The sequence below is a fragment of the Melozone crissalis genome, unplaced genomic scaffold, assembly GCF_028551555.1.
Source record: "Melozone crissalis strain CALT ecotype California unplaced genomic scaffold, PUWL_Pcris_2 ptg000042l_1, whole genome shotgun sequence".
Lineage (NCBI taxonomy): Eukaryota > Metazoa > Chordata > Aves > Passeriformes > Passerellidae > Melozone > Melozone crissalis.
Genome location: NW_026535820.1, coordinates 41,116,339 through 41,187,902, shown reverse-complemented (window position 1 = coordinate 41,187,902; position 71,564 = coordinate 41,116,339). Strand labels below are relative to the sequence as shown.

General features: G+C 41.3%; 3 protein-coding genes across 3 annotated transcripts in view; 1 reads left to right on the top strand and 2 right to left on the bottom strand.

Annotated features, from left to right (window-relative positions):
• Positions 1 to 15,158: 15,158 nt before the first annotated feature.
• Positions 15,159 to 25,184, bottom strand: SRD5A1 (steroid 5 alpha-reductase 1). Its single transcript, XM_054285059.1, has 5 exons — positions 24,859 to 25,184; positions 22,661 to 22,827; positions 20,187 to 20,288; positions 17,890 to 18,040; positions 15,159 to 15,747 (listed from the first exon to the last, which is right to left on the bottom strand). The coding sequence occupies exons 1-5, from the start codon at positions 25,182 to 25,184 to the stop codon at positions 15,681 to 15,683; spliced, it is 813 nt and encodes a 270-aa protein (XP_054141034.1). The 3' UTR covers positions 15,159 to 15,680.
• A 293-nt stretch (positions 25,185 to 25,477) lies between these two features.
• Positions 25,478 to 44,453, top strand: NSUN2 (NOP2/Sun RNA methyltransferase 2). Its single transcript, XM_054285447.1, has 19 exons — positions 25,478 to 25,489; positions 25,595 to 25,806; positions 25,964 to 26,068; positions 26,178 to 26,283; positions 26,899 to 26,970; positions 28,661 to 28,745; positions 29,529 to 29,721; positions 30,105 to 30,179; positions 31,281 to 31,411; positions 34,410 to 34,483; positions 37,425 to 37,555; positions 38,119 to 38,215; positions 39,330 to 39,505; positions 40,011 to 40,103; positions 40,488 to 40,623; positions 41,838 to 41,918; positions 42,141 to 42,279; positions 43,192 to 43,231; positions 43,896 to 44,453. The coding sequence occupies exons 1-19, from the start codon at positions 25,478 to 25,480 to the stop codon at positions 44,299 to 44,301; spliced, it is 2,364 nt and encodes a 787-aa protein (XP_054141422.1). The 3' UTR covers positions 44,302 to 44,453.
• A 26,239-nt stretch (positions 44,454 to 70,692) lies between these two features.
• UBE2QL1 (ubiquitin conjugating enzyme E2 Q family like 1) overlaps positions 70,693 to 71,564 on the bottom strand; it is a 17,879-nt gene continuing 17,007 nt past the window's right edge. The window contains exon 2 of the mRNA XM_054284598.1: positions 70,693 to 71,564. This exon is cut by the window's right edge and continues 459 nt beyond it. The gene's annotated coding sequence lies outside the window, so the exon portion shown is untranslated.

Genomic DNA, 71,564 nt, shown 5'->3' with positions numbered 1-71,564 from the left:
TGTGTACAATATGGAGAAATAATACCCGGTGGTTGGTTGTGGCACGACGACAAGAAAGATTATCATCTTCTAACATCAGCTTTTTCTCTCCTCTGTTTCTAGCCTCTCCAGTGAGAATCTAAATAAAGCATGTTTCTAATCTTGTCTCCTTAAAGTGAGAATTTCCCTCTAAAAGTAGCAAGTGAGAACTTCCTTTGCAGGGATTAAGTTTTTTAAAGTCTTGTTGATTTTAATTCAGCTGTTCTTTACTGAGTGAAACTCCACACTGAAGATTAAATTCTCAGAATGTTTGGAAATGAAGTACAGCTTGGATCAAAAATATCCTTTCTTTTCAGTAAAGCTTCGTTCCACTGTTGAATTTGTGAGGATGCAGGTAATGAAAAGTCTCCCCCTATACTTGGCACTGGTGAGGCTGCACCTTGAATCCTGTGTCCCCTCAATGTTCTGAGCCCCTCAAATCAGGAAGGACATTGAGGTGCTGGAGCAAGTCCAGAAGAGGGCAGCAAAACTGATGAAGCGTCTGGAGCACGAATTCCATAAGGAATGGCCGAGGGGGCTGAGGTTGTTCACCCTGCAGAAGATGCTCAGGGGTGACCTTTTCACTCCCTACAATGCCTGAAAGGAGGCTGTATGCAGGTGGGGGTTGGTCTCTTCTCCCAGCCAGCCACTGACAGCACAAGAGGACACAGCCTCAAGCTGTGCCAGGGGAGGTTTAGGTTGGGCATTGGGAGGAATTACTTCACAGGAGGGGTGATTAGACATTGGAATGGGCTGCCCAGGGAGGTACTGGAGTCACCATCCCTAGAGGTGTATAAGGAAAGACTGGGCATGAAATTTGGATTTTTGGCCCATATGACCTTGGTTCTGGCCACCCACAATCACACTACAAGCCTCTGATGCATCACCTCCTTCAAGCTCACCAGCTCTAATCTCTTTTGTAGCATTTGTGGCCCATAGCCATTCACTTAAGAGCTGGACTCAATGATCCTTGAGGGTCCCTTCCAACTCAGAATATTCTGTGGTTCTGTGGTGGGATGGATGGAGAAGACACAGAGACTAGGGCTCAGCAGTATGTATGATCACACTCATACCTGATGAAGGCGCGGAGAGGAAAGAACTGAACAAATCAAGGCCTCAAGCTAGATGGGGGTGTGAGAGAAAGGCTGTCTCGCTGAAGGAGGTGCATCTCTAACAAGTGACCTTCAGAGTGTGCTAGTCACCAGGAGATAATGTTGGGGAGGAGGTGACAGGGAGACAGTTTCCTTAGCTGCATTATCATCACTTTTTTTTTTTTCTCAGTCAATACATTCCTGAATGGGAGAGTGGAGATACAATTTTCATGTCTCGTATGTAGCTGATCACAATAGGGAGACAAGTAGAAATCCAGAACATAAGTTTCTGGTTCTAACAAGATATGATTTGGGGCATTCTTTTAATCTGTTGTCAGGAAATGCAGGCTTTTACCTTCTTCAAAATGGCTTGTGTCTCCCATTAAAGAAGGCCAGACATGAGTAACCCTGAACAGCTTAAATCATGTTATATTTTCTCCCTTAAATCTTCTACTTGGCTCAGTCCTTCCTCTCTTCAAGGCTCCATGTCGTCTTCTGATGAACAGCAAGCATCAGCCAAATTTAAGTTGTTGAGGTATATTCAGAGCCAATTAAAGTACAGAGCCTGAAACAGCTGTCAACCGCCAGCCATCTCCTCTTCCCACCCTGTCTTCCTTGCTCTTACAAGGGCTGCCAGCCCTGTGTCAGAGAAGCTGAACACATGATAAATCAGCAGCTGAACAGCTGCAGCTTCCAGCCAGGCATGTTCATGCACATGAAAATCCTTCCCTGGCTGCCCACATAGAATAGCTGTGTGGTAAATGGAGAGCGCGTGGGAGGCGGTTCACAAGGCACTCTGTTCCCTTTGCATGCAGGGTGGGATCAGAGTGGGAGAGGGCGCACGGACAGCCGGGTGTGATCCTTGCCTCACGCTGCTGGATGCGTGTCAACGCTTCTGGCGGGAACTCTGCCTCGGAGACCTTTCATCACTCTGTGCATGGCAGGGATGTGCAATACCACAGCAGGAGCAAGGTAAAGGTGCCGCCTTGACATTCCCACAGTTTATTTCCATTGCTATATTTGGGACTCTGATAGGGATTACTTTCAAAAGTCTGCTTTATTATGAATGTTTATCTTAGCTTGTTACACAGTAATTAAATACTTAACACAGCATATTTTTACAGTATTTGGTGACATATTAAATTACTCTGTATCAATGATGTTCTGTGAAATTATTAAAGTTGTTCTTGTGTTATGTTTTGTTTCTTTTAATCATTTAGAGAAGGTTTGGGAGCGTATAAGTTTTTGGAAGGTTTGTTTTTTAACTCAGGGATTCGGAATTCTGCCTTTGAGAATTGTCACTTTTCATAAGAGAGGATGTTCGGCTGCCAGCAGTAACACTTAATTGAAGACAAGTCTCACAGACTTTATTTCTTCAAAGCTTTATATAGATGTGAAATTAAATTGTGATAACAAGCACAAAGAGAGTTTTAAGAATAATTTCAGCTGTAGAAAATACTCTATGAGAGAGATCATAAACAAATGAAGTTTATGCTAAATGTCTATAAAGCTTTTGAAAGCATTTTTCTAAGTGGGATCTGTGGAGTTGTATGAAATCAGATGCTCTGTCTTCCTGTCCTGGTTAACACAGAGCCCTGCAAAGAGCTGCTTTTGTCTGAAGGGTTGCTTGCCTTTGAATGACAGGTTGAGAGAATATATTAAGGCCACTCTCATGGAAGTTCATAGTAATAAACTGGTTAGAATTCCTCCCTTACTTGTGTTTCCAATCTAGGTGGTCCCAGGATCGTTTTTATTTGTCACTCTCCAGGCGGCTGCAGAGGACAGCTGAGGGCATGCAGAACGTGTTGTGTGACTCCTGACAGAGGGGAGGGATCCCAGCTCACAGTGTGGTTGCATGTGCACTAATATGGAAGGAAAAAGGAGATCTGGCTAGACTGTCTTCTAGGAGAAGAATCTATCAGTAATGCATTGTTCCTCCTAGGAACAATATTAGAATAAAAACTCTTCTATCATATCTGCTGGGTGTAAGCTTTCTGCTGGGGAGAGCACAAGGGGACAAGCTGTGAGAAAGCTGATGTAAAAGTCGCTTAGTGAGGATGTGCTCTGGAACCCTGATCGGCCAGGTTAACATGGCAATCAGACAGGGCACCAGCTGCTTCTGTACTAAACCTGGAAGGATCATTTAAGCATAGCAGAATGACCGTGGTTAGAATTAAGGTTACATCAGGTGTCAGCAAAAACTATCATTGTGAAAGATGTAGCCCACTTTTATTAGATCTCATGCTAGATCAAAGCCATATTTGATCTTGTGCAGATTTTGAGAAGATAATTTATCTTGTGTGGTCAGCTGCCTAAGTATTTATCATTGGTTCATCCTGCCCACTGGTCCTCAGCTATAGGCAGCACAGGCACATACCTACACGAATTCACTCTTTAAAACTGCTCCATTGCAGTGCACCTCCCTCTCCTTAAGTATATCTATGTCCTGCCTCTCCACCTTCAAAGCTATTATTTTTAACTGTTCTTGGGCCACAACTAAATCACTTGGACATCTCAGGAAAGAGATTTCCATAAGAGAAACAACTTTTTGCCAATATAAAAGTGCTGACCTGAGCTGTATTTGCATTGGGCCGTGGATAAGTTAGCAGAGAAATACAGAAGATCAAAGGAGAGCAAGATTTTTGGCAGGGTTTTTAGCTAAAGCTGATGTACAGCAGCTGTAGGATAGATTAGATAGGGACTGATAAGAAAGAATAATGTGGTTTAGTTGGTCCTTTACAATGAGGATAGAAACAAAGATAGGAAAAGCATGCATCAGTAAGAGAACATGGCTGGCAATTTTATTTGATGTAGAGAAATATCTGGGCTAGGAATAAGAGGAGCAAAAGAGGTGGAGTGGTCAAAATGCAGATGTTGGCCAGGGGGATAGGAAAACGGTCAGAATGAAGGCTCATCAGTCAGCACACACATGTCCATTTGCTCTTTGAAAGACCTAAAATCAAGGCCAGGAACCAGAAGAGTATTCAGTTGCCTCTGCCCCAGATTTCCTACCAGCTCTCCAAATTTCTTGCACCAAATCCTCCTATGGGTCCTATCCTGTGGTTTGATACTGGAATCGTATAGCACTGTACAACTTTCTCTGCCTTCCTTGAGAAATAAAAACCAGCCTGACCATCAGCTCTTTCCAGCGCATGGACAGACTGTGGACAGACATCAGCTGGGACTTCTCCAGCACTTCTTCAGCTTGTCAGTACCACTTCACCTTGGGACCTTACACACGTGCAGTCCATCAGATATGCCTTTGGCATCCTGAAGGCTGTAGATGAACAGAACATATCTGGGCGTTCCAAACTTGTGATGGCAGTGCCAATATCTCCTGTCTGTGGGTATCAGCAGTGAATCACACAGAATATTTTAGATTGGAAAAGACCTGGTCCGACCAGGTCCAATTAAGTCCGACCTTTAACCCAGTACTGTCTGTTCCACCACTAAACTGTGCCACATCTACACATCTTTCAAATACTTCCAGGATCCCTTCAGGGAGTCAACCCTTGGTGACTCCACCAGTTCCCAGGCAGTGTGTGCCAATGCTTGGCAACCCTTTCAGTGAAGAGTTTTTCCTAATAGCCAATCTAAACCTCCCCTGGTGCAGATCAAGGCCTCGATGTTCTGTAACTTATTACCTGGCAGGAGAGACTGACTCCCAGCTGGCTACACCCTCCTTTCAGGCAGTTCTAGAGAGTGATAAGGTCATCCCTGAGCCTCCCTTTCTCCAGGCTAAACAATTCCACCTCTCTCAGATTCTCCTCATCAAAATTGTGCTCCAGACCCTTCCCCAGTCCATTGCCCTTCTCTGGACTTGCTCCAGCACCTCAATGTCCTTCTTGTAGTGAGGGCCCCAGGACTGAGCACAGGATTTGAATACTCACCAGTGCCAAGCAGAGAGGGAGGATCACTGCCCTGCTCCTGCTGGCCAGTATTGCTGATACAGGCCAGGATGCCATTGGCCTTCTTGGCCACCTGGGCACACTTTGGCTCATGTTCAGCTGACTGTTAATCAGCACCCCCAGAACCTTTTCCAGTGTTCAGCTTTCCAGCCACTCTTCCCCCAACCTCTGGTGTTGCACAGGGTTGTTTTGATCCAAGGGCAGAACCCAGCATAGTGAACATGATTGTTACCTGCAATAGCAGATTCCACTCCACAGCCATGCAAACTGGGTTAAGGAGTCTGTTCACAATGTTAGTCTCTAATCTCAGCAACCATGGGCTTCACAGTAAGCCTATGCCTCTGGGCTCCCAGGCTCATAATCTCTATGGACATGCAGGTAACATTGAAGAAACAACATTCATTTCTTGTGGTGAGAGCAGAAAAGTATGAGGAAGGGTGAAATGCCAGCATTTAAGCAGATTTGGATTTCTGATAGCCTGAGGTTACTATGCATAGTTTAAGAGAGCAGAATATCTGTTGCTCCCTCCAGGCAGGTCATGGGCCAGAGCAAGGAGAGGCTGCCATTCCTGCTGCTGTGTACCAAGCTGAAGCTCCCATGTAGTTTTGTGATGTGGCAGCTTTGCTTTTACCCATGCCTCAAATTCACCACTGGCTCAGGGCATCCAGAAGCCTGGAAACAGCTGCAGGTTCCTGCAGTGAGGCTTCACAGGCTGGTGATCCTCTCCAGTGAGTCCAGGCAGTTCATTGATGATTTTAGTGCTTCTCAGCTGAGTGAGAGGTCTGACAGCCCTGCAGCCAGGAGCCTGCCTTGGGGTAGTCTGACGTCCATCCAGTACCACAGCTCAAATTGAAGATCTTTGCCATTGTTGCTGACAGATGACACTTGCAAAGGGACAGGCTTTACTTGCAGAGTCTCCTGCAGAGCTCATGGTGTGGTATTGACTGATACCATCAAGCAGATAGGTATTCATTCCTTCAGAAACATAAAAGTTCAGCTTTTTTCTTTCATTATGGTAGCAAGGATGCATGGACCTCTTTCTCCTGGGAAACAAGTTAATTTGGACACATGACAGATGTACTGTGGCTCCACACTCTGCCTGGTGGGACACAGAAGGGCTCTTTTCATCACCAGGCTGTAGCTGTTTTCTCATTCAGCATTGTCTGGTGATAGCTGTGAAGTTCATCCCAGCTCACGAGGTGGGGACAGACATATCCATGAGACTTATTTTTGTTGGATAGAAAGAATCAGTGTAGACTGATCAGTCCCTTTGCCCTCTCTTGAACCTTCTCTTCCATAACTTAGCTTTGAGAACCATACACAGTATCAGTCTGTACCCCACAATGCCCAGTGAGATGCTTCAGGAGTTCCATCACAAAAATCTGGCTGACTCTTGGCTGTGAAGTGCAGACCCCTTCAGAGTCTTCCCTTGAACTGGATCTGTTATGGATAGACAGGAGAACATACAAGGATCTGTCCTGAAGATGTGGAAGCTGCCTTTTTCACCTTTTGCCCTGTATTTCTTCCTGCTGTTTTCTGCTTTCAGAATCCTTGTGACAAGTGAAATCCTTTGCAATACCCGCCCTGAGTGTGGTATGTTTCTTGTTGAGGACATGTTATGGCTAACCACGCACTATTTGGCTTTGCAAAAGGATTCTCTTGCCTGGTGCTGGCCTGGAAACCTTCTGTTCCTACTAGCAATGGCTCTGGCATAGGGCTGGGAGACAGGGTGGAAGTGGTTTGACCTTGATTATACCATATAGGATAGACAGCCCTGCCTCAGCTTTCTACACAGCTACAAAGAACAATTTCTGGACATTTTTACTGCATGGCATAATTCTTAGCTGGGCCTGATTCAAACTCTCTCATTCAGTTTGAACTCTCTCATTTGGGCCACATGGAAACCAGCAAGAATCATGGACAAAATGTTTTGACTTCACAGGAATTACATCTACAGTTACCCACAAGGAAGGAAAAATGGTCTGTGATGTCTCAGGGCAGATCTCATCTATCATCCTGGAAAGTTTCAAATTGGATCTGCTCAAACAAAATATTTACAGTATACATTAGGAAAGATAAAACCTTTTCTAGATCAAGTAGAGCTCTGGCTGAATGCCCAGCCTTGCTGCCAAACAGCTGGCCTTGCTGTTGGACAAAGAGTAGGAAGAGGCAGTATGTTTCTCTGGAAGAATCTGTACAGAGGCTAACAAAGATAAGGGAGCTTGTCCCTGGAAATGAAAATTACCTGTATGTAGTCTTCACGAGTATCCATTCCAAATCCTTACTGTAGAGCCTTTCAGAAAACTGATTTACTTAAATTGAAAGCCCATTCAAAGACTGTTGTTTAAAATGCCTTTTGAGATGTGTGTTCCTAGGCTGAAAAATACAGTGTTATGGAAAGCAGTCTCTATAAACAATAGAGCCGTGCTTTGTATTTTGCATTTTCCCCTACATCTTATGCTACAGTCACCTACTTTAGAACATATTTAAGTTGAAAACAGCTAATAAATGTAGAACTCAACTTTTCTGGTCAGTACCAGCATTTCCCTTTCTGCTCCTTCTGTAAACAGTGCTTTGCAAAAATTCACCAGCACAAACACAAACAATTCTATGATAAAGAGTTTCAATATTATTAAAAGAAAAACCAAAAACCCCAGACCAAAGCCCTACCAAAAAAGCCCAAAACATAAAAAAAAACCCCACCTCAAAATAAAACTTTGCTCTGAGTAGGGAATCTTTTCTCCACAGGAAACTCTCCAGGAACCCCTCTGATTATCAGTTCATGAGATAGTCCCTAAATTCACTGTGTGTCAAACAATGTTACATGAATAAATAATTTAATGGACTTTTTTTTCCCCTGGTGTTGTTTATTGTTTGTTTGTTTTAACTGAAGGCGTTTAGTGAAAATCTGAGGCAAGAACAGACTAAACATACCAGAAGCCAGGATGGAGCTGATATATTTAGAATTTTGCTCTCAGAATTTTGCATTTCCAAGTGGTGTCAGCTGTGGAGGTTGAGGACCCAGGGCTTCTTGCTGGATGCTGTCCATGTCTGAGCACAGTCAAGGGTGGATTCAAGCTGTGTCCCCATGCATGCATGGGCTGGTGGCTCCAAGTGCCGGTGACTGAGATCCAGGGGCAGCTACTGGGCAGACTGGGTGCCTGAGCCCAGCTGCTGGACTTTGTACGTATTGACGTATTTCCCAGAAACGGACAAAAAACTTCCAAGCCCAAACAAAAGTTGTAAGCCTCTGAAAGGTTGAATTAAAAAATGCTCTGGGTGGGTTTCCATCTTTCCTGGCGTCCTTGGCTACTGCTGTGACAACAAAGGAGGGTGTATGCACTAGGTGCTGGCAAGGTTTAGCTATCAGTAACTCTGTAGAGGATGGTGCCTCTTACTGAGGGCTGCCGTGCTGGGGGCTGGAAGGGAAAGAGGATCATGAGCAGGAAGTTTATCATTCCTTGTTGTTCTACATGTCGTGCAAAACAGACACAGATGGCTGGTGCAGACCTCTGCTGGTAATTTATTCATGCTTGTTTGGGGGTGCATTCTTGTCTGCTTCCAGGGTCCCTGAGCTGGAGGAGAGGACTGTCTTTGAATTTGCTGCTGTGAGTAACAATTTCTGCTCTAGGCAGTGCTTAGAGGGGACTGGAAACTATGATGCAATAGGTACCCAGTAAGCCCACATCTGTGCAGTGCCACAATAAGACAATTGAGAAGAGTGTTAGACTGGATTTTATATGTTAGAAAATGTTAGATAATCATTTCATGTTTCTAATTAGCCTAGTGTTAATGAAGACACAAAGTGGCAGAAGATGACAGTATTACTTGATGAAAAATAAAGCACGGCTTGTCATTGGCAGTGTTACTAGCAATTTATCTTTTTGATCTGATGCAGAAACAAGAACATTCAAGAAGATCTCTGAGGTTTAGCCACAGTAGCAGATGGGGTTGCATCTGCAGAGGAGATTGTTTTGTCTGCTTTGAATTGAAATTAAAAGCTGTTGCAATGACAATTCATCTAGTATGAAGAATTAGGAAACAAAATACAATTACTTTTTTACTTTTAATAGTAACCATTTAAAGAGTAGTAATTACAGCATATTATTCATTGAAGTCTGGAATGTCTACATTGCATGGCAATTTCAGTTTAGGAAAACCACTTAAAGCTATTGACAAAAGACTTTTCCTACAAGTGCCATGTTAGCATTTTATTTTGAACTTTTATAAATTCAAATGTTTTATTTGGCTTGCATGACAAGGTTTTGGTAATAGAGGGGCTACAGGGGTGGCTCTTGTGAGAAGCTGCCAGAAGCTTCTCCCGTGTCCAGCAGAACCAATGCCAGCCAGCTCCAATACAGACCTGTCGCTGGCCAAGGCAGAACTCAGCAGTGATGGTGGTGGCATTGCTGGGATAACAGCTAAAAAGGAGCAAAACAACCTGCAAGTGGAGAGAGGAGTGAGAGGAGCAGCTATGCAGACACCAAGGCACGCAAGGAAGGAGGGGTGGGGGGTGCTCCAGGTGCCAGAGCTGAGATTCCCTTGCAGCCATGGGGAGGCAGCTGTGCCCCTGCAGCCCATGGAAGTCCGTAATGGAGCAGAGATCCACCTGCAGCCCAATGAGGACTCCACACTAGAGCAGTGTTCTCTTTTTGCTTATGAAAATAACACTTTTCTTCTTGGTCATTGAGCTTTCTATTCATGACATTATACTGCTGTATGCTGTCTGCACAGCTACTCATATTTTCTAATCTACTCTTCCTAGTATTACTTTATTCTATCAGTAATTTGCATAAACTGCACTGTTTCAGACCAAATATTATGTTTAATCTGATACTTTTTATTTTTGAGATCTAGTAAAACCTGCAAAGATTATTTGAAGTGTAAAAAGGACTATTTTTCTCTCTAGTTACTGATTTCAGTATCTCCTGATGACTGTCCTTTAACACTTGAGCACTTTCACAGTACTATTTGGGATTTCCAATTCAATTCTCCTGTTCCATCTTGATGGTGATACCATCACCATTTTTCAAAGAGACAGGCAGAGAATGAAAGAGGAAACATACTTGCCTTTGAAAAACATTAAAATCCTACAAATCTATACTATTGCACTGGGCTGCTTTGTCACAGGGCTTCCTTGCACATTAGCAGGACCCTGGCTCTGCACAGTGTGTGCCTCTTGGTCTTCTGCAGCAAAAACAACATGTGGAGTGGGGACATAAGTGGAAGCCTCTTGGACTGTTCACCAACAGACCAATATGGATTAAAAATGTTAGATTACAGCCCCATGAAGCAGCCAGCAGGACACAAATATAGCAGGTACCCGAAGGAGGTTTTTCTTGCTTACACTGGACTGGTCTTTAGTCTGAACAGTGCAGCTCAATGTCTGAGCCCCCATTTCCAGATGACACAGCTGTTTCTTTTCTGGCAGAAGTTTATAACTAAATTTGCTGTGGTTTTCCCTTTCAATAGCCCAAGAGAAATGGAGTGCTTCCTCCCAGAGCAGCTGGAACATGTGGCTTCGGTAGTGCTAGTTCTTTGTATCCAGCCATCCGTGTCCTCTCAGAAACTGGACAGATATTTCCAAAACAAGAGGGAGCAGGGACAAATAACACCACTGAGACACTCCTAGCACATTGGTAAGGCATCATCTCCAGGGAAGCATTACACCAAAGGATACCAATTGTTAGGTTTTCTTCATCTCTGTGAACAAATAACCTATTGCTTCCATTACCCTCTTGTACACAACAATGCATCATGTATTAGCTTTGATTTTTAAGCAGACATGGTAAAGCAAGCAAGAGATGTACAAAACATGTTGTTTTAAGAAGTTCAAGAGCAAGCTTCAGTTGTGCAATTCTTTCAGATGCAAACCTTGGTTAAGGCTTTGCCCTTCAATTGTCCTGCAACAGAAATTTAATTGCTTGCTTACACATATTTTTGTGTGGGCACATGAGCACATAGATGGTGATAAATACATTGCATCACTGCAAAAAGTGGTGCAATTTTAACTTGAGATCTGCTTTCCTCACGAAATGGATGTGTGTTTGAAAGGCTGCCCTGACAGCTGCAACTGTTATTGGTAAAACTGAGGAGCATAAAACAGACTGGAACAGTCTCATACTAAAGTTATTAATATATTTCAATCACAAAAAAATATGTAAAAACTGTGTTAGGCACTCAGGATTTCCTGTCTGCTGGAAGAATTCAAGTTTGTACACTATCTTCACTCCTCCAAAAGATAACATCATGGTGAATCTCAATTAAAAGAGTTGAAACAGCAGGTGCTACAGTTTTTTCAAGTGAAAAAAGCAGCAGGAGAGGAACCCAAGTGAGCAACCTATGCTTATGTTAATCTTTGCTCTAACTGCAAGTGTAGAACATTTCAGCTACATACTTTGTTTTACGTAACTAGAGAATGTATCACTAGAGAAATTTACCTTGTGACTCTTAATAACTGCTCTGAATGAATCTCATCAAGTTCACACATGCATCTAGGTCATTCTAATCAATCTTGTTTTTACACTCCCCAAGATCTCAGCTAGGATAATAAAATTGTTGGTACAAAAGCCTTGGTCAATCTCCACAAGTTAGAGCGGGGATTATTAACAGAAAAAAAAAGTATTCAAGCAAGACACCGCAAATCATGTTTTATTAGTAAGGGATTTGGGGGAAAGACGTATCAATCTGACTAGAAGCATCTCTACTAAAAATAGCTACATATGTACCCAATAGCAAGTATGCATTCTGGAATGCACAGAACAGAGTTCATTTTCACATTACATATTCTTGAGAAAAATGTTTCAGTGTTAGATATTTTCCAACAGAAAAATGCGTCAGAGCTGCTGAAAAGGAAAGGGATTACAAATTATGGCAAATGAGTGGGATATTGTTTAAACAAAGGACAATTCTAGCATTTGACCAAGTTGATCATATGCTTTCACCAATGTACCTGGGTCTTCAAATGTGGGAATCATAGAGGCCTTTAGGTTGGAAAAGACCTCAGAGTTAATTGAGTCCAACCTTTAACCCAGCACTCCCAAGTACATCACTAAACCATCTCCCTCAGTGCCACAACTACATGCATACCTACAAGGATTGTGACTCCACCATTCCCCAGGCAGCTTGTTCCAGGGCTTGACAACCCTTTCAGTGAAGAAATTTTTCATAACAGCCAATCTAAACCTCCCCTGGCACAACATGAGGTCATTTCCTCTCATGCTATCACTGGTTACCTGGGAGAAGACATGAACTCCCACCTGGCTACAACTTCCTTTCAGGCAGTTGTAGAGAGTAGTAAAATTCCCCCTGAGCCCCCTTTTCTCTAGGCTAAACAGTCCCAGCTCTTTCAGCTGCTCCTCATAAGACCTGCCCTCTAAGAACTGCCTCAAATAAAATCTGTACTTTACTTGGGGAAGGCTTTAGAAGTATAATGAGAATGTAAAATATAATCACACAAAGAACAAAACCGTCTGGCTTGGGTTTGGGATTTTTCTTATTAATCCAATTAACTAACATTTCTAAACATGCTGACATTCACAGCCCACAGACCTCAGCTTTTCCTTTTCTGTAACGAGAGAGAACAGGGATAAGCTATCAGACTATCACACTTCAGATCCTATCCCACTGTAGGCAAACCATAAATTAACATAACGTGGGCAAACCAACTGAACTTTTAGGCAAGATAAATATTTATTAGCGTAGTAGCAGAGCAAAATCAAGACATCTGTTCAAATTTTCTGGAAACTATGATAGAAGACTACTGACTAGAGAGCTACAGCTCTTGAATATAGAGATGTAATAAACATTGACCTTTCTTTCACTGTTTAGTATTAAAAGAACATTTGCCTTTTCAAAAAAGGAAAAAAAAATAGTGTTAGATTAGAGTCTAAAGTGCTGCAGAAAGGTGATATTTTACTGGTAGGTTGACCAGTGATTTTTAAACAAATATCCCTGAAGAAATAAGATATTTTGGTGGGTTGACCCTGGCCAAATTCCAGGTGTCCACCAAAGCCACTCTGTCACTCCTCTCCGCAAATGGACAGGGAGAAGAAACCAAAGCCTAAGCTTCATGGGGTGACATAACTACCAGAGACATCACTCATCAAATATTGCCACAGACAAAAGAGACTCAAATTGGTCATATCAACCTAATTTACTATTAACAAAAACAGATCAGGATAATGAAAAGTAAAATGCATAATAAAAATACCTTCCCTCCACTTTTCTTTTCTTCCCAAGCTCTACCTCCTCTTCCAGAAAGGCTCAGAGAGACAGGGAATGGGGGCTGTGATCAGTTCATCACCTGTGGTTTCTCCTGCTCTTCAAGGAGAAAAGGCCTTTGCCTGCTCCAACATGGGGTCCCTCCCATGGGAGATTGTTCTCTACAAACTTCTCCCATCTGAGTCCATCCTGTGGGCAACAGCTCTCCATGAACTGCTCCAATGTGGATTGCTCTTCCCAAGGTGCAGCAGTTCAGGCACAGCTGCTCCAGTATGAGTTCTCCACAGGGTCACAAGTCCCACCATGAAACCTGCCCTAGCATAGGCTCCTCTCTCCAAACCTCCCTGTCACAACCCTGCTCCAGCACAGGCTTCCCATGGCTTCTCAGCCTCATCTCAGGCAGGCACCTGCTCCGGCATGAGGATCCTGCACAGGCTGCAGGTGGGTCTCTGCATCCCCATGGTGCTCCATGGCCTGCAGGGGCACAGCTCCAGCAGGGGAATCTCAGCTCCAACACCTCAAGTGCCTCCTCCCACTCCTCCACTTGGTATCTGCATAGATGCTGCTCTGCCCAAGAACACTTTTTTTTTTCTTTCTTAAATATGTTATTAAAAAGACATTACTGTCCTTCATGATGGGCTCAGCAGGCTGGCCCTGGGATAAGCTGGCATTGACTCTGCCAGACATGGGGGAAGCTTCTAGCAGCTTCTTACAGAAGTCATTCCTGGAGCACCCATCACCAAAATCTGGCCACGCAAACCCAAAAAATATATTAATTCACCATAAACTACATAAGGTAGATAGCAGTTTTTGAATACTATATTTTTTTCCACTAAAAGAGATTTTGATAGGTGGATGATTTAGACAAGAAGGTTTAAAAAAATGCTGCAGAAATGACAAGATTTAGAGATATCCTAAGATTCTAGAATTATCTTCAGAATACGCTTTAAGTGAACTATTAAACTTTCATTGTCAAATACTCCATTTTAGCATTGAGGAGTAAATCAAACTCTTCACCGTCCTCTCTCTCCAGCGAGCATTTTTGCTGCTCATCAAAACAAATCTTACTGCAATACCCTACTGGAGAACTTAGCATCTGGCAAAATTATGTTACTAATTTATTTTGAAGAACATAACCCAACACAGAAGTGCAAACAGAGCAGATGACACTTGGCAAAAGTTCGAATTCCATTTATTTTCAAATTATATTAGCAGCAGAGTTTTGGGGTTTTGTGGAAAGATTTTTTAGTTAGTGTTCATTTGCTTGTTTTGTAAATTTTTTTAATTATTAGAATTTGGTTGTTCACTCTGGGGCTTTGTTGGATTGCCTTTTTTTCTTATTTTTTAGTTTTCCCTTGAGTTGTTTTGGGTTTGTTTTTACCAAAAAACAAACAAACAAAAAAGACTCTTTATTATTACAGTCATGCAAAAGACACAGAAATTGAAAATCTGTATGCTTGGGATCCCATCGTGTTCTTGAAACCATCTGGAGTCCTTTGTGAGTAAAAGGTTGGGGTATGAGAACAGACACAGGGCTCCTGAATTTTAGAATATAAAATAATCTAGAATGTTAGCAACAGAAGAAGGAAGACACTTGATTTTTTTAAAACAGCATAGAAAGAAATTTTTTTTTAAATATCAAGGTTTTTTCATAAATTAAGTTAGAAAACATTACACAATTGTTAACAATGCTAGATTGGCCTAAGTACCCTAAGTAGACTTCCAAAACCAGTTTAGAGTGAGAAGACACATATTGCATATTGAGATAGCTATCAATTTTAAGAGGTAGATGACAATAATAATCTATTAGCAGTACAACTTTTATGTAAATATTATTAGATATTGTCTGTGCAGTGGCCCTATATTTGTAAGGGTGCAAAGAGAAGGAAAAACACTGCCTCTCTTTTAGTTGCATCTAAAAGCAACTGTATTCATCTAATTCTTTGGTCTACATCACCAGCTCTTCTGGAAATGCAGGTGGGGGGGAATTTAAAGGATTAGTAAGGTAAGGAAAAAAAATAAAACCAACCCTATTTGTGTATGTAGGCAGAACACACCATCCAGACTGCAGTGAGGGTGGCTGAGCTCACAGCACAATCCTCAGGACAGCTTGGCTACATTGAGTGGAAAAGGCAGAAGCCCTCACAGGCAGAAAAAGAAGCATCAGAAGTCGTGCACAGTACTTCCCACGATGCCAATTCAGACTCATTGCCTAATGTATTTATGAAGGTGCTTCACTGCTGGAAAACCATTTCTGTTCCTATTCACCCTGTCCATCAGATTTCTGGGTTACCATTAAGAGGAAAAAGCAGTAAGTAATAGCAGCACTGATGGAAAGGCTTTGCCACAGTGATGATCCGAGTGTGTTGCTAACCTGCCAGCATCTGTAAAATGCTGGCTGTTTCTAAAAGCATCCATCTCAAAGTGTTAAAAGCACAGCTCAGTACAAAAATGGGATGACAATTTTTCTGTCCTTTGGATAGTCTTCAAATTTCTCAAGGTACCATCTGAAAAACAAAGAAAAATCTGATGAGTATTGAGTCTTCAAAACACTGCTGAGGAAATGAAAGAATTGTACAATGTGTTTAATTTAATCCATACATGTTTTTGCCTACAAAAAAAAGCCTTTATAACCTACTCTGGATAGAAAAATGGCATTTACTGCACTCATCCTAATGATATCTAATCACCAAATATAACAAAACTAAGTTACACCTGCCAGCAATGGGAAATCAAACCAACAGATGTGGTGAGATAGGGAAGGAATAACCCATTCTTTCAAAAAGTAGGGTGTTACACATAGTGAGTATTTACATATTTTAAACTTAGAGGGAGAAAAAATAAAATCAAAAACCTGTCATTGCATAATGGCTTCATGTGGAAGCAAGGGATATTTCACACACTGGAAGGAGAGTCCCATTCTGCATAGAAGCATCTTTGGCTTCAGTTAGAATCTGGGTAACCAAACTGAACATGATGAACATTGCACTTGCCTTATTGCTAACACCCCTCAAAGACCATCACTATTTTCAAATCCAGACAATTTAAAAAAATGCAGAGCACTATCAGATATTATTTGTGTTTTCACCTTTCATAACAAGCATGTTTACTCCTATCTTTGAATATTTACTCTGCTTCTCTGAGAGAAACTAACTAAATTCACCTGGGCTCCTCGAAAGTGCAGATATTCATAATAGCAATAGCTAACCAACTCTAAGATCAAAGCTGGAATAAACAGAGCAAAACATGCAATGCATGATAGGTGCAACCTGCATCTAGGGAATACAATTATTACCCTATTTACCCACTTCAGTAATTTATTCTAAGTTTTTAAAATAAACAAACTACACTAACATGTTTCTTCATTTACATGGATTTGCTATTTTTAGTTGCTTGGGTAATTTTTCCTGTACCCCTGTTCCATTTTCATGCATTTTTCCTTTAGTGTAAAAAACTTCCTTGAACAACATTTAGCTTTTCTTGATGTTCTGAAGGAGTGCCATCAAGGCTTAAGATTGATGGAAACCAACCATGGAATTTGAGCTTGAAGAAGGTAATATACAAGGAGAGGCAGGAGAACCTGTCCTTGCTTCATCTGCCAAGGAGGAGACACTCAGAAGTCAATTGGATGAGCCCCGGGCAACTGGGTAGAGCCTTGTGGTTTGCCACACATCAGTTGACTGGACAACCTTCCAATGCTCCTCCCAACTCAAGATACTCTGCAACTCTGCTCACTAATAGCAGGTGATAAAACAGGAAGAGATGGTCAAAGGCAACAGGTTTGGAAGGCTCAGGCTGGATAGTGGAAGAAACTTGTTCACTGGGAGGGTATGACAGACCCAAACATCCTACAAACAAGGAACAGGAAAACCTCTTTCTGGAGGTATTTAGCACTCCATTAGACATAGACATGGCTGCCCTCACAGATGGTCAGTATGTTTTATCAACCCATTTCCTCCTTAAATTAATGTTTATTTCCTCTTATGCCACTAAGTTTCAACATGAGTACCAAAGCAGGAAGCTGAAAATATCCAAAATAAAATTAACATGCTCAAATTCATTTAAGCATGCTATTCCTTAATGAGAATCCTTTCAGGAAACAAGTCTCCCCAAACTATGGTCCTTCTTGTTAGCAGGAAAGCCACACTATACAGTACATGAACAGTCAGAATGTTTAGAGCAGATAGTTCATTAAATGTCATCTATCAGAACTGTTTTCATAATGTGCATACAATTGATTATAGACAATACGATACAGACATGACTATGAAGTGTGCCTGTTAAAGACAGTTTGGGTGATTTTAAAAAAATTATATATTAGAGAAACAAGTTTGAGAAGGGATAGTATTTGATTAATTAAGACAATATTGCTAAACTTGCCTATAATTTTTACAGATCCAGGATGAACTATCTTCATTTAAACACTATTTTGACCACCTTGTTGTACTGTGTTTATGTTCTGTACTATTCTGCTGAAATTCTGCAGTACTTAGTTTTCTCAGAGTATTCTTTATCATATTCTACCCTACAGCAACATTCTCTTTCACAAGACTTGCTCTGCAACATCCCTGTAGGATGAGGCATAATTTGTGAAATGGAAATGCAGTGTGGCATAGAGACAACAGAACTGACAAGGCAGGAACACTTACTTGTGGTGTTGTCTTGCCCTTGAACTCAGGATGAAGAGAGTGCACAAGGCAAATGCAAAGCTTTCAATGGTGCAGCAGGCAAGGGCAAACCCAAACCATTCCAGGATCTCTCCAAAAAAGTTGGCTCCGCTGACATACTCAAACATTCCTCCTGGAAGCAGGACAGAGTTAGTTCAAAATACTTTAGTCAGGATGTTCAATGTTACCTTTTCTGTACACCAAGTAGGAGCTATATCACCAATGTCTCTATTTGATTTTTAAAGGCAGTGGAGACAGCATTTTTCAGTTCAAGCTGCACTATGAAGGAACACTTCAGACCTCATTCTAAGACAGACCTTTTGTAGCTCCACTTTTCCTCTTTAAATAAAGAAAGAAAAGCAGATTTACTAGCATCAGAAGCAAGTGCATGCCTTTGTGAATAATTACCTAATGACATGTTCTTTGATCACATCCTAAAACTTTTTTAAAATACGTAGAAATAGAAAACATGCTCCCCTTGAGCCCCAGAAAATACTCATAGGGTTACTTAGCCTACAATTTCATTTCTTTAAGTACTTTAGAATATAAGTTAATTATGAACAATACTATTAATTATGAACAACACTATTACTATGAAGTAAAGTTCCCAATTTGTTCTCTAACTTGCAGTTATTGCACTTTTGTTCCCATTCCTCATCAGATCTGCTGTTTCAGCCTCTACACTCAGTGAAAATTTGGCAGTCTGTGTTAAATCAATTGTATAGACAATTGTGCATAAACAATTGGTACTCAGCTGCTGGGAATTTTATAAGTCAAGAATTTCACCCCAATTTTAAAGTTGATGTACAAATGGATAACACCTCAGTACATGCTTTACCAGTAGGACTAAACAAACAAGTATTTGGCAAATGTAATAAAGGACATGTTTTGACCTTGCTCTAATTACACTACCTTTGTGACAAAAGAAAAGTGAAATTCTAGCACTTAAACTGGATAAGCAACATCAAAAAGACCAGCTACTCCTGATCTTACAGCAAATACCGTATTTCCTTCAGAACCTTTTTGTACACTGAACACAGTACAGTATGTTCATATTAATTTTTCACATGAGCACTTCCATTTACATCTATTAAAATTATAATTATTTTCACGTTTTGGTGAAAAATAACAGTCTACCTTATATATCTTAGTTCTTACAGTTTTATTAAAAAAAAATTAACAACCAGGAAAAAGCAACAACTATGAAAAAAAATGTAGTGAGATAACAGAATTCAGAGGTATTATCTTTCTGCTCTCAGTGAGTGTAATGTACCCAGAAGAGTGCCTGTTTCCAAAAGTGATAATAAACCTTAACACTTCAATACAGGCTCCATAAGAAAGCCTTTCATTTTCTCCATTTTCCCCCGAAGGCCAGAATTTACAATGCCAAATTAATTTGGATTTCTGTCCTCCTTTCCCTGTGTCTCCCTTTTCAAAACTGTTGCTGTTCTCCAATTACTTCAGGTACCTCCCTCTTATATTGGACATGAGATGGGTCACATGCTGAGTACTTTCTTCATTCCCTGCTGCCCCCACACTGAGTGAATTATTTAGGTCTTTCTGCTCCACCCACCTGCTGATTCTCTGAAAAGTTGGGCAATAGGAAACAAATGGGACATTTTTACCCCTTTTTAAAAACATAGCCAATGTTGGTCAAGAAACCCAAAGATTTGCACAAGCCAAGTGATATAATGAAACAGATTCCTTCTAATATTTGCCTTCAGGGGGAAAAAAATGTTTCCCAAACTATAAAATCACTTCCCATGGTAGAAAACAAAATGCTATTTCCAGTTGCCTCTTATATCATAAATTACTATCTCCTCTAAAACACACCAAGCTTTAGAAGGCTGTTTTCACACAGAATCATTTTAGATTGGAAGGGATCTCTTGAGATAATCTTGTTCAACCAGCACTGTTGAAGCAGGATCAGCCAGAACAAGTTGTCCAGGACTAATCACAGTGTGGTTTCAAGTCTCCCTCCAATCTCTCTGAGCAACCTGCTCCACACCTGTGTGTTTGACCATCCTCCCAGCAATTAAAAAGAAAAAAAAAATTCAGATATAATTTTATGTGCTTGAATTTTGTGTCCACTTCCTCTGGTCCTGTCACTAGGCACCACTAAGGAGAGCCTGGTTCTCTCTTCTTCATAGTATATAAACTTTGGTAAGATCTCCCTGAGCCTTCTCTTCTCCAGTCTGAAGAGTCTAAGCTCTTTCCACTTCTTCTTATATGAGAGATACTTCTTTTTGTTGTACTAATTTCTGTACCATTTTACTTACCTCTTGGTATCTTGTAACCAGTTTCCCCTGGTTTTCTCAGATTTCTGAGAATATGATCAGAATGAATATTGATGGCCATGCCAATCAACCATCCTAAAAAACCTGAAGAGAAATATTGAAAATACTATATTTAGTGCACTGTGTTTGTTCAGAAAACAAACTACAGTCCAATAGCACATTAGGAATATTGTCTCAAAGCAGTAGTAATGTAAGCAGCATAAACAGCTCTGGTGACATCCTGCACAGTCCCAGCCCCACACTGTGCTCTTCAATCATCAGAGCTCACAGTATCAACAGCTCCCTAGACAGGAAATAGCACTTTAAAAATGAAGTTTATTCTTTTGTTGCTAGACTTATATAAATGTATTTATGTGCATATATGCAGATGTAATGTATACATTTCCCTAACTTTGACATAGAAAAATATGCTAAGATTTTACACACTGAAGGAAACAGCCATTTTTAATCTTCCCAGAGGGACACATCTTAGCCCCACTCTCCTTTGACTATGCTACTGATAGCACATCAGAATTTCCCCAACAGATTTCTGTGCAATAAAAGGAATACAACTGTGAAGGAATTAACGGGCCATTTAATCATTCAGCAAAATGGTTTAGCCATTTATTACAGCCTTTCACAGAAACTGAGATTGTTGTCACACTCTGCATCCTTATGTTGCCATGAGGGTGAGATAAATCAAAAGGAATTTAGGATTGGAATCCATTATTTTTATCCCTTGGCAACATGTTACCTATGTTATCTTCCCTTGAAGGCAGCATTCCCTGCTGATAAGGAATGGATAGGATCTGTGTTTTGAGGTTAACCAATCTGCCTCATCTCTGTGGCAGATTCTGTGATTAGTCTTCCTAACAAGACACAATCGTCTGGAGCATCCAGATACCTATGAATATTAGGAGAGACACTGGTAACCACATCCCTTGCCTACAAGATTATACCCAGATATGGACAACGCATACACGCTCCTCAGGTTTGATGTGCAAAGAGAGCAGAGGTGACATGTGTGCTTAGTTGCCTGGTGGCCAGATAAAAAGCTTCATGCAACAGTTGAGGAGCTGATGTTCTGTAACCTGCACCTTGTAAATTACAAGTGCTGTTCTGCTTTGCAGAACTGCTACTAAAGAAGTGTTTTGATGCACAAAAGAGTTAGCCACGAACATTCAAAGGAAGTAGTTGAACAGGGACTTAAAGGAGTAAGAAAAGACATGGCATACTGCAAAGGGTTTGAAGAAGCTAAAGCAAGCAAAGGAAGAAAGGAGTTTCCAACTAAAAGTGCAGACAGATTAGGAAAGGACACAAGGGTGAGGCACAGAGGTGTTGGTGTCCTGTTTATAGGAGCCACCACTTCAGAGTTTCACCAACTCTCTTGGTAAATTCACAAGCTCTTAATTGGCATTCAGGTGTAAGGTTCATGCTGAAAGATTATGACGTTCTTGGTTTGCAAGCTCATGGTTCTGCATTTGAAGCAGAACATTCCTGTTTCTCTGAAAACACACAAGTTCACTGCTGTGAACTAAACCAACACACAGTCCAGAGAAACCATGACGAAATCACATCAAAACCATATTCCTGCTCCAAATCAATTACTGCTGTAGATATAAGTTATTGTGGTCCACAAAACAGACAAACTATATAAAAGGGTTCCACAGTGAGAGGTTACACAGCCCACTAGTCTGCCTTTGACTGATGAGGCAAAACATTCTGGTTTATCTTCAGATGAAAATGATCTTCCTATAAAGATTTCATTAGGAAATTGTACTATCATTTTGACAGCAGGCAAAAGTAGATGTCTAGGAAACAAAAAAATTGAATAAATAAATTACTATGTCACTAAATACCTTAGTCTTTTAATCAGATCCTTCAAGTATAAATGTAACCTCACTTCCCAACTGGGAGTGAATGATCAACCCCTCCACCCCTTCCTTGTGTGGCCAGTTTTGTCATTTGACAAAGCCACCCCCCAATTACAAGGGCAGCTGGATTGGTGCCTGTGTGTGTATCCAGTGTAGATATCCTGACACCAAGGACTTGCAGCATTTGCCATGGCATTATGAACAGTAGTTAGCAGCTACCCTTGCTAGATTTTTTTACTCCATGATTTTGTTACTTTAGTTTAATCTACATGTTAGACAGAAAAGCTTTGCTTTTTCTAAACCTGCATGCTGCTGGCTCCATGTAGGGCTTCAAGCTTCTACATGAAAAAAAAAAAATACCTGACCTGGATTTACTTAGCTCTTAGAGAGTAAAGACGACAATCAGATCATCTAGCACTGCAGAAAGAAGTGTCAGTTCACAGGCTAAAACAGGTTAAAAGGCCTCCAGCTACAACAATGAGAAAATTATGAGAAGACTCATAAAATGGCATTGAAGATACCATAAAATCACAATAAAAAATTAAGACCTATGAAGACAGAGGAAAATGGCACGTGATGTTCTCATAGCATGATTTAACTCACCTGTAATGAAGCACGAGCCACCCAGCCAGCCTGCAGGGTAAGTTGCATAGGTGGTTAAGCTTCGGCCCTGCAAGTACCCGTTGAAAGCACAGAACAGAAGCGCTAACACAAAAGTGAAAAACGGCGTTGGTTTTCCTTCTCGGATCAGAAGGGGAAAGATGAGTGCCCTATAGCGAACAAAGAAAAGAAAATTTATTGTATTAACCACAAAAATGATAGTTTTGAAGTCCAAACATTGTCCACACTACCCTACTTTACAAATTCTCAGCACTAGCCCTTGGTGTCTGAAAGGATAGCTGCACTTGCTTGAATACCTAAAACATTCTTTTATTTTTTTTTTGCCTAGTTGGAATTACAAAACCAGTCCTCTCTATTGTATGGCAGAAATTTTGAACTTCGCATCCAAAGCAATTACTTTGGTGAGAGGAATAAAGACAACTGATATTAAGTACAGTCCATTTTTGTCCCTAAACTCTCAGTTGTATCATCAAGCTTTCTGAGATGAGCTAGGAAACAAGACCCCTCCACTAAATTCCCCCAGCATTTCCAGGGGGAAAGTCAATCCCCTTTAAATTAACCTAATTGACCTCAGTTTCCTCCCCATCCTGTAAGCCAAAACATTAATTGCTTCACCTTGACAGTCTTGGTCTACTCTATGACACCTCTAAAGACGTGACAAACCCTCAATTGTCATCCCATTTGGGAAAGGAATCTTGATTGCTTTTCCTGGGGGATTATGCAAGTAAACAAACTAGCTCCAAACAAGAAGAGCCGGTGAATACTCTTATGCTCTTTCTTGTGGTACTAGCCAACTCCCAATTGTCTATTGATTTAATTATGATCTATAATGATACAGAAGCAGGATCACTGAAGCCTGAGCATTCTTCATGTGTTTTCCACCTACCCAAGGACAACTGCTTCAAAATAACCTTTCCAAAGGAAGTCCAACCCTAACAGCTTTCAAGAAAGAGTAATAAATTCACTACAGGATTATTTAAAGCATGCAACACCACAAGAAACAGAACTAGATAACAGAGGTCTCTTCTAGTCTACACTTACCTACACAAGAGTCCCTTGGGTTTGGCAACAGCAACAAGCAAGTGGAAAAAAAGAAACTGCAGCACAGCTCACCTTTTTGTACAAATCATTGCCTCACATTCCTAGTTATTCCCAGACATCAAGAATGAGTTGAGATCCCATGTAAAAACTAATGTCTTTACGCTTAAGAATAGAAAAAGGGGGAGCAAAGACACAATTGCAGGTTTTCAAAGGCAGCCTCCAGGCCAACCATATGTCATATACCTCCCCACAACAAGGCTGTGGAACACACTTGGTCAAAAGCAAGAGCTTCTCTCAATAAGTACCAGAAAATAACTTATCAGCCACACAAGGGGCTTAAAATAAACCTGACAAACCTAACCCTCCTGTCTTGGCGGCAAATTTACTCGTGGAGTACAACAAGTAGCTACTGTCCATAACTTGAAGGGAACAGCAAGATCGCACCTGGGCTCTAACTAAGCTGCCTTCTCCCAGTATTTTTACAAAATGCCTGAATACTCTTGACTACCTGGCAACAAAGGGCACTCAGCCCCAGCTTTGCCACTATTTTAATGAATCATTGAATACACTGAGCTGGAGGAAACATACAAGGCTCATCCAGTCCAATTCCTGCAACGAACGCTATGTTGAAAGACAATGTTGAACAATATAATTAGAAAATAGCTATTGTTTAGCAACATCAAGATTATATCAGAACAAGGTGCTGAACTTTCCTGGTTGTAACACAGTGACCTTAAGACAGCCTGCTCAATCCACTGCTGAAGCGGGAGGCACAGCAGCAGGAGCAGCACAGGGATGGAGCAGGGCGCTTAGGGAGCGCCAAGAGCATCGCCGGAGCATCGCAGCGCACAGTGCGCACAAGGCAGCCGGCACCGCATGGCCGCGGCAATTCGCCGGGCTGCCGTAAGAACACAGGGCACATCGCAGTGCAGCGAAGCAGAAGAGACGTCAGTAACTATGACACTAAGTAACATGCGCTAGTTAACAGAACCTCAACCCCTTCAGTCAGGAAGCAGCAGCCAGGTACCTCTATGAAGACCGACTCCTTCCCCTGCCCCCAGCCCGCAGGGAGCCCCCGCCATCCGCCCCAGCCCCGCCGGTGCCCGCGGGCAGCGCCGCCCGCCCGCCCGCCGCCGCACCTGTGCGCGTAGTGCAGGAGGAAGCAGCCCAGCAGGACGCGGTTGGGCCGGGCGGCCGCGACCGCCCCGCCGCAGGCGGCGAGCCCGAGCGGGACGAGGAGCGAGGGCAGCTCCTGCAGCACCCAGGCGGGGCGGGCGGGCAGCAGCCAGCCGAAGCGCCGCGAGGAGTACCGGCCGTAGGGCATGGGGATGAAGCGGAGCAGCAGGGAGGAGACGGCGCCCAGCGCCATCAGCCCGTAGGAGAAGAGCTCCAGCAGTCGCCGCTCCTCGGGGCCCTCGGCCCGGCGCCACAGCGCGCACACGCCGCCGCCGCCGGCAGAGCCCATCGCGCTCCGCCGCCTCGGTTCATCTGGCACCGCCAGTGGCCGCCGGGGGCGTGCCCGCCGCCCCGCCCCGCCCCCGCCCGCCCGTTGTGGGTGGGGCCGCGCCGGGCCGGGCCGGGCGCTCGGGAAGTTCCGCCGGGAAGCGGCGCCGGGAGAAGGCGGGTCCGCGCGTGCGCGCCGGGAGCACGCGGCCGCCGCGCGGTCCCTCCGGCCGGCCGGGAGCGGGAGCGGGGCGGGAGCGGCCGCTCTTCCTGACGGCGGGGCTGGTGGCGCGGCTCGGCCGCCGCCTGGCTGCCATGGGCCGCAGGGCGCGGGACCGCCGGCGGCAGCAGCAGCAGCAGCAGCGGCAGGAGCGGGGTGGCGGCGGCGGCGGTGGGGACCAGGCGGTGAGAGCCGGGCCGGGGGAGGTGAAGCGGGGCGGGGAGCGCCGGGGCCGCCGGGCTGACGGCGGCGATGCTTTTCGTCAGGGCTGGGCCGGCGGCTACCCCGAGATCGTGAAGGAGAACGAGCTGTTCGAGCGGTACTACCGGGAGCTGGGCATCGTGCCCGCCGGAGAGTGGGACGCGTTCATGGCGGCGCTGCGGGAGCCGCTGCCCGCCACGCTGCGCATCACCGGCTACCGCAGGTACGGCTGGCGCTCCCGGAGCCGCCGGCACACGGGGACGTGTCCCAGCCGCGGCAGGGGGGTGGAACTGCGCCGGCCTTGGGGCTCCTTCCAGCCCGGGCCGTGCTGTGATTCTGTGATTCTCCATCCGGTGTCCCTCCCGTGTCTCTCCATGCAGCCACGCCAGAGAGATTCTCCACTGCTTGAAGGAAAAGTACTTCCGAGAGCTGCGGGACCTGGAGGTGGACGGCCAAAAGGTCGAGATGCCGCAGTCGCTGAGCTGGTGAGTGATCTGGAGGCGAGATTAGACATTCTGCATGTTCCCATCAACCAGCCTGGCTCATCCGTCTATTTCTTCTGCCTCTGTTCTTTTCCCATCTCTTTTCCACCAGGTATCCTGAAGAGTTAGCGTGGCACACTAATCTGAGTAGAAAAATCTTACGCAAGTCCCCACAACTGGAAAAGTTTCATCAGTTTCTGGTTAGCGAGACAGAATGTGTAAGTTTTGGATAGATCTTGATTTTTTTTCCGGCATATCCTGAGCAATGCTTTATTGAAATACACCATGAAAGATGGAGACTCTACTTTTTCTCTCAGACATTGAATAGCTCAGAAGAATCTGCATTTTGTGGTGCAGTTGGCAGTGGTGCATCCAATGATTCTGGTGCATAACTGCAGCTACAAATATTTGCCTAAACTAATTGCATTTTTTTGCTGTTGTTGGGGATGTTAAAATGAGTCCCTGCAAAATGATCAGTTGCTGTTAGAAACCAAATGTTTAAACCTGGTAGAAAGTGCATGTATGGGCATGACAGCACTTAAATGATGGATGTTTGTTACTTGATTCGAGCCAGTTTCTCCTCTCTTTTGAGCAGAAACTGCAGAATTAATACAATTGGAGCAAATATGCAATTATTAGAAATTACAGTTGGGTGAGATACTGTGATTTTTTTTTCTTTTGTTAAATTCTAGCAGTATTTAGTCCTAAGTTTATAGTAGTGTGTTTCTGACTGCTTTGTTATTTTAATACATAACAATTTGAAAGTTTTATTGCAGAAGAAATGCGTTCTTTCATGGAATAAAAACAAATTGAATTTATTTTTTCCTTTCAAGGGAAACATCAGTCGTCAGGAGGCTGTTAGTATGATCCCACCTCTGCTGCTTAATGTTAGCCCTCATCATAAGGTAAGTCTAGAATATAATGTGTGCTAAAGTTTGTTCCCTGAAATTAGCTTAACTGAGCTACAAATCACAAGAGCAGTATCATGGCTGATACTCGGTTCTGTTTTGTGTTGGTACATTTCATGCTTTCTGCACATCAACAGCAACACTGAACTAATGTTCAGATCACAAAAACACTATCAGAGGAGCATCTCCTTTTTCAGCTGTGTGTAATACCCTGAAAGGAGCACTTAGATTTTATGCAGTTGGATAGTCTTATTTCCAAAGTGTAAGTGTGTTTAGCTACATCTGAGTTATGTATTCTTGCTGCAACCTGCTTTTAAAGTAAGATGACTGTTTTTAACTTCCTCTCTCCGTCACACTGTGAACAGATACAGTTTTCAAGATGCAAGTGATAATATTCCCTACCTCATAGATTTCACTCCTCTATGCCTTTTGAAGGAGCTGAAAAATTCTGCTCTATAAATAATCTGTTAGATGAAATATTTTGGGCGAGCTGAAACATGCTGTTGGTGGTGGCTAAACACTACAGGGTGCTAACTTTAACTGTAGTGTGTAAGGAGTGCCCATGGTATTTTCTTAGGGCATGCCATAGGAATGAAGATATCTGGTAGCAAACTTTCTGCTCTAACTTGGTGATGTTTTCATACTCTGTGCTTGTTTGCTGACTGAATCTGTCAGGCAGCCTCACTCTCTTAATCTGTTAAATTAACGAGCTAGTTGCCTTGCCATCTCAAGCAGCCATGCTGTGTTCTTCTTTCTTAAATTTTCATGCTGTATCTTAAATTTTTATGTTTATCAAACTTCTAACATGTGTTTTAAAGACTAGTTTGTACACAATTGTTTTTATATCAGCTGTACTTAGCATCTGTAACTTTTCACCTTTTTCCTCCTACTTTTCACCCCAACCCAGTGTATGACATCTATGGCTGTTTTATGTGAGGCAAGATCTATTCATCTCTTTTAAGTGAATAGTAAATTGAAATCTTGGTCCTGATGTGTCCCAGGTGTATTTTTATTTCTGTCTGGGATTGAACAGGTGGTGAACACATTCATCTTAACGTAAAACACAAATTGTGGGGATATTTTTGCACACACCTTACATTGTATATGATAAGCCAGCAGTATAAAGGCTTTATGTTGAATGTTTAATTTGGGTGAGTGTTGCAGTGTTTTCCAAAAACGCATGTAAGATTTCATAAATCAGGCTAAGAATAGGTTTTTGTCTCTCTTGTGCCAAAACAGCAAATGTTTAATGATATAATGATGCCCTGACTTGTCTTTTAGGGCCTTTCGTGGTCCTTAGTGCCTTAGTTTAGGAGCTGCTTGTTAGGACCAGAATTGCAGGTTACTTTTGCTTAGCTAGCATGTTCTGTATGTCACGTCTAACACGCTGATTCAGTGTTCCACAAGGATAATATTAATTTCCATTTCATTTTTAATCTATTTTTCCCATTTAATTTACCCCCACCATCAGTTTACTGGACAGTTTTAGAGTATGTTTAGTTTTAGAGTATATTTAGCCTTGTATATTCTTCATCATTTTTTGTACTTTGTTTTTTTCAAATTGGTGTTCAGAACAGTCATAATTCTACATATTCAAAAATACTTAATTTAAACAAGAACATAGTAAATTTCTCAAGTACTGAAAAAGTACAAGGCAGGAATTTGAAAAATTTTCTTATATTTGTAGATTCTAGATATGTGTGCTGCTCCTGGATCTAAGACTGCACAGCTCATTGAAATGTTGCATGCAGACATGAATGTTCCCTTTCCCAGTAAGTCTGGAAAACTAAATACTTGTGACTTGAAATTTCTGCTTTTTCTTGTAGTAGATTGTTTTTAATGTCACAGATGAGGAACTGCATTTTACTACATACTGAATTCCCCAAGGGGTTGTTATGAGATTAAAGGCACCCATTTGAAACTTCATGGACTTCCTTTGCTTGAAAAACAGACATGAATTATATGTATCTTTTCCGTTCAAACTACAGTACATGTGATTAGAGTTTAATTTCTGTACATAAATCAGGTTTACTTAGTAGATGGTAGCTCATGAGCCTCTGTGCTTTCATGGTATCCTGCAAACACTGGATTAAGCTGCTTTAGACTTAAAGAAATCATGATATTTATCATTTTTGTAAACTTCAGAGTCTTTATTTTTGTTTAGATGCTCACAGAAGATACTGCCCCCTGACACTGTAAAGTTGTAGAGAATGTGTGGATTCTTTCAGCATTGTACTGAAACTTTGCTGGTGTAGAGATTGTCTTTGGTGACAGTGGGGTTTTTTTCTGTTTTAGAGATTTTTCTTTGAGAAGTTGAAGGAGCCTTGGCTGTGTCTTACTGCCACAGGATGGGAGCTAAAACTCTTGAGACTGACACATCAGTTAACCTGCAATATGCTTTAAGTTATGCTCAGTAAGGGCTCCCCTATTCATGAGTCTTTTAAGTAAAAATCTTGTGAAAGGTTTACAGAACTCTCAGAGACAGGGTAATAAACTATGTAAAATTATTTATCTGTTGAATAGTAAAGCATTTTCCCACTATTTTATGTTCCCAGGTGGTTTTGTAATTGCCAATGACGTTGACAACAAGCGCTGCTATTTGCTGGTTCATCAGGCTAAGAGATTAAATAGTCCATGCATCATGGTGGTAAATCATGATGCCTCCAGCATTCCTAACCTTCAAATAGACATTGATGGAAGAAAAGAGATCCTCTTCTATGACAGGATTTTATGTGATGTCCCCTGCAGGTACCTTGCATGTGAACTTGAATACATGGATTTTACTGCTTTAAGTGTAATGCTAAATATTTTATGTTATTCAATTGTGCCTTTTAAGTAGATTAGTGAGTTAGGATGTATAGTTTGGAATGCTTTTTAAGTGTGGGGATACAGAATTGGTGTGAATTTCTTCATTCCAAGTGGTCCTTAAATTTGATCAGTTGAAGGGCTTCAAATTTTGACCTTATGTTCAGGACACTGAAATACAAAGGCAGTGAGGAAACAAAACAGCACAGTGTAGGAGAACTAGTTACAAGGGAGAGGGATTGCTGTTGTTGTGCTGCTGCAAATGACTTTGATATGGAAAGAGTCTTACACACAAATAATACAAATCTGTTTGACCTCTGTTGCAGTGGAGATGGAACCATGAGGAAAAACATTGATGTATGGAAGAAGTGGACAACACAAAACAGTTTGCAGCTCCATGGGTAAAAATGCTTATTGCACATCTGCACTTCTTTCATTTTTCTCTCCTTTTTCTATATCTTTAACATCTGCATATATTCACATGTTAATATATGACAAAGTGAAGACTAGGAAGAGTCATTTTTCTCTCAAATCAAGAGCTTAGTCCTATTGAGAGGAAGTGTAGGGTTTCAGATGTGAGGAGGGGAAGCATGTGAATCTAAATTGCTTGTATTGTTATGAATAGCTGTCATGGAAATACTCATTTAATTGATTTAGACAGGATAGCTAATAAAATGCAACAAATCACTTGGTTAGTATTCTTGGCATTTAGGCAGGTAAAATACTGCTAGAAAATAACAGTAAGTTGTAAAATTTATTAGTGATATTTTAAAGTCTTTAGGATTTTAGAGATCATACACAGTTTAGTTACCTGAGATGGATTTATGTAAACTGATGGTGAATGAGTACTTAGCCTAGTGCAGGCACATGGTAAAATGTACTGATTGAAAAGATTAAAAAAATCAGAACATTTTACTGTGTATTTTTAACAAGCTGAGGATACCATTGGTTAGTGTGACTCAGCTGACCTATGACTTCTTGGCAACTCATTCATTATTGCAGGTCTCATTTTGGTTGGAAGTATGCAGGTAGGGTCTAAACTCATGGTCCAGCTCAGTGATACCTTTCTCAGAAGGCCACTGCTATGTTATGTTGTCCATAATATTTGTAATATTGTAAGCTATGTTGTCCATAATACTTGTAATAGTCAGATTACTCCTCATTTTAACTGGATGTCTGAGAAGAGTCATATTTTAAGTGTTATTTTTCTAGAGTACTCCATAATAAAACCGATTGGGCACTAGAAAGAAAAAAATATGTTCAAAGTTATGCTGTGTTAGTGTTAATGTTGCTAATTGTTGCTTTAATGTAATAGGTGTCATTGTGAGTGTGTCTGCAGTATAGAGTGAACTAAGCTGACTTAGATCAGCACTGACTATAATTTGTGTACAGCTGTAGAACTCCACAAGTGCTGGCTTAGCCCATGGGGAGTTGTGTGACTGCAGTAAAGCTGTTTGTGTGTTCCTGAATGATAGCTGGCTAGACCAAGGGTGTTCTGTTAGTTTGCAGTTGAGAATTGCAACCCGTGGTGTTGAGCAGCTGGCAGAAGGCGGGAGAATGGTGTATTCCACGTGTTCCTTGAATCCCATCGAAAATGAAGCTGTGATCGCATCTCTGCTGGAAAAGAGTCAAGGTGAGAATGTGGGCTTGAACAGAGTGGGAAACTTTTTTTTTTTCCCCTCAACCCAAAAAAGGCTATGTGTATGATGGTACTAGTGATAATCTTAGTGTGGGTAATACGCTGCTACTTTGCACAACTATGGAAGTCTTTTTGTAACAATAGGATTTCATTAATGTTGCTATGAGCAGTCTTCTTAAATGGGAGTGAATCAGCTGCAAATACAAAACCTGAAGAGTTGTCTAAATGATGCAGAAGGCACTTCTGCAGATCAGTGGCATTCAGTCTCTGTTATCTGGCTCCCACTAGCTGCTTTCACTGTTTGGAATCCATGTCTGACATCTGTAATTCCTTTGGAAAACTCAGTGTGGAACGTTGCTGCTGTGCACTATAGGAGTAGAAAGCCTGGAGTGTAGTTAAGCAGTTAGAGCAAAGTAATTGTACACCAGTAGGTGGGAGTCACTGATACCTTTAGCATCCTTTGCCCCACATTTTGACATGCTTGGATTTTTAATGTGTTTAAACTCATGGTATTTTTTTTCGTTCTTGGCTTGAATGTGAAGGCTGAGGTTACAAGAGGTGGAAAAACTGAGATGAACTGGAAAGCTGCACTGCATCACTTTGTGATAGTAGGGTTCAGTAGCCCATTTAGTAGCTGGTGTATGCTGGTTTTTTTCTGAATTAATAACCTGAAATTTGGAAACATCTAATTGGATTTGGCATGAAAAGTTCCACAGACCTTTTAAAGTTGAGTCTTTTACAGAGCAGAAGCAGCTCTATTGCTCCTGGAGCTGCACTTAGTCTGGAAGTTGGTAGCTTGTTTTGTGTAATGTTTGCTTTGTGCCAGTAGCTATTCTGGCCCCAAATTATGCATGAAATTTCATTGTCTTAGAAACAGCACTTTAGCTAAAGTGCTTGCAGGTTAATTAGGAATTGTCTATGTAATTTCTACTCTCACTCTACTGTGCACTGGGGCAGCTTCATCTTATGTCCTGTGTTTGATGACTTCAATATAAGGAAGTCATTAAACTATTAGAGAGCATGCAAAGGAGGGCTGCAAAGATAATAAAGGGTTTACAGGAAAAGCCTGATGATGAGTGGCTGAGGTGACTTGTTCTGTTCAGCCTAGAGGAGACTGAGGGGACTCATTGCAGTCTGAACTTCCTCATGAAGGGAAGAGGAAGGGCAGGTGACCAGTGACAGGACCCATGGGAATGGCCTGTCAAGGGGGGCTTAGATTGGATATCAGATAAAGATTTTTCACCCAGAGGGTGGTTGGGCACTGGAACAGGCTCCCCAGGGGAGTTGTCACAGCTCAGCAGAGTTCCAGAAGTGTTTGGACAATGCTCTCAGGCGCATGGTGTGACTCTTGAGGAGTCCTGCAGAGGGCCTGAGTTGGACCCAATGGTCTTGGTAGGTCCAACCCAGTTTATTCTGTGAAAAGACATTCTTATTTAGAAGTGGTTTCTTTGGTAATCATAGACACGTTTCCAGGACATTACAGGATGCTTGGCTTATTGAAGGCCATAGTAAGCAAGCATTAATTTTAACAGTGACAGGATTGGAAAGCATTAAGATCTAGTTGGGATAGGAACTCAAAAGCAGTAGGATGTGGAGGCCAGCAATTGCAGCACCTGGGGGAAATTCAGTGCTTTGAAGGAAGGACTGGCTATGATGTTCAGATGTAGTCTCTGCCCATGGAGGTATTTTGAGGTGTACTTGGAGGCTGTGATGTGTCCCAGCAAGTGGATGTTATCCTTGGAATGTGAACACAGGTGTAGCTTAGGAAGGCAGCAGTAAAGAGGCAGTGCAGTGGTCTGCAAGGGGCATTGTACCTCAAGAATTAGTTCAGGTCAGTCCAGAAGGTTTGTTGGTAGTTGTAGCAGTGTTACCTTGCTGAAGCAGATGTGTGAAGATGAGAGGTTGCTTTCCCCTTAGGCATGAGGGAGTAGGGAGAAGGCCTTTTTGTACCATGTAGCAACTATTCGAAACTGTAGCACTTCTGGCAGACTCTTCAGTGCCTGATAAGTCTGATGGAGTCTTGGGACAACAACTGAAGTCATGCTGTAGGGAGGCAGGAGTATTCAAAGGATGGATACAAAACATCAAGTGTAATCACATTTGAGACATCATTTTTGAATTTTTCTATGAACTCATCTATCTCCTTTTCATTTATTTTAAAGACTTACTTAAGCTGTCACTGTAAGAGTAAATGGTTATAGTCATGTAGGACAGGTTGATAAATTGTGCACAACATGAGGAAAAACATACCTGACTGTTAAATATCTTAAATATTTAGAATCACAGAAAAGGAATGTTAAAAGTTATTATTTTTTAGGGAGATCACCTATTTAAGCAGTAAATTTTTATATAATTCCTTCCAGACTTTGGGCAGCTTGAAGATTTTATTCAGTAAATTAAGCTGTTGATGTTTCTTGTAGTAATTTGATATATTTTAGGCACATCGTCTTTTGTCATGCTAGTGTTAAACAGTTTTAGTTTGGAATTTTCCTTTCCGTTTTAGAAATAACATTCTCTTTCCTCTCTCATTGGAATATATTGAGATTGTAAGTCCTTGAAATTAGAATATTGTAGGCATTTCAGAAGTCTTAGTTATACTAAAAGTTATTCCCTGAAAAATACTTTAATGGTGTAGTAAATCCAAATGCTGAGTAAATGAGAATAAGAACTTCAATGATTCCATTGCTTAGAACACTCATGTTTAATGATACAGGTTGTAGAGTATTTCTCTGCAGCTGCTACGAAAATATCTAACCATTATATTTTGGGTAATTTATGGTTACATCTTATGTAGTTATTATTAACAGTTCTTCTCACCTTCTTTGTTAATGTAAGTGGTAGAAGTTGTATAGCATTTTATTTCTTGAAAGTTTTAAAAGGTACTATTTGTAAAATGGCTTAAAACTTTAAGGAAAACTATTTTTATAAAAGTTGATTGGCAACATAACTCTTAAATTCTGTTTTCAAAACATTTATGTTCTTGTGATTTCAGGTGCCTTAGAACTTGCTGATGTCTCTTCTGAGTTACCAGGTTTGAAGAGGATGCCAGGAATTACAAAATGGAAGGTACTTAACCTGATATGTTTGTTAAGTTCTGGATCTGTGGTAGAGTGTTAAATTAGGGAAATTCTGAAATGTAACATGTCACAAAATTAGGTTGAGCTGCATTAATGGCAGAGATTTGATGTTTAGGGGAGAGAGCTAAGCTGAAAGTCTTTGCAAGGGTAGGTTCTTTTCTCCTCATCTGCTCTCCCCTTATCTCTAGGTTTCTTTCCTCTGCCTCCTATACTTTATTGCTACAATTCCCTATTGTGTTGTGTGCATGTGGCCTGTAGGTGGCAACATAATTTCAACCACTTTTAATGTTAGCCATCCATCTCTGTCTTCAGGGTCCATGAATGTTAGATTCTACAGTGCTTCAGCTGATCCATTTATTTCATTTGGAAGTAAAAGCTGTGAAACTGTTTCTGCAAATAAGCTGTAAAGCCTGCAGTGATGGGACTAATCCTAGAATAGTAAGACCATCCTGTATTTTGTTCCAGGCCTTAAATTATTTCTGTTTTGGAAACAAACTAATAGGAAGGGGCAAAAAACCCAAAGCTGCTTCAGCTTGCCGTCAAGAGTATAGTCAAGAATAGTAGAAGGCCATTGTGGTAGTGGGGGAAGATACTGACTAAACTTAAGTTATGAATGCATCAGGTAGGTTTATGCCTGTGTACAGGCTAATGAACAAGATGCAGGGAATAAAGATTTGTATATGTTCTGCCACTGGAAATGCAGCTTAGAAACTAGTTGATTTTTTTCTTCTTACAGTTCCTAAAGTTTACACTGTATACTTGTACTTGAAGAATAAATGTAATGCATAACTGTGGCTCTGTGATTTTAATTTTACCTTTTTTTGGTACTCCATAAAGGCACTAAATATATATATTTATATAATGATCACTAAGGTATATTCTATTCCCTGTAGTATGTATTTCTCTGTTTGCAGTTGAAATATAAATCTCCCTAATAGGTTTTAAAAACTAGTCTGATAAAATGTGTTGAAAGTTTGCCAGACTTTCTTCAGACCTGATTTGCTGCTGCTGTATATTTTCATGCCTCACTGGCTAGCATGTCACTGTGGATGTATTTGCTTACTTTGCTGCTGTTTTTACTTGGTGTAGTCTTTTGTTCCCTGGTGCAGCATTTGTTTTCTAGGAGCTCTGTGATTGATTGCATTGAATATTCCTGAACATCAGTTGACTGTAAATCTCAGGGAACAGCAAAATCAAAAATAAGGTTTTGTTCAAGAGACACTTGGGTGCTTGGAAATAGCATTCAGTACTCCCTTCTTAAGCCAGATGATGAGTGAACTCAACTGAATTAGTTTGGGCTTGAAGGAAGACACCTTTTAGACTCCAGATTTGGTCATCTGTTCCTGCAACACTTTTACTCTTCCTTCTGCTCTAACAGGTGGTCAGTAAAATGTGCAATAGAGAAGAGTTCAGAGTGTTCTTTGGTGCTTTGTTGTTCTACCAGTCACACCCACCTACCAGTTAGGCTGGTAAACCAAAACTGAACAGCACAGGACTGATATGCAGTTTTTCTGGTAAAAGCAAAATAGGTTTTTTTTAGACTTTGGTTATTTATCAGTCCTATTGTTGATTTTTCTCAAGCTTGAGTCGTGACTTCCAAAGAAGAGCTGTTCAGAAGTACAGTCTGTCTTGTCTCCATCTAGCACTATGAAATGTAGCATATTTTGACTTGAAATACTAATTCTGAAAGTACAGTAATTTCTATTTCAGGAAATGTAGAAAGGCACAAGGTGTGATCTGATCAGTTTCTGAGAAGTGCCAGACTTCATGATGCTGAAATCTGCATTCCAAAGTTCTTAGTGAAATTGTAGTCTAGATAAATGTTTCATTTCAGTTTCCACTAGAGCACTTGATTAAACTTTCAAGACAATCAGAGTAAGATGCATGAAACTGCTTCACCATACTTGCCAGTCCTGAAGTTGCCATCACTGCAACTGCTTTACTTTGTTGCCGTAATAACAAAAGTGGGCCTTCATTTCAGTGATTAATTTTAGGCATTTGCCCTGTGCATCCCCATTCAGGACCCTTCTTACAGCTTTAGCATCCAGTACAAAACCAGGCATCTAGGGCTCTGAAGTCAAATTTTCCCTGGCTTATTTTTTCACTTTGGTATCCTTGCTTAAAGAGCATTCAGAATGCCTTCCTGTAAGAGTTATGGCTCTAACCTTCTGCTTGTATCTTAAGAGTTCATCAAAAGCTTTGACCCTTAGCCAGACTGAGGTGATGTTATGTCTACACAGTGTCTTAGAGCAGATCTGTAGATAAGTTTTGAGTTCTAAGTAAAGGTACAGGTGCTAGAAAATTCATGGAGATGTTTCTTCAGCAGCTCTCCACAAACACATCTCTGTCAGTGACTTGTATATGTCCGTGTCAGGCAGCTTTCTGCCTACCAAGCTGTTGTGTTGCACTCCTGCATATTTCTTACATAATGAAATTGGGATTCTTCAGTTTTGATCTTTGCTAGACTGCAGTAGCTCTTTTCCCTTGTATACTGCTTGGAAACTGCCTATAACACAGTGCTTCACAGCCAATCTCAAGGGAAAAAAGGAGCAGTGTCTTAAATCTGATGGCTTCCTGATCTTACATATTCTTACATATTCCACTGTCCTTCCACTGGATTTTGGTGGTTCACATGTTTTAGCAGGTTAACAGAAATCTTTGCAGTTGATTCAGCATCAATCTGCACTTTGTATGCTTTATTTTAGAAGTATATGAAGTGGAGCAAAGAGCTGCAGCTGGCAAGAATCTCCTCCTCTGAAGCGTACATGTACAATGCACAAAGAAACAATACACTTTAAAGAACTTAATTTTCTGTACCAGAGAATAACTTCTTTATTTGGTGTCTGAACCTTGGTTTGCAAGTATTTTAATTAAAACTTGTAAAATAGTGACCTATATTCTTCACTGAATTTATATTTACCCCTTTGAAGGTGATGTTGAAAGATGGGCAGTGGTTTGAGGAGTGGAAAGATGTGCCTTCAAATAGACAAACACAAATACGTCCTACTATGTTTCCAGTGAAAGATGAAGAGAAGCTAAAGGCAATGAACCTGGAGCGCTGGTAAGTTTCCCCAGAGTGAATCTTAGGAGGATTTGATGTCACATGTATGGTTGTGGATAAATTATAATTAGGTCAGATTAGGAATGTGTAGGTTTGAGTATATTTTGATTGCTTCATATGTAATGGCAGTGCACAATATTTTAACTCCAGTGGATCAGGAGAAGTTACTGCAAGTTGTGTAAGAGGAATAAGTGCTCACGTGAAAAGCTCAAATTCTTTGCATCCAATAGAGATAAACAGTCAAAATTACTGAAAAAGTATGTAAAACTTTAACATATTGACAGTGTGACTTACTTGCTTTTAAAGGCTTTCCACAGCTATTCTAAAAATATTGTTTAGAAATGAGTCATTAAAGCTCAAGTGTGAACAGTGAATGAATGTGTTGTGTTGATGCAAGTAATTTTGCCACAATGCTCTATTTATATTCTGTTTCTAGTTTGATAAATTAAATCTGCACAATCCTACTTATCCTGAAAGTAAGTATAAATGTGAGCCTTCTAGTGTTTTGTGATTATAAATGCAGCAATGAATGTGCTGCAACATTTTTTTTATTTTCTCTCTAGTCTTAGGATATTGCCACATCACCAGAACACAGGTGGCTTCTTTGTGGCTGTGTTAATAAAAAAGTCTCCAATGCCATGGAATAAACGTCAGCCTAAGGTAACTTCCTTTATATTATCTAAAATGTAAATTGCTAATAATGTTTCAGGCTTTGTTTTTGAGTTTGCACGTAATAGAAAACGTACTATAACTGTTCTGTATCTGCCCGTCAGTTATAGTTCAGTGTGTCAATTAAAAATAAATTCCTAAATCCATGAAGTACTGAAGAAGTGCATATGAAAAAAACATGAAAACTTTTAAAATAGAAAAAAAAAATGAAAAGAAAGGGGATTTTGAAATGGTAGTAAAATAACAAGCTAAATCTTGACCCTAAAATTAAGGCTTTGAAAGAATTACAGAAGATTATATCGGATAGCTAAAGCTGTCACTTCCTTCAGCTGTGTGTGGTCCCCTGCTAAAAGGCTTTTTTCTGCTGTGTTGTAAGCTAATTCTGATGTCAGTTTATCTCACTCTGTGGCTGGTTGCTCAGGAGTGATTCACTAGCAGATTAGCAGATCAGCAGCACAGGGAATGGATGTAAAACTGTTTGGAGCAGCAGCTTCAGCCATCTGACTTTAATCCATTTGTTGTCAATTGTCTTTAAAACCCTGTCAACAGGGTTTTAAGTTGATGTGATTTATTTGATCTCTTAGATTGTCATGTCTGTGAGAACTTCTGTTGTGAATCCCTTTTAGGTGTTTATTTGATTTGCTTCATTAGAACAACTTATGAGTAAAATGTATGTGGCAATAGAGGAGCAGCATTTATTCAGAAGTAAACACCCTCCAAATAGTTTTATGATGTTCTAAGTTAAAACATTGTAGCACTCTTACAGAAGGTGTGCAGCAGCAGGATGCATGTGTCATTTTGAGTGTTAGGAGGAAAACAGCAGATCCTGTTTTAAAAATCTGAGGGCTTGAATGTGATTTTGTAGATGGTACAGAAATAGCTTTCTTGGACAGTTGGTATGAAACTGTCCAGATCAGTACTGGAGGTAAATGCAATTTATAGGGGTATCTTGATCTAGTAATCAGATTAACTCCCTGAATGGATCTGTTTAAGCACTTGCATACAAATTGACAGGAATTAAGCACATACAAAGAGAACATAGGTGCCTTCTGTTACAAGCTGGATGCTACTTTTGCTGTTTTGAAAATACTGTAATTTGAAATAGGTTCATCAGAAATTACCACAAAGAACAGGAGATACTGAAGTGACAGCAGCTAATTCAGGTAATGGTTCTGACTGTATTATTGAAGAACCAACACTTGCTGAAAATGAAGAGTCTAAGAAAATCAAAGAATTGCAGAATTTGGACACTGAGCAGAGTAAAAAGGAAGGAGTATGCGGGTAAGGACCATGTCTAAGTATTTGTCCTGTGACAGCTCTGCAATTCCTGAGTATTCTGTAGTTTTTTTGTAATTTAGAAGTCAATCAAAAAAATTAATGAATTCATTCAGTTGTCTTGCATTTCCACGTTTTCTGTCTTGTCTGTGTTCCATTCAGCAAGTTTGGAAAATAACCAGTTTTCTTATTAGCATTTGTTAAGTCTGTTAATACTTTCTTCTCTGTTAAGGGAAAAAATACTTTCAGAAGTTGGAAGATCTGTATTGCCTTCACAATCATTTCATCAGAAATCTCTGTTTACTTGTTTTTGTGCACTCTGTTTCCAAGCACTGCTTGACTTCCTTATTTTAACAAGTTAAATTGTGTGTTGTGTTAGTCAAGCACAAGAAAATGCCAGTATTCTCTTTGGCATACTGTTTTTACAATAAGCCAAGCATTGACTAAATGAACTGAATATACTGATTTTAAAGCAAGTGAAATTTACAATGCAATGTTATTTCCTTTTTAGACCTCCACCATCTAAAAAAATGAAGTTGTTTGGTTTTAAAGAAGACCCCTTTGTGTTTCTCCCTGAAGATGATCCATTGTTCATTCCTATCCAGTAAGAAAAAAGATGTGTCTGTTTTGGCAGTAAGATTCCTATTAGTTCAGGGATGTTAATAGTTCAAGTTTGGTTCATTACAAAGGATGGGTCTCGTTGGTCTTGCATAACAGCTTTTGCCTGACTTTGCACCAGGGCCCCCTCTCCTCAACACTTAAATGAAAATAGTCAACTAGAGTTTGCACTGGAAATTTTCCAGTGTGTCTCAGTGTCTATAACAGCTTGTCTTTTCTGATGTCATGCAGCTTAGAAAGTCTAATCTTTGTGTTCTGAAGCCAGAGAGCTAAGTGCTTGCAGAGATAGCTGGAGGAAATGGGCTAAACCATGCATTTTGAGTATGTGATTTTATTGCTCAGTTAATCAAAACAAGTATTATGGCCACAGGAAGTTTTATGCATTGGACCCATCATTTCCCAAGATGAATTTACTGACTCGAACTCAAGAAGGAAAAAAGAGGCAGCTGTACATGGTTTCTAAGGAGCTAAGGAATGTGCTTCTGAACAATAGTGAGAAGATGAAGGTATGGTTCATAAGCATCAGTGTATATCTCCTTGAACTTGCCAAGTGTACTGTTTACATAGAGGATTAGCCCTCTGACAGGCTGTATTTTTTTTAAGTCTAGATTAATGTTTCCTCTCTGTCCCTCCTGTGTTAGAGATGAAAAGTTGACTCTGAGAGGAAAATAACATTCTCTGAGATGAAAATCAGTACATATTTGGTGGATGAAAGAGAACTTAAAAGTAGAGAGAGGGAATATATGTGCTGTGTGTGTGCCAGCATTTTTATGTAGTCTTCAGGTAACTTTACATGTTTACATTGACAATGTTCTATTTATCACTCTCTTAATTATAAAAGTATTAAGAGCTTTGAAAGCCAAACAAAAAGATAAGTTCAGCTGAGATATTTACTGGCTGTGTTACACAAGGATATTGTTTTAAAGTAATTTTAACAATTAAGCATTTTGAAAGTTCACTAAGCTGAGTGATAATGGGATAATAAATAGGTTTTTTTGTGAATAGGGGGAATTTTTTTTATGATTCCCTGTGGAAAATGTCTTGCAAATGCTAAAGATTTGTCTCAAAAGTCATTGTGTAATTTAGGTTGGAATGAGGTTATGTAGTCCAGCTTCCTTCCTACATCAAACAGAGCTGACTTCAAAGCTAGATCAGATACATTCTGGGGCCTCATCCAGTCAAGTCTTGAAAATTTTTGAGGATAGTCAGTACATCTTTGCAACAAATCTTTGAGATGGATAAACAATTATTCTTTTATCCCCTATGCAGGACATGGCTACATAACTGATAAAATTTTAAGAAACTGTGCATTATGTTAGGTAGTGAGGCTTTGAGTACCACAAAGAATAGATTGTGTCCGAATAATAATCACTTGTACATTTTTGAAATCCTATCCTTGATTGGCTTTCCCAGAATCACACAGAAAATTCTTACTCAACCTAAAATTAAAATTAGATATTAGTAGTTTGTTGCCCTCTTTAAAACTGCCCTTCCTTACACTGTACAGTTTTCAATATGAAAAGGAGTAAGAGGCACTTTATGTTGAGGGAGCGTCACATTTTTGTAGCAGGAGTTCCTTTTTCCATTGAATAAGTTTTCACATTAATTCAGTATTGAGTGCAAATGAACTTTTATTTGGAGAGTTGAGGAACAAACAAGGTCAGAGTGGTAATTTAGAATTTATGCTCCCTACTGATGTTTATTGGTTTGCTGTTTGCAGGTTATCAACACAGGGATAAAAGTCTGGTCTCGCAACAGTGATGGTGAACAGTTTGGATGTGCATTCAGATTAGCACAAGAGGTAATTGCATAGCACTGTGCTCTCAAAGGAGATACTTTGGTTTCCTCGAGAGCCTCATAAGACAGCTGGCATTAACTTTGTCAGATTAATGGTAATTGACATTTTCAGTATGGTTTCAATTTTTTTTTTCTGGTATTAGGTAAAGTGCATACTGTTTTTAACATTTTTCCTTCAGAAATCAGTGGTTAAATTTTGAAACAATTGTCTTTATTTATTAAACAGGGCATTTATACTCTGTACCCATTCATTCATGCAAGGATTATAAATGTCTGCATAGAAGATGTCAAAATTCTGCTAACCCAGGAAAATCCATTCTTAAGTAAATTTAGCAGTGAAACACAGAAGAAAGTCAAAGATATGGGTAAGCCTGCTAATTTTGCTGTCACAAAATTATTTTTCTTCTTTTTACAGAAGGCTATAAAATCCTGTAGCATAAATTGTGTTTCCTAAAAATTTGGACTAAATGTATCTTAAATATACTTGTTAGGTAAGTAAGCATTATTGAAGGCCAGTGTGCTGCTAGAAATTGTAGTCCTTTCTGATTGCAACCTCTAAGGTTTTTGAGCTTTAGAGAACAGAAGAATTGCCAAACCTTTGACTTCTGCAAAGTAGTGCTGTGAGGCAGCATTTAAAATATCTGATGAACAAAGATTTTATTTGTGCTTCTAGTTTTTCTACTTGTTAATGCTCCAGTTGAAACTGTTTGTCATCTGCAATTGCTTGTCATGACCTTATGTATCAAATATAGTTCCTCAGATTTGATTTTCTTATATATGGGAAGCGATGTCTACTCGTATTAAACTTTTAATTTCCTCTACACTGGATGCTTAAAGATATGAAAATTGGTTTTCAGCCTTTTGCTATTGTTTTATCTACAATTCATTGCTGATCCTTGTACTTCCATGTTTGATTAAACAAAATGGGAAGAAAAAAATGTTCTGAAGTTTGGTCTGGCATACTCTTACGTTCATTTTAATTAATTAAAAGTTTTCTGCTAGATTCACTGAGTGACTCAATCTACTGTGTGGATTTTGTATTTTAATTTGTTTGTTTGAGATTTTGGAGGAGCCAATCGCATCTGAGACTATGTAAATACTTTGGTTTGAAAAAAAAGGGAATAAAATCTGGTATTGTTCAGTGTATTGATGTGGATAACTGTTAACCGTGTCATGCTCTGTGTTTGTCTAAAAACTTGTTTTCTTGAACATTTCCAGATTACAGTCATTGTATCATTGTAGCAAGTAACACATCTGTTTTGTTTTGTTCCCTGTAGCGATGGGAAGTATAGTTCTGAAGTATGACCCAGACCCTGAGTAAGTAGATGTGTTGCTTTCCATTTATGCACTCCTAAGACCTGGACAAGAATTTATTTTCACTCAGCAAAAACAGAAGTAGAGCATAGAGATGCAGCGAGGGAAACAGTAAAGCCATATAGGATATGGAGAATAAGACAGGAAAATAAGTTGTCTTGTCTGTGAATTCTTAGAGCAAGCATAGAATTTGGCTTCATAAAGAAGAGCTGGTAGTTGTGCCAGAGATCAGCAGATCTGCAGAATCTGCATGTGATTTCTTTCTTTGTTTCCCAGTAAAGTCCAGCATTTGGAATGGAAAAAGTTACTTTTTATTGTTCCTTTTTGTGGACAAAGTAACTTTTGTGGACAAAACTCTTGAGAATTTTCTTAATGTAACCTTTCATTTTGCTGTTCCTTGCATTAGTTTTCAACCCAGAGCCAGAAAATTATTTTGCTTGTTGCAAAAACTGAACAGCATTGAGTTTCTGAGATTTTGGCTTGCATGCTTGCTTGTAGACAAGCAGGTGTCTGTGTAGGTGTTGAAGTTAAGAACAATGTACTTTCATCTTCTGTGAATAGTTACAAAATGCATTCAGTGTTAGAGCAGAATTGGTGTATGGTTATAAAATGAAGTTCTGAAGGTGAACTTTCTCATAATTGACTGAACTTAACTGCTTGTTTGTAGAAAACCTCATGAGCTTCAGTGTCCAATAGTGCTGTGTGGTTGGCAAGGGAAGACATCACTGCGTGCCTTTGTGCCCAAGAATGAGAGACTTCATTACCTGAGGATGATGGGAGTTGAAGTGTTTAAAGCAAAGAGGAAAGAGGAGGACGTGGAAGACAAAACTGAGGAAGAAGTTCAACACAGACTGGTGCAAGCAGAGGAAAAAATGGATGTGGAAGATAAAGAACATGATTTAGTCCCAAAAATGGAAGCAGAAATAGGTGAAGAGTCTTCCCAGAGTCCTGTCAAAAGCAGTGCTATGGAAATAGAAAATAAAATTGAGGATTTAGATCAATCTAGTAAAAATGCCAACAGTCATGTAAGCCAGGAAGGCAAAGACACGGATGCGAGTAATGGGAAAGATTAGGTTTCTTTCTGTATTACTTGGCAGCTTCCATGAGGCTCACATCCAGACTTTTGCTTTTAGCATGAAACTGTATTTTAAAATTTGGTCAGAATTGGATGTTCTTCTTTTAAAGTTTCACCTATTTTATATTTTAAATGAAAGCTATAAAGAGATTTCTCTTCAAGTGTGTCTTCTTTTCACCATTTTAAATTCCTTTTTATTGGTGGGTTTGTGTGTCTGTTGCTGGCAACAGACCAGGCACCAGTAAAATCTCAAGTCTGTATTTTTAATGCAAGAGTGGTATGCACAAATGCACTGCACATGTGTAACTGGTCAAAAATTCCTTCAGAAGAAAAACCTGGGGTTCCATTCAAAGCACAGATTCCAAAAACATTTTTTCTCCTATGATTGCTTATCCCACCTACCGCCCAATCTGGTTACTGTTGATAACTGCAGCTTCTTTAAAGGGTAAGAGAATCAGTGTATCCATACAAGGGCACATACAGGATATCTGACTGACAACATGGTGCATGGTTATTCAGAAGAAAACCATGTCCAGCATCCTGGGGAAAAAAAAATCCACTTTATCAGAAACTGATGTCTGAGGTTCTTCTTCAGAGTGATTAATTGCTTGACAGACTGAGCTAGTAATTACTGTTAGCCAGACCTTCAGGTGTGCTGAGTGTGCCTCAGACTCACTCCTGTCTTGAAATGTGCCTGGGAAGAGTCTGTGACCATCACTGAAATCTGCTGTGGTCATCTGTTCCTCTGTCAGTTCTAGTGAGAGTCATCTCTGATTTTTGTAAGATAACTTGTTTATAGCTGAAATAATAGTTTAAAAGAAAAAGCATAGTGGTATATATGTTTTTGTATAGTAGATGTTTAAAAGGTTATTTAGGTCTAGAAGGGTATATATGTTTTTGTATAGTAGATGTTTAAAAGGTTATTTAGGTCTAGAAGGGTAATTTATTTAATCTGACTTTAAAAAAAGTTGGCTACCTCAGAGACTTGGAATATAAATTCCGTCCTTTGTGGCTTAGTTTCAGCAGTGCTCTCTCTGTACTTCTGTCAAGTTGTCAAAAGGAAAATGACCAGCAGTACGAGGTATTGTCCTCTAGGACCATAGTGATGCAGATACTTGTTATGCTTGTCAAGCAGAATTTTACCATGTCTGTTTTTATTGATGAAGTCTTATGTGGCTTGGATCATTTGCTGTACCTTGCTACAACAGACTTTTTGATGTCTGCCCTTGAACTACTTCATCAAAGGGAGAATTCTTGAGGGACAGACATAAAAGTGAAATAATGCCATGTCCTCTGATGAGATATTAGTCTCATGCAGTGAGGAACCATTGACAGGACTCGTTTTCCTCTTGAGAGTCCATAAAATAGGTTAATAAAAAATCAGTTCTTGCCCTTGTATTTTGCTAAGGTTTGAGTTTGTTCTTTGAGTAGAGAGCTGTGATGGGACAGCTTCTGTTCTGGCAGCTCCTTAGGCTGATGAGCAGCATAGCAGAATTTTCTTTTGAGTAGAGATGTGTGCAAAGTTTATTTTTAATCCTTAAAGTATATGAGGAAAAAGATTTTGCAACTTGAAACTTCAAGCATATTTTCATATCTTTGCATTTATTCTGGCATATTGGGCATTTGAAATGGAAGAAGGGTGGAAAGGCCAGTGTCACTGACAAGTCATCATTGTAGTCTGCAGTTCTCAGCCCTGAGGATGATTTGAATCCATCTAATCTTTATGTTCTGATGATCTCCATAAGTTATAAAAAGGTCAAGTGTTAAAACCTATGTGAAGAAATGAAAATTTTATTTGAATTATGCCTGCTGTTACTGTATCTTCTGATGTTCCTGAGCAGCAGCTTCAGCCTCTTTTCAGTCAGTGGCTCTGCTAAGCATACAAGTTTGACAGGTTAAGCTGAGAAGAATACTTGTTGATATAGGCAATCCAGCAGAAAGCAAACTATAGAAAATGAAACTGTCCTGGTTAGGATTTTTTGGCTGAGCTTATGACTGGCAGACTAAAATGAGAGTAGGAAGCTTTTATCTGGAAGCTAAAGAAAAGTAGTTCTTGTATCATAAACTGACTGAAATTTGATATAACTTAGGCTTGTAATAGAATAAGAACCTGTAATTTTAAATGGTCTCAGTAGTCCCATTTTCCTGTGTTATCTGTGATTTTTTTTTTTTTTTTTTTGCTTTGCCCTTGGTTTTTTGGAGGTGTATTTTTTTGCTGTCAAGTACAAGTGGGAGAAAACAAAGAAACTAGGGGTCTTACTTTCTTGTGCTGTTCAGCAGTTTCTGTATCTCCAAGCAAATCCAGAGATTGCAGATTTATTGTATTTTTTTTTAATACTGTGATTTTCCTTACACCAATTGCTCTGTCCCAGTTGATCTTGCCTTGATAGCCAGAAAGAAAGATGCACAAAATTGTGTAGGTAGTGGCTGAAAGCACTGCCCCAGTTTCCCAGGCTGGGAACCCGATGGAATGGGTGTGTTCTGTTGCTGCAAATAATTTGAAAGGAAGACAAAAGAAAAGTGATAAGCAATCACATTGAGCTTGAGCACATTAAGCTTGAACACAAATTATGAAGTCTGTCCTTGTAAGTAGTCCCTATTAAATTTTGTGAGATTTCTCTAGTTAGCATTGTTGGTTTTTTAGAAACACAAGACTGTAGATGCCTGCACTGATGGCAGAGGGTTTTATATGTGATAGAGGGGAAAACAGAAAAAATTTAATGCATCTAAATGAATAGTCTGATGATGTGCTGCTCAGAGAAGTCCTCAGTAATAACTGCTGGATCCTCAAGAAAATCTGCTGACTAAAAAGCCTAGAAAGATAAGGAGAGAACAAAGGGAACTCACCATATGGGATGCTTTCTTCAACATTTACCTGACGTTAGTAATTTGTTACTTTTGGACATTTTTTTAGAATTTTCTTATTTTAGTTAGCCAAAAAATTAATATACCATGGCCCAGTGCCACTGAAGTGATTTATTCTTCCTCCTTAAAGGTCTGAATCCTATCAAAAGTCAATGAGGCTTCTCAAAGTATACAGACCCCTTCAAAAAATCCTGCCCATGAATTTCAAATTTAGATTAAACAGCAAAAGAAAGCAATTTAGCTTGTGTAACAGCCCCTTTTTGAAGCTGCGGCGAAGGGAAATCAGCCCATTTCTTCCTTCCAGTGGGAAACCTTTGTGCCGGAAAACAATCGGCAGCGTGCTCACGCTGCACGCTGGCCATGCCCAGGACAAGCCTCGTAAACAACCCCCGGCCAAGGACACAACAGCGGCTCTGTTATTCCCAGCTAACGTCCCGACCCAGCCGGCCGGGATGCCCGCACCTGCGGGGACCGCGGGGACCACAGCACCGCACACGCCCCGGGATGCGCACCCTTTCTCCCTCCAAGGGGATTGGCCACACCTGTGGCTCACCTTTGTGCCACATACGTGGTTGTATTTAATTGTAATTTCATTTGTTTCTCCGTGTTTCTTAAACCTAAGTGTTGTTTTCTTACTAAAATCTGTGGTTTTTTCTAGGGTGGGCTGCTTGTGTTACAAATTTAAGTTTCTTCGGCACTCTGTATTTCTATTTACTTAACATTTAAGCAAGCTGTTGGCGACATAGGTGCCTGCCCATGTAGCCAAGTGTTTTCTTTAAATGATTTATGCATGTGTGCTTTTGGCAGGATGAGTAACTCCAAACCGTCACTTGAGAACACGCCTGTACACTCCTGCCTCACCTGAATACCTCCTTGTATTGCTGATGCTTTGCCTCTCTCTTCCCATTTTCTGCTTGTCATCCCTTGAAATCACAGACTTCTCCCCAACTGTTTTTTTTTTTTTGGTGTCACTCAAATGCTTTCACGTGTGTTAATAACACACTTTTGCCTGTTCTGAAAGGGAAAACCAATATGACTGGTGGCCAAAACAATTTCTGGGCAAGGATCATTGTATATTTACCCCATTCTTACAATTTATGTAAGAATGGGGTAAATATACAATGATCCTTGCCCAGAATATTCTTCTGGACTCCAAGAGTTTCTTGGACCAGAGATTATGTCTTTGGGTTTAATGGTCCTTTATGTATTTGTCCTCCATAAATTTGCTTCCTGAGACCATGTGGACTTTTATCTCTCATGACATCCTGTAGCAGGGAGCCCCAGAATCCTACTTCCCGTTGTGTGAAGAATTATTTTAGCATCTGATAGTTTTGTTCAATGATCCCTACTTCTTGCACTGAAAGCCACAACAAGCTACTGATTGCTGAGTAGTTTTTTCAGGACACTTGTGATTTTGTAGTCTTCTGTCATATCCCTTATCAGTCCTCTTTTTTCCAAGCTGAAGGGTCCTAGCTGACTTGTTTATTCCCTCTATGGAGACTACTCCAGATCTTTTGTCATCTTTATCAAATGTTTCTGAACTTTTCTCAATTTTTACGTCCTTTTCCAGAGGGAATAACTGCACATGGTGCTTAGGATGTGGTGTTTGTGGAAGTGTGTGCTCACTCTTCTGTCCTCCAGTAGACTGCTTGGTGATTCTTCATGCTACTAAATATCAAGCTGAGTTTTCACTGGAATTGCTTGTCATAGCCACATTATTATGTTCTGGGTGAAAACCTGGGTTATTTTTACATGTGCTGATAGCATTATTTTTCCCCACATATATCACTTATGTTTGCATTGAGATTTGTTTGCTGCTTCATCACTCAGTTGCCTTGGTCTTGTAAGGTCCTTCTGCAGTTCTTTGAAGCTGGAGCTAAACCAGTAGCTGCTGACTGAGTTGTATCCCACCCAGAATAGTTTTCTAGGAGTCTGCAGGTCCTTAGTTGCTCTGAAGGGATCCTAAGCTGGTTGTTTCTTTATGGCTAGGTCACAGAAAAAGAATTTTTCAAAATGCTGATAAGCAGGATGACCAAGCCCAAAGAGACTATAGTATTTTCTTTGTAATATTTGAGTAATTAAATGTACATCCACAAAATACTGTCACAGAATGTCTGTTGTCTGGAAAATAGTAACTTATTGGAGGGAAAAAGGGTCCTTAGAAGCACAGCAAAACTTCTGACAGTTGCCCTGAATCTTTTCCAGGGCTGATCAACCTAGAAAACTGCCAAGGAGAGTCCTGAGAACCACCCCTAAATTCCTCTGTGGCTTCTCAGGCTTCAGATTCACCAACTAACTTGTTGTGCAGCAAGGTGATATTCTGCACATTGTGTTACCAGGGTTTCTTGCCCTTGTAGGTCTGGATGTCTCCCTGGCCAGCTGTTAGTGTGGTGCACTGTCAAACTGTGTGTCCATATTTTCTGCTGATAATTCAGGGCAGTGAAGAAGGAGTTTGAAACAGCCTGAAATACTAAAATTGTCAGTATCATTTGTCCCAAGTGACTTTTAAAGCCATTTTGTCCTATAGAAAACTTCGCATTTTCTTTATCTTAAAATTTCCTAACTTTGAATGAAAATATAGAGAGACAAGTGCACTCAGCTGATCTGAAATGGTCTTCACCTTAGAACTATTTTTCTTTTACACCTTAGTAATATATTTTATGGTGGTGTTTAAATTCATTGCTGCAAAATCAGCTTAGGTTATCTGGATTTATATTTTTTATTGGTGAAAATACTGTAGAGCTTGTGAAAGGTGGCAGATTGACAGCCTTGAAGTTAAGCTGATTGTTCCATTATTTCCCAGCCTCTCTCAGCCTTTTAAAGACATCTGCTCTTTTCTAATCTCCCATACTCAGTTTTTCAGATGACTGCTAAGTCTTCTGAGTCAGTGAAAGCCACTTCTTTAGGTATCCTTTGATTAGGTTTATCAGGTTTGTCTAATTTGTGAAGCTGTCTAATTTGGTTTGGTGTAACTTATTTCATTCCTCTCTATCTTGTCCTTCCTCTGGTCCCCAAGAAGAAGAGCATTCATTGATATTGTGCGCATGAACAGCCTCCTATTCTTAAAGGGCTAGGTCATCATTTTAGAAATATTAATTACTATATAGAGAATGCAGATTCAAAAGAAATAATAGGTAACTCAGTTTCAAATCATCTGCTGATCCTTTTTTCTTGAATATATTTATCAGCATTTTCCTTGGGCCATTCATCAAGGTAAGAACAAATGGCAGAGAAGTTGGTATGGTACCTTGTGTAGAAGTCCATCCGAAAATCCTTCATTTTTTGCCTCACAATTGTCATGAGAACTACCGAAGGGTTAAAACTGCTGAGCCAGTTGGGAAAGAAAGTCTCCTGCTTATCTAGTGTTCTCACAAGTGATGTTTGCAGAACACGCCATGCTGTACTCGAAGGGGGCATGCTGCCCTTTTCTGGACAATTGAACTGGACTTTCTTCCAAACTCCTGATCTAGCTGGACTGAGCTCTGGGGTGGCTCCCCCCCGCTCCATGAGAAGACCCCTCTTGCCTGTCTTCAACCACCGTGACGGACCAACAGAGATGCGAATTCCCTCATCAAGGAACCAAGAACCCCTCTGGCACCCTATTGGCACCCCCATGGCACCCCCATGGCAACCTCCTTCCAGAGACTGGGACTGTACCCCCTCCCAACGCAGGGAGGGGGACAAACCTAACGTACCTGTGAGCATTCGGCCATGAAAACAATGGACTTCTCCCCTCCATAGAAACCTAATTTCAGCTACCCTTCCCCCAACCAAGAACAGTATATATATTGGGGTTCGGTCCGACTGTCCTTTGAGTACTCCCCAAGATGTGTACCAGCGAGTTTCGGCGGTGGGACCCCGAAGACCTCACGTTTTGGTAGCTATACCCCATTCCCTGACCTTCTTTCCTTCCTTTTTCCTTGTCTTACCCTTCTCTTCCCTGGATCCCTTAACCAAACGCATATTTAGCTGTGGTTATAATCAATAAATTGCACCTTGTTGATTTGTTACTGCTAAACCCCTGTGCCTTTGTTGGTTATTTTTGCACCCAAAAATCATTCGTCACCCGTTCATTTTGGGCGGACCTTCACACCTTGTTATCCTGAAATTCTCTTGCTAAGTGCAATCTCATTTTGCAGGAATGGAACTTCTCAGGACAAAGTGATGTGACTCACAGCAAAGCATACAAAGATATAGCAAGGGAGGCTTCAGTGGGACATGAGGAAAAAATTGTTCTCCAGAAAAGGAACAGAGCACTGAGGCAAGTGGCCCAGAGGGATATGGATCTCCATCCTTGAAGTTCTTCAGAACTTGTCTGAGTGAGGCTCTGAACAAGCTGACCTAGGCAGGCAGCCAGCTCTGCTTTGGGAAGGGGGTTGGAGCAGCTCTCCTCCAGAGCTGATTCAGACCTCAGTCTTTTGCTGATTCCAGGATCATTCCCAGGTGAATGCCTTCAGCCAAGCACAGGCAGCCGCAGCCCCCTGAGACTTTTGCTGAGTGCACCTTCACCCACCCTCTGGCTCTTCAGATGTGGAAATGTTGCATTTAGTGACTGGGGAAGCACCTGCACCTGTCTAACTTGAGTCAAACCAGCCTGCAATGGTCTAATAATGCATTTATGGTTCCCCTACTGACTACCTACAGTAGGCTGGTATTGCCAGTGCTTTTCGTTTTCTGTAATTCAAGCTGATTCAGTGGAATCTGTCAAAATGCAGCAGGAATAACTTCATGGTTCTTTCAACTGTATAATGAATCAGAGGATGAAAGAGTTGAAACTGCTGATGAAATTGTTAATGTTGGATTGCTGTGGTAGAAATGAATCTCCAGGGTGGCATTTTGTACCACTACCACTGTTTTGTTACTTCAGGAACACTGCAGAAGCACAAGGCTGGGGAATTGTGTCCTGTGTTCCAAAATGCTGCATTGCTGGCTGAGGAGAGCTGCAGCAGATGAATAATGGGAGGCATCTACAGATCTGAATTGTTCCTGTTTTCATTAAGTCGTATGTTCAGCTGTAAATGTTACGTTGTCTCTAGAGGCAGAGGATGAGTTGTACATAATGACTGTGAATTTCAGATAGAAAGGGCAGATCTGAGCAGTTTTAGATCTATTTTATTCCCTCAAGAAAAAAAAAAAAAAACCAAAAGAAAAGCACATGGTTATTTGGCATGGTTATTTGGTTACTAGAAAGCACAGGAAAACCCATGCCCCTTTCAATTTTGATCAAGAGATGGCCACTCACCCCAGCAAGCACCAGCCCAGGCCTGAGCTCTGCCCAGGGAGGATGTTCACACTGCTCAGTGGTGTGTAGTAAAATCAGATGGTGCAGGAAATTCAGTTTGTTCATGATCTCAAAAAGGAAGTGATAGTACAAAAGGAATGGCAGCTGTGAGTCACTTCTCCTGGTGGGACCACAGGATGTTCCAAGGAAGTTGGAAAGTGCCTCTCTAGGGGTGAAATACCAGTGGAAGGTGTTGATAGCAGGCAGGTGGCTTGACTGTCTTTAAAATAATTGTTCTGTGGAGAGAAGTAACACTTGTGCGTGCTGATGGTCTCCTGTAGGTCATACAGGATGTCAGCCAGTCCATGGAGTGTTTCTGGTACTCTGGAACATCTTAAAGGCAGTCAGAGACAACATAAAGGAAACTGAGCAACTGAGCCTTACTTCCCTGTGGGTTGGACTTCAGGGTTTAACTGACTTCTTTCTGATAAAAAAAAGTTGTTTTGTGGGGTGGTTTTTGGTTGGTCTTTGGCTTTTTGTTTTGTATTGTTTTGTTTTCTAACCCAAGCATTCTCAAGCAACACTGGCAAAAAAAGGGGAGAGAATGAGAAACCTAGAAAATGTGTGGCAAATAACAAAAGCAGTCATCACAACTGATGAAAAATTTTTTTCATTCCTATGGAGAATCCAGTTATTCTGCTTTTCACATCCAAACAGGATTTGAATTGACATCCAGTGTTTGGAAAACTCGCATAATACCTTACTCAAAAACCTCAAAAAATAACTAATTCTTTAATGTGTTCCTTCCTGCGACAAATTGCAACAGGTCATGGATGTGACACACTTTGTTAAGAACTGATATAACACAAGAGGGTTTACAGGGTTAAAATAATATGAAATTGCTGATCATGCTATTACAGAGACTGTGCTGTTTCCTTGGAGAAGAAATAGGGGGGATAATGTAATACAAATGGTGTGTCTGAACAGAGGGAATAACATTTAACATTTTGTCCTCCAGGCTGCCTTGGTACAGGGCTGTGATAACAGGGTGATGCTGTTGACCTCCATGAACTACATTGAAAGGAAAGTCGAACTCAGCCTGATTCTTTCCTGAAGTTTATAGAAAAGCACATTAAATCAGATTTAATCTGAAAAAGTAAACATCACGGAACAGGGTATTTCTCTGCTATGTTCTTTGTAGCATGTCAGCCATCTCCAAGAAACTGATGTCATTTTCCGTCTCTCTAGATTAATTTCCGGGCTCTGTTCTTGAAGTGAACTAGATTGTGTTTCAGATCAACCCTGTCCCCTAAAGTGAGCATGCAGGACTGTGCAAACAGGAGGACAGGCTGGCTTGGAAGGGACCTGGGGAGGTGCTGCACTGAGCCTCCTGCACACTGAGGGCCAATTTCCCTGGTTGTTCAGGGTCCAGGTGAGTCTTGGGTATGTCCCAGGAGGCACTGCCTTGCTGGGCAGCTGCCTCAGTGCTTTCCTGCTCCTGTTTGGAGGCCATCCAACAAAATATGGCAAAAAATAACCAGGCATCTGACCCTGTCATAGAAGCATGGAATAATTCATGTTGGAAAAGACCTCTATGATCCTGAGTCCAGCTGTCAACCCAGCACCACTTAGGAGCACCACTAAGCCATGTCCCCAAGTGCCACACTCACATACCTTTCCAACACTTCTAAGGACAGTAATCCCACCACTACTTCTCTGGGCCCTCCATTCCAATGCTTGGCAACTCCTTCAGTGAAGACATTTTTTCTAATATCCAGTCTAGACCTTCTTTAGAACAACTTGAAGCCAACTTCTTCTTGTCCTATCACATGCTACTTTGGGAGAAGGGGCTGACCCTCACCTCACTACAACCTCCTGTCAGGCAGTTGCAGAGAGTGATTAGGTCCCCCCAGGTCTCCTTTTCTCCAGACTAAACACTCCCAGTTCCTCCTCATAGGACTCGTGCTCCAGACCCTTCCCCGGCTTCCTTGCCTGTTTCTGGACATGCTCCAGCTCCTTGTTGTAGAGAGAGGCCCAGAACTGGATGCAGCACTCGAGGTGTGGCCTCTGCAGCACTGAATGCAGGGTGACAATCACTGCCCTGGTCCTGCTGGTTACAGTGGTTCTGACGCAACCACCTGTGTTCAGCAGGCTGTGAACCAGCACCCCCAGGTTCTTTCCCAATGGGCAGCTATCCAGACACTCTTCCCTAGTCCTGGAGAGCTCTGTGGAATAATACTTTGTACAGCTGTACTGAAATACTGTGTTTTCCTGAAATACTGTGGATGTGTTCTAACACACACACAAAAAAGCACAGTAGGCAGGATGACGGAGAGGTCTCAGTGGGAGATGACTGATTCACAACAAATTACCATTGATTTAGAGAGGGAATATACAGATGATAACTTTTGTCAGGCTCACTGCTGAAACTGCCAAGAGAGGAACCCTACTGTGAAAGGATGAACAGTAGATGCTAGTCATAAAATTAATATAAAACTCTGAAACAGCTGGTAAGGACAACACTTGTGTTTATGGCTGGCTGCACCAGCACAAATGCCAACTACTGTTTCTAAACAAGATCTGAGAACAAGAACCTGGCAAATGCACTGTGATTACTGGAAATCACTGTGTTTGCCTCCAGAGCCCTGACTGGGATTGAAGGTCTCTGACAGCAAGAATGGCTTTGGCTCTAGAGTTGTTCACGCCCTTCGTCTGGAAGATGAGTGCTTCCAGCACCAAGCTGCTCTCATGTATGGCCCAGGTCAGGGATGCCCAGAAACAGCCTCCCAGAAGAACCTAAAGCAAAAGCAGACTCTGGGAGCAGCTTCACAAGCTTTCGATGTGTTCTATGTTCTTCAGAGGGGCATGAACTTGTTCAAGAAACTGCTCAAAACCTCTGACTCCCCGCCTGCCTGGAGCATGTGGGATGTGTCTGGAGGAGCCCAGGGTGCTGAAGAAGCCCTGAGTAGAGCGATGTGCCTGAGCAGTGCTGCCTCAGAGCTAGGCGAGCGGAACCATGGCAAAAGCCGAGTTAAAGCTTCCCGTTTCCATGAGCGCTGGGCCCCCGCAGGGCTTTCCTGGCACAGGGGAAAACCTCGTGTGGCCTGGCTGTGGATGTGCTCCTCAATGCTCTGTGCCTGCTTGTTGCCAGAAGGATGCACCCATTCACAAAGGGCTTCCCAGCAGGGAGGTGACACAGGCAGCCAGCCCCCAGGGAGGCTGTGAGGCAGGGGAAGCTTCAGGGAGAAGGGATGAACAGGAAGGGAAGTGGGAAGGGCAGAGGATAAGCACTAGGATAAACTTGGGAAGCTGGGAAAGATTGCTGGGAGCCAGAGGAATCCTGCAACATTAGGAATAACAAGCAATTCAAAGTACTGCAGCTGGCTGTGGGTGAGAAGGAATGTGGAAGGATTTTGAAGGTCAAACATCTGATGTTAAAAGCAAAACATGTCTCTGGGGAACTGTGTGTATGCACAGCACTGGAACTGCTGCTTTCCAGGACTGAGCAACGTGATGGAGCACTGATGCACTTACTGGCTCCAGCTCCTGAGGGAATTGTGCCCCAGCAAGAGCTGCTCTCTCTGGTGCTTGAAGGGAGCAGTTGAGGCCATTGCGCGGCAAGCACCGCGGCTTCCCAACAGCAGCCGCCTCTGCAGGCAGCATGCCAGGAGAGATGCCAGCTCTGGGCTCAGGAATGGTGGTAAGCTCTTCTGAGGATGGGAAGTACCGGAACTAACTGGTGAACAAAACAGGAGGCACCAAACCAATAGGGCACACAAAAGAGTAGCCTGTTCCAACAGGCCCAGCTGACTTGTGCTCCAGAGTTTTCCAGGGGCATAAACTAGACACTGAAGGGACACCGAATCACTGGACACACGAAATTATGTGATTGTATATAACACATGGTAAACCTCAATGCATGCCCTATATTCAATGTTTATTAAATGTGTATATACTCAGATTACCTTAATTGATTTACTTTGTGTTAAATGTTTATATTTATTTATGCTTTAAATCTATTACTTTAAAATTTTACTGATTACTGATAAACTATGTGTATTTTATATTATAAACTGTATTACATACACTGTATATTCCGTATGTGTGTTGCTATAGGTTTACTTAACAGAGGGTGTATAATATATGCACATGTTAGTATAATTACATAATATACTGTGTGCTATCAAATCACACAATAACATGCCATATATTATTTCACAGAATTATGGAATGGCCTGGGTTGGAAGGGACCCCAAAGACCATCTCGTTCCAAACCCCCTGCCATGTGCTGGGATACTTTTCAGTAGACCAGATTCCTCAGAGCTCCATCCAACCCTGACTTTGAACACTTCCAGGGATGGGACATCCACAGCTTCTCCAGGCAATGTGTTCCAGAGCCTCATCACCCTCACAGTAAAGAGTTTCTTCCTAATATCTAATCTAAACCTACTCTCTTTCAGTCTGAAGCCATCTCGCCCTGTCCTACTCTTGTAAATAGTTCCTCTCCATCTTCCTTGTAGCCTCCTATCAGTTTCTGGAAGCCTGCAATTAGATCATCCTGAAGCCTTCTTGATTTATTATGATTTATTACATAACACAATGTAAGCAGTTCTATTTGCATTATAGAATGTATAAAATGTATGTATAGTGTTGCATTAGATAGTCTATGTATATAAATAATATTCCATAATATATAAAATAGTATCTATTACATATTAGACATTACTTTCTCACTGAATCCTGTTTTTATGCTAGAAGGTTAAGGAGACACAAAATGCTGAGTGTCTGTCTTGTTCTGTTGGGGTTTCTTTTATTTTCCAGATAAAAAACAAGATTTCTGGGTGATCCTCAGAATCAAGAGCCAGTAAAACTTATGCCTGCAGCTGGCAAATAAGTTTAACTGATCATTTGAAACAAAAAAAACCAAAACCAAACATAAAACTCAACCAACCAACCAAACAAACAAAACAAAACAAAAAAAAAAAAAACCAACCAACCAACCAACAAAAATAATAATAAAAACATAGATGAAGGACACCATAATGCAATCAATCATTCAAAAGCCTTTCAGGAAGTCCTTTCTCAGTAGCTATGAAAATGCAGAATTTTCTTATGGCTACAAATCTGGCCATGATACAACAAGCAGAGTAGAACAGACAAATCAACTTTCAGGGTGGCAAAAGATTAGAAACATCAAAATGTTTGAAAACATTAGGCTTCAACAGGTGATCTACATAACATTAAATATGTGGACATTTGAAAAGGGGATGTGAACAGTGAGTCAGCAAAATTTGTGGAGACTTCAAGGCTATTTGTTTTGGTTAAAGCCTGAGACTATTACAAGGAGAGTGGAATGAAGAAGAACCTAATGAGAGACAAGTTCCATGACAAATGGCCCTCCATAGTCAACATAAAAGAAAGAGAAGGGGAAGGAGAAGATAAACCTCTTCAAACACTTGAATTTTAGAGGGAGAATACCAACATGGTGGTGACATTTGGGCACTGCTGCAGGCAGCTCATGGAGACCTCTGCTTGGTGGGGGATTCCATGAGGATAAAACACTGAAAGATCACCCTGAGACACAAACTGCGGAAATGTAGCCATTCTTCTCTTTGTTTTTGAGCTGGCTTTATTCACTTCTCAGCAATGCAGGCCTCTCTCAGAGGTTGCCATAAAGAAGACAAGAGCCAGCAGCCGTGCCACTAACTGGACATAAGGAAAAGGGGAAACTCCCAGAGGGTAACTAAGCACTGGAACGGACTGCCCAGAGGGGTGGGGAAGTGTCTACTTTTGAGATATTTGGAATTCAGGAGGACAATGACCTGAGGAATCTGATCTAATGTCCCAGATGACCTTTTTTGGAGCAAAGGGTTGAATGAGATCATCTCCATTCCCACCTGAATCATTCTGATCCCCAGGACAAGATTCTGACTCTCCCCTCTGAGCCATCAGGACACAGAATTAGATGACTTTCTCATCCAGCTGGACAATTAATTTGTACCAATCTCAACACTTCTATATTACACCAAAAATATATATTACACCCAGATGCCTCTTTCAAATCTTGCCTAGCACTACATAAAGCTGTTTTTATTGCACATCATGCATACAGGCCCGAATTTGCAAGTAATATTGAAAGATTTTAAGATACAATATATAAATATCATTAGGCATTCTTTAGAAAAAGCCTGTGTGTCTGTAGAGCATGTTCTGAGCCTTCAAATATCCTGGCAATAAAGTTACCAAATAGTCAAAGCTGCCCTGCATGTAACCATGTGAAAACTGAGATTCCTTTTTGATCAGCTTTGAACAGAGGGGTCAGGTGCAATAATAGACAAAATCAAAGTTCTAACTGCAAACTGAGAAGCTTTGATGAATGTAAAGGTGGACGTGACCTGGCAATGTGCACTCACAGCCCAGAAAGCCAAACTGCATCCAAAGCGTGTCCTGGGCTCCATCCAAAGCAGCGTGGGCAGCAGGGGAGGGAGGGGATTCTGCCCCTCTGCTCTGCTCTGGTGAGACCCCACCTGCAGGGCTGCACCCAGCTCTGAGATCCCAGCACAGGGAGGACAGGGAACCATTGGAGCGAGTCCAGAGGAGGGACACAAAGATGATCAAAGGAATGGAGAAGCTTTCCTGTGAGGAAAGGCTGAGAGGTTTGTGGTTCAGCCTGGAGAAGAGAAGACTCCAGGGAGACCTTGTAGAAGCGTTCCAGTACCTAAGTGGGCCAACAAGAAAGCAGGAGAGGGATTTTTCACAAGAGCATGAAGTGATAGGACAAGGGGGAACAGCTTCCAACAGAGAGTCAATCCAGATATAAGGAAGACATTTTTTATGATGAGGATAGTGAAACACTGGCACAGGTTGCCCAGAGAAAACACTGGCACAGGTTGCCTGTGGATGCCTCATCCCTGGGAAAGCTCAAGGTTAGGCTGGACTTTGACCAACCTGATCAAGTTGAAGATGACCCTGATCATTGCCAGGGGCTTGGACTAGCTGACCTTTAAAGGTCCCTTCCAAAATGGTCACCCCATTCTGTGATTCTGTGATTCTCATCCTTTTCAGTATCTCCCTGAGGGCATGCACAGCTCTGAGGCAATGCTGTGCCTCCTGGCAGCCTTCAGTGCCATAGCCAGTGCTGAGTCATTTGGAGCAATCTGGAGAAGCCATCTTCTCTTCAGAATGACACACGGATCACGCTCAAGTTGACACCAACTCTTACTGATTTCCATAAGGTCGCCTTCCACTTTCTGAAATTGTTGGGTCTCTTTACACTCAGCTAAAAGTTATTTTTATTTGAGTATAAAACCTGCTTGTAACTAGTGCTGGTAAAATGGATAGAATTTTGTTGTCTTCTTTGGGGGTGGGGATGTTAACTATATTTGTCTCTGAAAAGGTGAAGCTTCCTTTTAAGTGATTTAAAGCGTTATGTTGCTCAGGAAGGAAGGAATGGATGCATGAGGGGAAGGCAAGGTATTTCCTGGCAACTGAGATTTAATTGTGTGAGTCCCTTTTATGTATGTTTGCCTTACTGATAGAGAGTGACAAAACGGGAAAGTGCAGAAGGAGTGGCAGGAGGGTGGTTGTCTGTCTCAGCTCAATTCATTCTCTTGGAGCTGATTCTCTGAATTTGCTCCCTTTGGCTAGATTAGTAACATCTTTGCAGGTTGGTCTGTGTCAGCTTCGCTTTCCTTTCTTCTCCTTTACCCTGCCCTACTCTTCTCCCTCCATTTCTACCCCAGCCCAGGGAATCTGATAGATTTATCCTTAGGCATCAGCAGATGATTCATTTAGAGAAGTAGAAAAAAAAAGGGGAAGGGAAAAAATGTATCTTTTCCCTAGGTAGCCTGTAGACAAAGAGATGTCTCTGTTCAAGGAGCTGTGAAATAAGAAGCAGTCTCCTATTGCATCTTTCCTTCTTAGATGGAGAAGCTAAGACTCCAAATTTTCTTACAAGAGGATGGATTCCATCAAAGATACCTAAATGCTTCTCTTCTAGAGTAAAAAATTTAATCATGTTGAAATAATTTACTACAGAGTATTACATTTTGACTAGTTGTTTGAGTCACAGAGGTATTGCTGAGATAATCTCTTTTCGTTACAGATGTTGACTAAACTTTGCCAGTGTTGTCATCTAGTGAGCAATGGTATTCCTGGTTTGGCAGGCTATGAGGGAACCAGGGGCAGGACACATCTGTGGAGCTGGAAGCAATGCACAGTGGCAGGGGGGTCTGTTTAAAAGAGATTTTTTTGCCCTTAGTGTAAAAAGGTAAGGACATTCCTAAGGATCCTTTGAAGAACATTTTTTTGTTGGAAACAGGAAGGTCTTATCCTTTTACTAGTTTCTCCCTATGTAGAGAAAAATCTGGCTAAATGTTTAAAAAACCTTCTTGCTTTGCTCAGGTCAGTTTAAGCTGGGTATGCCAGCTGTTTACTTTCATGAGTTAATGAGTATTCTTAAGCTTTCCTCATTTGTTTAAGAGCATCAGCATTAGAGGACAAAGGGATGTCGGTACTGGGAAATCAAAATGCTGCTTCAATTTCTCCATTACATTAGAGCTCTTCTTGCACGTCATGTGGCAAAATCTCAGCTCACTTGACAGTGTCCTGAAGAGAGAATCTATTTCTTGAAATTAATTTCAGTGACAGAGATGAGATGACCTTGTTATAAACCAGGACTCTCTACCCTCAGATTCATACATCTAGTTCTAAGAGGAAATGGCTGCCAGAATTGCTTTGATCCAGCAAATCATAATTTGAAGCCACACAAAGGCTGCTGCACGTTTCTTTGTGGTCATTAAGCTAAACACACGCTTTAATTTACTTTTTAAGGACAACTTTCTTCTCTCATTCCAGCTGGTACATTGCACAAAACTCCCCAAAGAACATATCAAATTAAGTATAGCTCTGCAGTTACAACCTCTGCCTGCTAGCTGAGGATGCAGGGAATACACTAACATTTCTGAGTGCTCTCCCTCCTACCAGCAATTTTACATTTAAAAGGAGTCTGGCCTTTGATGGTGTCACTGACAGGACCCCTTGAGTACAATCCACATGTATTTCTAATCACTTGGGAAAACACTGGGACGGTGGAAAGGCATATTTAACAGAATAGCTGCTCAAGGCATTTTAAGTAATGTAGGACAAAGAGCTATAAAGAAGAATTTTCTGGTCATCTTTCAAATATCTAGGCAACCCCTGACGTCTCATCCATCCCTCTTTGGCTTTGTTTATTGGCAGGAATGAATGTTCTTCTCTCTTAAAAGAAGATTTCCAGAGAAGCCAAAAGCATAAACTGAAGCTTCTCCCTCAGGAGGCTGCAATAACTTCTGGTTCTTTTCCTTCCAAAGAACCTGTAAGCTCTTCCAGGAACACAGTCAGTAGGTGTAACTGCTGAAGGGTGTTTCTGCCTCCTCCTCTGCCAGCTTCACCATGGTGTATCCTCACCACTCATACCCTGGCTTGTCTAGTTGCATTTATGCTTCTTCCACAAAGAATTTACCATGGGTATTATGGGCAGCGTCCAGCTGTGACTTTTTGAGGGCTGGTGCATGAATTGTAGATAGCTCCAACTAGCAATGGATGCATCACATCATCTGTCCATGAAATTCATGTCACAAAATACTTGTACTCTTCAGGTCACTTCCAGTGGGCAGAAACCTTTAAATGCATTACTGCCAATATAGAAAAAAGAGCAGAAATGGCCCTAGATAAAGTTGTTATTCCTACCCCAAGTTCTGCAGAAGATGTCTGTGTAGTTATGCCCCAGGTGTGCAAACCTCATGGGTATTATGGTCAAAAGAATACCAGAACAGAGTCTGTTCTATCTTTGGTCTTGATCTGGGTCCAGGGTTCACCTTTATATGTGTGTATGTGTATATATGTCTGTCTGTCTGTCTGTCTATCTATCTATCTATCTATCTATCTAATCTCTCTCTATATCTATAATCTATATAATCTATATCTATATGTCTATGTATATGTATATGCATACGTATAAAAGTAAATACCAAATAAAAATACATATAAAAAATAAAAGTACACCAGGAATAATCGACTGCCCATAGAGTAACTGTTCAGAAGGTCAGGATGAGTGTCAGATTTTTTCTGCTTGGTGAAGGAGCAGAGGGGAGAAGCAGCTCAGCACAGGTGCACCTTGTTTGCCAGAGCCCTGTAAAGGCTGGGCACCACCTGTGCTCACTGAGAGCAGCAAAAGTGCTCTTGCAGTGCCCAACATCCAGACTGATGGCACTTCCAGTGTGACTCCATTTTGCTGGATGCAGAGGATGAGGGAGCTGAATCACAGCACTATTCACTCTGGCAATGTTACCAGCTGTGCTCTAGGGAGACTCACTTGGAATACATGAGCCCTTTGTTCCATCCCTTTGTTTTTCCAAGTGTTCTGACTGCCCTTGTGAGGGAGGGGTACTTGACAACACAATTTTATCTCAGAAATGGGGTCAAAATAAGTGAAATCAGAGAAGGCTTCTGTATTCAGGTGCAGTGATGTAAAGCAAACAAGGGAGCAGGGAAGGAAAGGTAAATCCAGGTCCTCATACTGCCTGTAGAGTCTTTGACCCCATGAGCTGGACAGGGGAAGGACATGTGTTGACCCAGCTGGGCTCTGTTGTGCAGCCAAATGTGGACATCAAATGCAAAGCAGAAGAATTGTACTGTGACATGACCTGGATGCAGGACGTGAGGAAATACTAACAAAGTTTACAATGACACTAAACTGGGAAGAACTCCCTCAAGGGCAGAGAGGCACTGCAGAGAGACCTTGAAAAATCAGAGATGGACAATCACCCACTACATGAATTTTAGCAAGGTCAAGTGTTAGATTTTGCACCTGGGATGAAGCAATCCTGGACGGGTGGACAGCCTGGGGAATGAGATGTTGGAAAGCAGTGCCACAGAAAGGTGCCTGGGGGTCCTGGTTGATGAAATGTTGAACATGAGCCAGCAGTGCCCTGGCAGCCAGGAGAGCCAACCGTGTCCTGGGGGGCATCAGGCACAGCATCACAGCCAGGCAAGGAAAGGCATTGTCCTGCTCTGCTCTGAGCTGGGGCAGCCTCACCTCGAGCGCTGGGGGCAGCTCTGGGTGCCACAATGTAAGAAAGACATTAAACTATTAGGAGCATCCAAAGGAGGGCAGCAAAAATGGTGAAGGGCCTTGAGAGAAAGTCATATGAGGAGCAGCACAGGGCACTTGTCTGTTCAGCCCAGAGGAGACTGAGGGGAAACCTCATTGCAGTTACAGCCTCCTTATGAAGGGAAGAGGAGGGGCAGACACTGATCCCTTCTCTGTGGTGAGCAGTGACAGGACCTGAGGCAATGGGCCAAAGTTGTGTCAGGGGAGGTTTAGGTTGGATGTTAGAAAAATGTTCTTTACCAAGAGGGTGACTGGGCCCCAGAACAGGCCCCCCAGGGAAGTGGTTACAGCACCAGCCTGACTGAGTTCAAGCAGTCTTTGGACAACACTCTCAGGCACATGGTGTGACTCTTGGGGTGTCTTGTGCAGAGCCAAAAGTTGATGATGCTGGTGGGTCCACTCCAACGCAGCACATTCTATGATTCTATGACGTGACATATTACAGGAGAAAGTCCCTGTCAGAAATGTTACCAAAATCCTTTTATCCTCAAATATTAATTTGCAGAATGTTTAGAGGAGGTGAAACTAGAACAATATTGAGAACAGAGGCTTTGGCCCTAAGAACTCAAGGGTATCTCACCTTAGCAATCGTGAAAGACTTGCACTGTGACACAATTTCAATTGGAGTAGCTTGCTTCCTGTAATTTAAATATCTTTCTTGCAGGAGATCCCCTCTGTAAGCTCCAGGCTTGCTTTCCATGACTTTCTCCTGAGGGAAGTATTTTTCAATCTTGCATTGCAGGAAAACATCATGACAAACCTGTTAGCTTAAAGTTTTTCAGGAAAAGCAGAATGAAAAGTTGTCTCAAAACACCCATTTATAAGGAAAATATTTGCAACAATGGAGTTGTAGCTGGTGTAGGTATGCAAGAGTTTTCGTGTGAATTACTGACACCTTCAGCAGTATTTGTACAACTTCATACTCCAACATCCATGCAGTGAAGTTGGAGAACAAGGTGCTTGGAAAGAGATACTTTATACTTTCTGGAGGTTAGCAGCTTTATGAATCAGGCATACTTTTGGCTATAAACTCTGTTTTCCCAATACCTCTGAAGAGCAGAATTCTATAATACATAGAATAATGGAAACATTTAGTTTGGAAAAGACCTATGGAGATCTCTAGTCAAACTGCCTGCTTCAAGCATGGATCAGGTTACTCAGTGCATTATACAGCTGAGTCCCAAAAATTTCCCACAGTGGAGATTCCATTATTTCTGGGCAACCTACTCTAGTGATTGCCTGCTTGCAGGGCTGGAAAATGTTCTTCCCTTCATCCAGCTGGGACCTTGCTTCCTGCAATTTGCATCTACTACCTTTTGCTCTTTGCTCACCTCAGAGAAGTGACTTCTTGCATCTTTTCTGTAATCCCTTTCTAGGCAGTGCAGGACTGCTGTCAGCCCCCTCTCAGCCTTCTCTCCCCAGTCTAAGCAGAAGCTGCTCTCTCAGCCTGTCCTTGCACATCATAGGCTCCAGACCCTGAATCCTCTTGGTGCCCCTTCAATTTGTCAAAATGTGCCAAGTTCTGGGGGGCCAAAACTGGACGTAGTACTCTGGATGTCAACTCACAAGTGAGGGAAAGAATCACGCTCCTTGACCAGCTGGCAATGCCTTTGCCAGGGCAGCCCAGTGTGTGGCTGGTCTCCCTTGAGCCCTTGAGACAGGGATGCAGTGCTGATCCCTTGTAACTCTTGTCTTCCCAGGACTCCAGGCTCTTTCCTGCAGGGCTGCCAGACAGCCCCAGCCTGTCCTGATCAGTTGGCTGGCTCCATTTGAATACAGGGTCTAATGCCTGTCACTGTCAAACTTCATGAAGTTCTTGTTGGCCCATTCATTCAGCTTCTCCAGGTCCCTCTGAACGTGAGCCCTGCCTTCTAGGATATCAATCACTCCTCCCAGTTTGCTGGGATTATCATAAATTCTATTAATACATGAGAAAAGCATGTTTATGTAATAATCAAATAATTAAAACCTCATCCAGTACAAGGCATTACCTGCACTGTATTGTTACCATGCATTTTCAGAACTAAATGATCCGGGCATAAATGGTTTAAATTTCGTGTAAGGATGGTCTGCTTTCCTTCCTGAGACACATGCTAATCCATGTCAGCATGGATTTTGTGCTGAAACTGAAGTCTTGGTTTTGTTGAGGAATATTTAGTAAAAGTCTGCAGATCTTGCTAATGCAAATGGCAAGTGAAGTATGTTTCTAAATCACCCAGGCAACTAGAAATGGTTCAGTTACATTTCACTAATTTGTGCCAAGAGGACCGGCAACATACTTCACGTATTTCTGTTAGTGAACCACAAATAATTTAAAACACAGGAGGTCACTGAATAAGAGAATACAAGAATATTTGACAGCAGAAGATAATGAATGCTATGTGTGGTGGCAAACACTGGGTATAAAATGCAAAGTTTCCAGAGTTCGAGGAGTTATCTCTGAATTCCCGTTTGGTGAAGCACAACTGCAATGAATATTTATTGCCACCTTATTTAGCAGCATGAACAAAAGGAGCTGTTATAAATAAACAAACGCTATGACAGCTCCACTGCTGTTAGCTTGACGTTCTTGTCTGCAGTCAGTCAAACCGAAAGACAAAGCAATCAGCGAAAAGACAAAGTCAAACATCCAAATTGCAGAGGTTCTATTTTTGTGTTAACCACCGTCATCGCTGATTTGTCCATGACTTGTGAGAGGAAGCTGCTGGTGAAATTTGACAGGCGTCAGCATGGCATTTGCGTGCTTCCAAATTCAAACGAAGCCTTTTCACGTAAATTTACATGACTTGCTTAATGTTTCCTTAGCACATGAGTAAAACTTTGAAGGGGCTAAAATTTACAAAGCAGAGCAAGGTACACCTAAGAGGATGCAATTAAGTAGTCAGAAATGTGGGACACACACACACATGACAAAGGAAGGCTGTCTTTCTAACGTCTTGCAATGTTCTAGGGTGACTCTCCCTACAGCACCTCACCTCCACCCTTTGATGTAAGGACGAAACCACCTCTACAGTGCAACTGTTCTGATAATAGCAGTGACTCACTTCCAACCCATTTGTGCTCAGACCTAGTTTGAAAGCCACTTCATTCTTCAGAGCCAGCATAGCAAACTTTAACTGTGCTGCTAACTTACACGAAAACTCACAGTGTGTATTTAGTAACCCATCTGCTCTGCAAGCAGGAACTTGGGTCAGAGGCATACTGAACCCTTCAATTCAATCCAAGTAAAATTCATGTTTGTGAAGTGTTTGCAAGGTCAGTACTTGACAAGGAGACAGGATGCACACTGTCTAGGTAAGCTCAGAGGCTTGCTGCCCCCCTCATCCCAGAGCTGGCACTTTGTAGGGCAGTGCATGGTCTCAGTGTGTGTGCACAGCCCTTTCTGTCTCTCTTGCTCACTTAGATCAGGGCTACATCTTCCCCTCAGGAATGCACTGGGAAGGCTGGAGGAGATAATATCCAGGAGTTTTACTTCAGCATTGCTATTAATTGTCATCCTCTGAAATGTGTTGTCTGTAGCAGACTGTTGGAGTTGGTGCTTGTCATGGAGGGAAAACATACCTGGAAAATTATATTGTGCCAGCAGGTTGGTCTACTTAATTCTATTGCATAGATCATGGCACGGTTACAGAGGAACTCCTTCACCAGAAGTTACTGCATGGAAGAGACAAACTTTTCACTCTGACTCTATGCAAATGATTCCCCATGATTTCAAGCTAAGCTTTGGGATGCCTCTGCATGCATCACATCTGCCTACATAACACTGACAAGTAAATCCTCAGTGCGTCTGCCAAGCTCCACACCCAGGCATTCAGCTGGAAGTCAGTTATCCTCTAAAAACTTCTCCAACAAAAAGTGTGCTCATAGTCAACCACCTCACCAGAGCCATATAAATTACCACACTGATCATACTGCTGGTGTAAGATGAAGACATCTGTGGCTCCATGTGGGTGCCTGAAAATCTTGAAAGAAAAATAAATTAAAAAGTGGAGAAGAAAAACCATTTACTTTAAATTAATTCTTTAAACTCCAAAGCCAGTTAATTCTACACTATTTTTCTCTGTACAGTCAGCCTATCAAGAAGCTATTTCTCTCTCCTGCAAGTTCCTGTGGAATGGAAATCGCAAGCACATCAGAGCACGGGCCATCACAGCCATCACTGCTTCGCAGTTGTGACTCAGTGTCTTTCCAAATGAATTTTCTACAAGTGCATATATATATGTTACATTGTCATATGATGGGTATTTGTCATACTAGAAGGGCTTTACTCCAACCCTGATGTTACTAAAGAAGTTTCATTTTAGGATCTTATGCACTGCTTTCGACAAGGATAATGAAACTAGTCTCTTTCTTTAACATAATACAGTATCTCAGCACCAAATAAACAGACCATACCTATCATCTTTCTCTGGTCTCAGGACTGAAGTTTAGGCTGGAATGAAGGAGACACGCTCTGTTTGGGACAGAAAACAATGTAAGTTCAAGAGGTCTTTGACTGCTAAGGTTTCAATTGTTGAATTTTTAGGACCAATTTCTAATGACACAGAAATACATACCCATATATAAATCATCAATTCTGTTCTTTGTGGAAATCTTTCAGCATTTAGTTATCCAAGGACAGCTTTCTTCCCTTGTCATAAGCTTGCTTTACTCAGTGCCTGTGTTCATTCAAATAGCTTTCTCAGTCTCAAAGAAGATCCTCCAAAAGGATATATTCTAAAGAAGCCAGGAAGTAACTTCCCAATACAGCTTCACACCTCCCCAGATGATAGGTTCAAATTAATCATCTGTTCTGGGGACAGCAGATGGAAAATAATGTTCCTGATAAAATGGGTCTAATGAGAGCCGGAGGACCTGTGCTGACTGCTAATTTTGCAAGAAATCCTAAGGAGACTTTTGATTGGATAAATGGGGAATATTGAGGTTTGCTGTCTGCAAAAGAAATCCTCCCACTTTGCTGTTTTTGAGGAACTTTGACCAAGCAGATGACTGTCCAATCTGTTTTCGTTTTGGCCTCCTGGAATTTAGAATCTGGGAATGACACTTGGGTTTATTTCTCAGTCACAGAAGAGACATGACGGCCTGATTTGAGTTCCACAACATAGCTCCAAATCCTAACATCCTTCTTCTCAGCTGCCAGAAGGACAGAACATGGAAGAAGCTCTCACTTTCTAGGACACAAACAAAAAGGACATTATTGGATCTTAGGTACCTGGAGCAGCTCTGCAATAAGTTCCTGCAGTATGTCCTACCTAAAATGCTTTTTCTGATGCTGTGCTGCCTCTCTACCTTTTACACCCTTACATTATCAGCCTTTTTTTATTGTCATGTGATTTACTTGCCCAGTTATATTTTCTCCCTCTCTCTCTTCTCAGATCTTTGTCTTTTCCTTCCCCTCAAACACCTTTCCTTTCCCAATTTCTCCTTCGCTTTTCTTTTAGGCTTGTCTGTAGCAGAGAAAGTAGAACTTGTCTAGCATACAGCTAGACAAAACCCATGAACTAATTTTCCCTAAAATAGATAAACTCTCTTTATAGACCTCTTAATTAACCACTCTCCTAGCCATCTCCCTCCCTCCCTTCCTGCTCAGAAGCACAAAGCCTCTGCACTACTCCCTGCTGTCCCCTTTTTCCTGCATGCCCCCAGCACAGGCTGCTCCTGCCACAAGCCATCGTCTCTTTAATAGCAGCAGGATTATTTTTGGTGCAGCAGGAACTTCATCCTGCCCTAGTTCATGCAGTGTACTTTGCCTTCTTTCCTCCCCGCACGAGTTGTTGCCGCAGCTTATCATCGCACGCACTCTGCTCCCCTTCTGCTACAGCTTCAAAGCACTCCAGATTTTTTGATTTGCCTCTCCTACTGCTCCAAGACACTGAGTGATGCAGAGAACCTCCTACAGCCAGAAAGTAACTGTGATTTTTAGCGATGATGTTTGCTCTAACTATTTAAAGCACACTTAAGAAGACACATAATAAGTAGGTTTGAGGGAAGTGGTAGCAATCCACCCACTACGTTCCTTTTAGCTAACCCTTTAATTAAATATTAAAGATATGGTTCTCAGGAAGATTTAAAATAACCCATTGACAGAAAAAAAAGAGACATTAAAAAACAGCAGAAAATGAAGTAATTCCCCCCCCCCCAAAGACTTACCACACCTTCATGCTGTTTTTAACATTATTTTACTGTGTTGATGAGGGCAGAGCTTTTCTGAAGGGAAATAACAAACCTTATGATTTCCAGTGCTAGATCACTCTCTATGTTCTCAGGGAGTCCTGCTAGGAATTACAAATAATTTCATGCTTAACTAAACATACCAGTTTCCTCTTCCACAAGGGAGAGCAAAGAAAGTTTATAAATATTGAGAAAGTAAATTACTTGAAATGTTATTCCTCACTCAAAAGACACATTCTGCTGCTGGATGCACAGAACTGATACGCAGTTTGAGAGGAAAAGTACATATACATACACTGTTTATAGCCTTGTCTCCAAGCATAAAGCAGAGTGAGATAAATGGCAGCAAGATCTGGGCAGATTTGTGGTACCAAGCATTTCACTTTGTAGCTGAGTTAAGGCACACCACAAATGATCAGAGGAGAAAGAGAAGTGACTACTGATGGAGATCACAAGTGCAAGAAACCAGGTTCTTGCAGTGCCCACAAAACTGAGTGGCTCTAACCTGCATATTCCTTTTGGTGAAGGCTTTGATTATTTTTCTCTCTATCTAGCTGACAAAGCTCAACAGCCTCACTGAACAGCGTTTTTGCACCAGCACTGCAAGAATATCTGCTCTGCTGCTTCTTCTCTTGTGCTTGAACTCCATTGTACTCCTTTTGTTCTTCTGTGCTGCATGTGGTTTTAAATCAAACTCCAGACCCCCAAGCTCTCTGTACAGTCTCCAGTGTTGCTGTAACACAAACAGAAACTGGGCAACCATTTCGATTTGTTCTTGTGTTAGCCGTATAATGGAAATTGCTTCCAAACACACACTGCCTTCCCCCTCCAAATCAGTCTTACAATCGATACTGTCCTACTTTCAATTAAAATACCACCACAACAGATACATCTGTATGGTGCTTAGAATCTCACAACAGAAAACCCATTACTTTGAATACAAAAGCTGGCCAAAATGATTGAATTCCCGAGGCAGCAGAAACGATACTGGTGATTTTATTCAGCACGTGTCCAATACGATTTTCCATTCGGAATCCACATTTTTAATGCTTTTCTAGACCATTCTTAACATTACCTTCAGCTTTTATGGAGTCCCTTAGAAAGTTGTTGTTTTCAATTTTTTTACCAGAAAACTTAAATTTTAATGATTAAATAATAGGACATTTATATACATCAGTGGGTTTTCTCAGATACTGGGCTCTAAGTACATACAATGTCTATTGAGTAAAAATAAAAAAGAAAAATTCCAGTCATGCAAATCATCTTACAAACCATGTTCCATTTGACTCGAAAATTTTTACTCTGTTACTGGCATATCATTTCAAAATTAAACAGATAAAATTTTAAGGTTGCTTTGTCCATTTCCACTCATTTGCTTTGCTGCTTTGAAGAGCTGACAGGCCACATGCTCCTGCAGAAGGTACCGCCAGGGTAATCGTTTTTCTGCTACCACCGACCAACCCCTCTGAGCCCCGGTGTGGACGTGTTTTAAAAAACCACCTAACCTTCAGCTAACTGCACTGGTTTATTTCTGAACAGCACATCACAATATCAGCACAGAGAGCACATTGTAACCGGTTGGGTGATTCCACTTAATAATTTTTCAACACTAGGACCTTTCAGCATTTTAATTCTGGTTTCATTTATGAATTAAAGGTCATATATAGAGCACAAATGAGGTCTAAATTTAGTCACAGCAGACCACAGTTCCACATAAAGACAAATCTTCAAGTTATGTTGACCTGCTAGGAGACAAAGATAAACAGCACAGCAAACATGTACCTGCAATGCACTGCTTCCCTATTAAATATTAACTGTTTCATTTACATTTAAATGAACTGAGCAGTAATGG

Bases quoted from the DNA above. Each gene is read 5' to 3' on its own strand.
- SRD5A1 (XM_054285059.1), bottom strand. From the start codon at position 25,184: ATGGGCTCTGCCGGCGGCGGCGGCGTGTGCGCGCTGTGGCGCCGGGCC. The intron at 18,041-20,186 runs GTAAGTAAAATG...TCCTGCTTCCAG, and splicing joins TGGTTACAAGATACCAAGAG to GAGGAATGTTTGAGTATGTC. The intron at 15,748-17,889 runs GTAAGTGTTCCT...TTTGTTTTTCAG, and splicing joins AGGGCAAGACAACACCACAA to ATGGTACCTTGAGAAATTTG.
- NSUN2 (XM_054285447.1), top strand. The intron at 26,069-26,177 runs GTGAGTGATCTG...CTTTTCCACCAG, and splicing joins ATGCCGCAGTCGCTGAGCTG to GTATCCTGAAGAGTTAGCGT. The intron at 31,412-34,409 runs GTGAGAATGTGG...TTGTGATTTCAG, and splicing joins TCTGCTGGAAAAGAGTCAAG to GTGCCTTAGAACTTGCTGAT.